Below are 56,438 nucleotides of genomic sequence, written 5' to 3'. Positions count from 1 at the left end.
GGGGTCACTAGAGGGAGAACCCATGGCTGCTCCAGCAGCGGCTCATCCACCCTAATTTAATCAGTTCAGGGAGGGCTGAGTAAGAATGGAGAACCATGACCTGTTGGGACTTGGCGCAGGACCCTCAGGCCTCCACCAGGCACAGAAGGCTATCTTTCCCATCTCCCAGGGAAGCCCAGATCCAGCCCCAGTGTCTCCCTGTGTGCACACAGAGACGCTCCTCCAATGCCCAAAGAGAGGCAGCCCCTGGCAATGAAAGCCAGGCCTCTGATGGGGACCCACCAGAAAAAAGGCACTAAGAAACACCTCGTGTCCTGAAAATAGGATATCCCCAAGCATATGACTTCCAGCTGTGTGTTAGGGAAGGGACAACGTCCTGAATGGAAGACAGGCTGGGTCTTAGCGCAGCTCTGCCTGGTGAGGGGTATGACCATGGACAGTTTCTCTGTGGGTAAACAGGACAAGATTCAGACAGTCTGGAAATCTGAGCGGCCCTGCCAGTTTTGGGGATCTTGGAGTCCTGTCTTCTGTGGAGGGTGGTGGGAATAGGGTCTGTTCAGCAGCACAATCACCACTCACACATCTCAAAAGTACCCTGCTCCTATGAACCACCACACATAACGCTTTCCCATTCACGTTTGAGGCTTTGATTGAAATTAAATTCCTGAACAAAGTGCTGAGGTCAGTACTAAATATAGAGCTCCCATATGACCCAGCAATTCCACTCCTAGGGATTTACCCAAAGGACACAGAAACATCAATTCCAAAGAGCACCTGCACCCCTATGTTTATAGCAGCACTATTTACAATAGCTAAGCTATGGAAACAACCCAAATGCCCAAAAATAGATGACTGGATCAAGAAGATGTGGTACATATACACCATGGAATATTACTCAGCATTCAAAAAAGATAAACACATGCAATTTGCAGCAACATGGATGGAGCTAGAAGGGATCATGCTCAGTGAAATAAGCCAGAAAGAAAAAGAAAAATACCGGATGGTCTCACTCATAGCAGGAATCTAGAAAACTTAAATAAGGGACCAGGAAAAAGAGTAACTATAAGAAAGAAAAAATCAAAATCAACAAACAACTATGAACCAGAGACACTCTATGGGGGCTGGGGGGGCGGGGAAAGGAGGGGTTGGGGTCAAAATAAGGGGGTTGTAATTGTATGGGGAATATAAAAATAAAATTTAAATAAATAAATAAATAAATAAATAAATAAATAAATAAATAAATAAATAAATAAATGCTGAGGTCAGAATGTTAGAAATGCTAGAAAGGGCCTAGGAAACCAGAATGATCACCTGTGTTTCAAAGGCAGGACCCGAAAATTACCCCACCGTGGCATGCAGCAAGTCGGCAGCAGGATTTGTGCTGACCCAGAGCTCTGACACCATCTCCCAGGACTGAGAGCTCAGTTCCCCCTGCAGGCTGTTCTAAACCCTAGGTCCACAGGCAGGTGCACCTGGTGTAGGTATCTGTGAGTCATGTCATAGCCAATGGGTGATGCATCATAAGGCACTCCCCCACCCACCCACCCACCCCACTGTCTCTTGTGAGGAGAGTTATTCCCCAAGCTGGTGTTTCTTGGCACCTTCGAGGTATATTTTAAATTCTGCAAAGTGACTAAAAATATGCTTCAGTGTGTTGGGTATGAATGACTGTGATGGAAGGGTTAGGAAAACAGATTTCATTCTGAAAGTTGCCTTGCTGCCTCTTTCCAGCTTGCTGAGCTCAGGCCTGCAAAGCCAGATGGAGGAAGTTCTGCAGACCCAGGAGCTTCGTGGGGGACTATGGGGTGGGCCAGCTAGTGGATAGTGTCCAGCTGTGGGACTGTGTCCAGATGTGAAGGATGGACAACCATGGCTCTAAGCCCAACCCAAGGTTTCTTCCTACTCCCCACAAATACCCTCATTCTTTCCATCACAGCCACACCCAGTGAGATAGTTTTAGCTTTTGACCAGAAAGGACAACGTTTTTTTTTTTCCATGGCATTCCCTTACCACCTCTGGGTAGGTTTGAGAGCAGGGAAAGAGGACAGAGTTTTGAGCCTTTCAAAATTGGGGGACCTTTGAGCTGCCATCTTGCAAGCTAACCATTTCCACTATGGGGGTTTTGTTGGGATTTTAACTCAAAGGCACTCTCTTGAGCAAGTTTTTGAGAGAGATTATGAGCCACAAAGGGCAGGATAATGGAAACGATAATAAGCCCTTTCTGGTTATGTGGCCCGGGGAAAATCACAATGGCCTCCTGAGCCTCTGGCAGTATCATGGAACCATCAGCCACAAGACTCATATGGTTCTTATCTTCATCCCACTGATGAAGAAACTGAGACCCAGGGAGAGAAGTAATCTGCCCAAGGTCATGTACCTAGTAAATGATAGGGTTTGCACTAAACTCAGGTGTGTCTACACATTAATCCAATGCTTCCTCTACTGTCCCACAATGCTGCTCTTAACTTCTCCAGTTTCATCATTGGCATAATGGGATGCTAGCTCAATGGCTAAAGAGCCATCTGATATTCATTCAGTAGATCTAGACCATCACTTCAAAACAAATGGGGCACAGGATATTTGTGACCAGTGTTCCAAGGGCAAATATATTCAGGGAGTGATGGGGGTAAACTGAGAAGTATGTTTCCTTGCTGAGGGATTTTTCAGTCTTTAATCTGAGAACGTACACTGTGAGTCTCCTGGAGGAGACGTAGGCTGCCATGTTCCCGTGTGTATACCACCACAGAACATCTCGAAAGACAGCTAGAACACTACAGAACACACTCTGAGGAACACTGTTTTTTCTAAGGCTGATAATAGGCACTCGGTACACTCCCCTCTGCCTACCCCCCTACATGGGAATGTCTCCAGGTTCCAGACTTCAGTATCTTCCCTTATTATCCATCACACTCACCCTCAACAGTTTCACACCTATGCTTGGGCTTTCAAAACCATGTGCCCATGATCCCAACATCCATCTCCAGATATGCATCATTCCAAGCACTAGGTTCATATTCCATCTCCTGCACATTCCCACCTAGATATTCCAATGGACAGCATCTAAACTCAGCACATCCAACACTGAACTCATCATTTTCCCCCTAAACCTGCTCTCACCTCAGTATCATTTTTCTCTTGACAAATAATCCAATCTGTCACGTTGTCATCAAGAAGGAAACCTGGGAGCCATTTGGGACTCCTCCCTCAGCTCCCATGTCTAGGGCCTGTCCATTTTTAATCTTTACTATTTCCCAATGTCCCCAGTGCTCACCAACTTAGCTCAAACCTCTCTATGTCTCACTTGAACCCTTTTAAAATTCAACACCACCTGTCCCTTTCTCTGTATTGTATACCAGTAATTTCCTAAATAACACAACTTTTCCATTGCTCCCCATCACCTATGGGATTAAAATACCTAGGTTCCTTACTATGATCTCCAAGACCCTTCACAGTCTTCATGACAAATGCCAATATCCAGCCTCATCGTCTACTATCCATCTCTCAAAATTACTCTCCTCTACACTGCAAATGGAGGTCCCTGAATTCACTCACAGTTATTATACTTCCTGGAACCAGGAGGATCGGCAAGAATTGGGGGGACTTGTTGTAGTCCCTACTATCCCCTAAACAAAATAACCCTTGTCCTACTTATGCAATTGTGGTTCAGGACCATGGAGAGCGTCATATGGGCCATGGCCCCATCCCCTGATCCTGTAGTCGTGTTCTGCCTATAATGTGTACTTAGCTCACTCCTCCAACTAGTCATTCAAAAACCCAACACAGACATGACATCCTCCAGGAAGCTCCTCTGACCTACCTGAACAATCATCATTCCTCTTCCGGGCTACTTGAGTAATTTGTGTCTGCCTCCATCACACCAAACTCGTGCTGATTATGTTTGTACATGAGTCCAGTCCCCACCCATCCACCCACAACAAACCTCAAGGGCCCATACCCTGTCTGATTCATCTCCACATTCCAGGACAGAGGAGGTGCTGAGAGAATGTTTGTTGATTGAATGAGTAAATGACATTTAGCAGGTGTTTAAGAAGTGTGTGTTGATTTGCATCATGTGTCTAGTTGCTCTGCGTGACTCAGAAACCAGTCAGATTCCTCTCTTGCCCCCTCTGGAAAAGGCATTTTTCTCTCTGATTGGCTCCACCCTCCATTAGCTTCCACGTGCCATTTGCCTCCACCTTTGATTACCTTCCACACTGGTCACCATCCACTATGGAGAGAAAGCACTCCCTCTGAGCTCCTGCTGTTGCCAAACTGGAGATTTGTTGGAATCCCTCCATCCCCCAGCCTGGGTCTGCCTCATGAGTTTTGCTCGGAACACTTCGTCTCTGCCTCTCTCCTGCTCAGAACAGATGGCTCTGGGTCCCTACTAACACAGAAGATCCTGTTCTGTCATTTGAACATTTTTAACACTTTCTAAATTATAGAAGCTTTAGTCTCCTTTGATCATGGACTCAGGCTGTCAGAAATGAAGAATCTCCATGAAATCAAAAGACTGCATCTGAGAAAGGGTCAGTGGTCTGCCCAAGATCATTGTAATGGACACTGTCTTTGTTTTTGCTTCTTGTCTTTTTTCTTCTATCATTGCTGTTTTGTTTTGATGCTCAGAGCCCATCCCCCTTCTTAACAGCACCCTGGTTTCCTGGTCTTAATGGAGCTGTAAATGAAGCCATGGTCATAAGAGTCAACTGGACTCTCTTACCCAGGGGTTTAGGTCTTGAGTAGGGTGGCAAAAGAATCGAGAGAAAATATCTGGAGCTCCAGCAAAGACTGCTAAATAAAATGGCCCAGGATCCCTGACTCCTGAATCCCCCCCCCCAATCTTCCCTTCAATTCTATGAGCTCCTTATAAACTTCCCAAAACAAAATCCCCTTTTTAAGGTAGTCAATTTCTGTTGCACACAACCCCATAAACTTGACTGATGTGGTCACACAAAAGGAGCACAAGCAGGCGCATACCACCCTGTGCTAGGAAGAAGCATGACTCCAGAAACTTCTGCTGCCTCCTACCTGCTTTGTCTTTAAGAGCTGCATCAAGCCAAAGACCCTCACAGGCCTGCCCAATCGTAAAGGAAAGACAAACACTTCAGGGAATGAAACAGAACAACGTCTGGTGTCGCCAGGGGAAAAGCCAGGTTTGGGGTGATCATTTTGATGAGTGAGCTCCACCCTCCAAGCCTGAGGTCAGAAAAGAAAAAGAGCTTTTAACAATACCCCCATAAAAACACACATTCACATGCTCACCCACCCACACAGCAATGAGCATGCGCAGGCACACCTGCCTGCCCATGACACTTGGGAGTTGGAATGCAGCATGTGTCTGGGAAGAGCAATTAACACATTAAGTGATCAGGTCAGGTTTGAGGGCCTCTTCCTGCTGAGCAGTGTTTGCCCCCACCAACAGCCCCAACATCAGGGACTGGGGTTACCCAACAAGTGCCCTCTAGGCTGGAAAGTGGTGTTGTACTAACTACTCCTTGGCTCCAGCCTGAGCGGCAAGGCTCACTCACTCTGCACTCAACCCAGTGAGGTCCCTTTGGAGCCAGGGGGGAGAGTAGCTGAGTAAAGCTGGGACCTGGGGTTGCTGCACAGCAAATAATGGTCTCTCAATGCCAGGGTCCACCAGCCCCAGAGCACCTGTCTCAAAACACTTTGGATGATAACATCTTATAAACATCTTGCTGGGAATTTTGTCTAGATTAGTCCTAAGAAGTACCACCCTGCTCTGCCCAGCAACCCAAGTACCAGAATGTTCTTGAGTCAGAAGAATCTATGCTGGATTACAGGATTAAAGCCCCAGCTCCTTTAATGGGCAATTGAAGCTCCTTGGGCCCCGCCAACTGCCCCTCCCCGACAACACACTCAGCCCCTCCTCTCCTGCCACACCACAGCCATCTGATTCATTACATATCTTCATTACCCCTCCCCAGCCCACTCCCCATCTTTTCCTGTCCTGTTTACTCCACTGGGAATTTCCTCCCCCCACACCTTCATTTGTTATTTAGCAGCTCCTAGGCCACCTCCCTAAAGGCTTCTGAGGAATGTAATCTCTTCTTCTGCCCAGATGTATACGTCACTTGGCCTAGCTGAGGGTGTCTCTGTCCTGTCTTGGTCGGTGAGATCTAAAGGCAAGGCTGGAGTCAGATTTCCTGCATGATGCACACCCACAGATACCAATACATGTTGGTGAAACTGCCACGAATGAGGTCCCTGGTCTTTCTCCCCATCCTCCAGACTCTGGAGGAAGAGGGCTGCTGAAGTCCTGACTCTGGGGAAGCCCTCACCCATTTTCTGGCAGCTGAGCCTCACTGGGATCCTCCACTGCTGCTGGGAGGAAGGTCCAGTGCCTGGAGCTGGGCTTCTAGGGGCCCAGACACAGTCCGTGAGGACTGAGAACAGGCGTGAGGGCCTGGGGGTGTCCCCCTGACGAGGGAAGGAGACCCGGCATGCGGTGTCAAGGTGTCCGGCAGCCCGGCCAGGGCCAGAGCAGTGGAGGAGCCACCTGGCCTGGGCTGCTCTTCCCAGACGGTGCCACCGCACACCGGCTGTAAAAGTGCAGCACAGAGAGGTCAGGAAGTGGCCCAAATCACACAGCCAATGACTGCTGAGGAGGCCCATGGCACCCCAGCTCCCACAGCTCCCACTGCCTCTTTCTCAGGAGAAACTAAGTATCTTCACAGATCTTTTTCCTTGTAACTTCAAAGACATATCATTTCATGCAATCCAAGTGCAAATCATGGGTGGGGGATCTGGTCCACTCTATGAAGCCTGCTCCTGAGGTAGAGCTACCCAGTAAAGGGCAGGCCTGGACTGGTCTGTGCTGGGCTGGAGAGGCCAGCTCCTGGAGATGGGTCCCATCCAACTCTGAGGAACAGGGAGGCCACCACAGGCTGCAGGGATGGAGCAAGCAAGGTCAGGTGATGTGCGTGGGTCTGGGTCATTGCTAGGCCCACAGCAGCTAGGAGGCAGGCACAGCACGGCACGGTAGAGGTGGTGATCAGCAAGTGAACAGTGATCTCCTGGCCGGGCACCAGGGGAGGGGGAGAGAAGCTCTTGCTCATAGGCGGAAAGAACATGCCCCCCCCCCACTGCTGCCCGCCTGGAAGCTGTTGATCTCCTGCTGGGCCTGCTGCGCCCAGCTGCTCTGAAGCCAGTGGCAAGTGTGAATCCCACAGAGCCAGCCCTCCCCATGGGCTGTGTTGGGGTCAAAGTGTGGGCAGGGATGTGGGGGCTGGGGTACAGAGCAGGGCACAGCCAGAAGCACTCGTGCCAGCTAGTATGGAACCGGTGTGGTTCAGGGGCCGCTGCATCTGAACGGGCTTGGGTGACTCCCCAGACAAAGCCGCACCTCCATGCCAGCAACTGCACGGACACCTCTCTAAAACTACTGCTTTAGCCCGCAGCTTTTGTTCAGAGGATAAATTCATGCAGGGGGGTGTCCTGTGCCCTCATAAACCTGCGGAGTGGGCAAGCTGAGCCCCAGTGTAAGATCCAGGGTGGGGAACTCCCAGTGTCCCATGCTGAGCTGCCTTCTCAGTTTTCACACTTCAGGGGAGGCCTACATCCTTGACCTTGACTGTCTACCTCTTCCTCCCCTGCTCCCACTCCCAGCAGAGGCATCACAAGGCTATAAATAACACAATCCTGAAATCCACGGACTTTGTATTGACTGTGTTTTAATCAGGGTCCACCAGCAGCCAGGCTGAGGACCCCAGGCCGGAGCAGCCTGGCGTGGGGTGCCGGCACAGTACCAGGCCTCCTGTGAGGATGCTGACAGCTCAATTTCCAGCCCAGCCACCAGGCCCTGGCAGCTCTCTAGCTCAGAGTGAACGTGGCAGATGCAGCTCCGCTGGGGTCCCTGAGCCACTGCCAGAAGTGGGCAGGGCTCTGATAATGTGGACACCAACAAGAGGTGGGGCAGGCACAGTGAGTGGGACCTCCTCATGCAGGATAGGGGTCTCAGGAGTCCTTTGCGAAGGCATCCATGCCAGGAAGTAAGTGTTCGTGCTCCGTGTCCTTGCTGGTCAGTGTTCCTGTGGGAAGAAAAATGCTCAGCCAGCCACAAAGGAGCTAAAAGGTGTCTTGGGACCAGACCTGGGCCTAGTTTGTCAAGATATCCTCTAGGTTCCATTTTCAAAATAAATTTCTGTCGGGCCTCCCCGGTGGCGCAGCAGTTGAGTGCTGGATTGTGAAGCTGCCCGCGGCCTCTTCAGCGCCAGTTTGATCCCCGGCTGCTCCCCGGCCCCCGGAGGAGGGTCCCACATGGCGCGCAGACCTCTCCTGCCGCCCGCTGCTCCCCTCAGCAGTGTACTTCGTCACTCTGCCTGCTCTGCTCCCTGCTCTGGCTCTGGTGAGTTCTCTCACCATCCCACGCTTCTGACTGTACCCAGTGCTTGTATAAATAAATAAATAAATAATTTTTTTAAATTAAATAAATAAATAAATTTCTGTCTCACACCTTCAATGTCACCACCATGGTCCTTGTCCTACCACTCCTCTCCTGGATGGACACAGAAACTCTTATCGCGGGGCCTCCCTTGTGGCACAATGAGTTAAACACAGCACTGTGAAACTATCCGCAGCCTCTGCAGCAAGAGTTCAATCCCCGGCCAGAAAGGTGACCCACATGGCACAGCAGACCTCTCCTCTCTCACCTGCTGCTCCCCTCAGCAGTGTATTTCAGTCTCCCAGTTCTGTTCCCTGCTCTGTCTCTGGTGAGTCCTCTCACCGAGCCCCCGTCCCACACCTTTGGCCTGTACCCCAGTTCTTGTGTGCATAAATAAATAAATCTTTAAAAAAAAAAAAAAACTTGTATCACCTCTCTGCTGCAGTACTGATCCCCTACAGTCTATTCTCAACACAGCAGCCAAAATGGTGATTTTACAGTGCAAATCAGAAACCTCTAGCTTCAACCCCTGGAAACCCTACAGCAGCTCCTACAAGGTCCTCCCAGGGGCCCATGCTCTGGCCCCATTATTGCCCTTGTCCTACCCCTTGCTTTTCCTCCATACACACTGGCCTCCTTGCTGGTTCGTAAGCACATCAAGTACATTCCCACCTCAGGACCTTGGCACTAGCTGTTCCCTTACCAGGAGGACCTTCCCCCAGATAGCTCCATGATTTACTCCCTCACCTATTCCAAATATACTCCAAAGTCACCTGTGCAGAGACCTCCCTGATCACCCTTTCAACAATTATAAGGCCCCACCTACCTTTCTCTGGCCCCTTTCCTGCCTGAAGTCTCTCCATTCCACTGATCACCTCAAACACACCCAATCTTTTGTTTTTTCTGTTTCTCATCTGTCTCTGCCTTCTAAAACATCATCAGCTCCACAAGTCTTGGATTTGGTGTTTATTCCACTGCATCCCCCAAATATGCCACAAAGCAGGGGTATAATAACTGTTTTTGAATAAAGAGAGGAATAAATAAATAAGCTGGTCAGGGATTCAGAGTGGAGGCTGATACCCCTTGCCCCATGGGGTAAGCTCTGAGTATGGCATGGGTGTGAGGGTGGGTACCTGTGCCAGGCGCCTGGGCTTGAGTCTGGTCTCTCTCCAGATGCAGCGCAGTCATCAGGAAACAGCCGCCACCCAGGGCAATGACGAAGGCACAGCACAGAAAGCTCTGCTGAAGGCTGAGGAAGCGCTGCATGTAGGAGTCAGGGCGCCTGGCCCGTAGGACACTGGAGAACTGCAGGGGAGGGAAGTGAGCATGCCAGGCCCACCAGCGCCCCCTCCCCGCTGAGCACGAGCAGTCCCTCCCTCTTCCCTGCCCCACACACACTCAGGCCCTCCTGGAGCCCACCACCCACCCGGCCTTACATATCCAGTGAGAGAAGGGCTGATGGCATCTCCCAGGATGTGGAGCACTGTGAGCTGAATCGCCCCCGCTGTTCCCCGGCACCTGGGCACAACCACAGACTGCAAAACACAGGAGCACCAGGGCAGCTCCCCAAGTGAGGGCAGACAGAGAAGGGGTCCCCTCACACCTGCTTCCTGTTCCCCACCAAGAGCCTGTATGGGGCATGTCAGGCTGCCAAGTGAGTGGGGTGGAAGGGAGCCAACAACCCCAATGGTTGAAGCCCCACCAAAAGAACATGGTGCCCACGGCTCAAAAGGCTACCCAGGCCCCCAGGATGGGGGTACTAAGGTCCCTGATGAGGATCGCCCCTCTATAGGGGTGGCTCTGGACCAGGCATGACTGCAACAACAGTGCTGGGGCTGCCACCCTAACTCAGGAGGCCAGGAGGCAGCACTGCAGGCTGATGGGGTGAAGAGTGGGTCCACAGCCAAGGGTCTGCCTGTGTGGGCACCTGGACAGTGTAGTGCGGTGTTCGGGCCTTCTCTCAGGAAGGTCAAGGGCCACTGGGTGGAGACCAAAGATGGCCTTGCTGGACAGGCCCCTGTGACTCCAAGGAAGAGGGTGGGGAGGTTAAGAATGTGAATTCTGTCATTGGATTGGGGTCTGATCCCAGAACTCTGCTCACTAGTTGTAGGACTTCGGGCAAGCTGCTTCACCTCGCCAAGTCAGCTCTCCTCTTCCCCAAGTGAGGATAATAAATACAAGCTACATGGAGGGTTCTGTTCATTAAAACTCTTCACCTGGTACCCAGTGGCTTCACATGGACATCAGACCAAAATAACGCCCTGGGACTCAAGGAGGCAGGAAGCTTCTGGGCATCTGAACACACTGTGCCTGCTGCTGGGCAGGCAACCCCATGCTCCAGTCCAGCTGGAACATCGTGCTTGTCCTCCAGCACTGACCTCTGGGATACCTCCTCTGGAGTTCAGGTGCCTGCCAGACACTCCCCAGCCCTATGTGCACCCCTGGCTGAACACTCATCACCCAGAACTGGGGTGGGGGGTGACTTCTTTCTCCACCCCTTTCACCCCCTACATTGTCTGGGCAGCAAATGGCCTGTCTGTTTTCTCCAGCGCTCCCTGGGTGATAGCAAGGCACCAGACACAGAGGGCACTAGCTGAAGGTTTGCCAACTAAATAAGTCAGGTAGAACCATCTGGGAGTCTGGTCCCAAGAGCAACCCTGCCAGAACCCAGGGCTGCAGCAGGGGAGAGGAGGGGGGGAAGAGAAAGGGTTCAAGCAGAAGTCACACGGTCACAGGGTCACAGTCTTGAAAGAGCAACCACAGGGGAGTTTTGAGCCCCGAAGCCTTATCCCCACGACCTAGATGAGTCTATAATCTGAGCTCATCAGAGAGTAATAACAATGATAATAATAAGCATTACTAATGTGTATTAAAAGCTTCCTGTATGCATTTTACATAGCTCATATACACACACACATCTATATACATCGCATATATCCACTCAAACAGCCCACGAGCGAGATACCATTATTATCCACATTTGACAGATGAGATAGCAAACCCTCCACAGGGAGGGAAGTAACTTGCTCATGGCCACCCAGTCAGGAAATAACAAGGCTGAGATTTGTTTCCAGGCCCTCTCCCACCCTCGCCTGGCCTGTTAACCATGCTGCTGTTATGAGTAAGAAGGAGCCTTTCCAACAATATTTATGTGTTTGTGATAGAACATTTGGAAAGCGGAGAGAAGGATAAAGAAGACAAGCTCATCCCTAGCCTGGCATATGGGTAGGAAAGTAACTGGCTACTGGCAGAGAGAATGGGGCAGGGCTTTCTGGGCAGGGGACAGTGTGAGCAAAAAAAAAAGTGTGGAGGCTGGAGCCCAAGGACTGGGAGTCATGGGATGAGTGAGAGGGAACTTGTGGGAGGACAGGGACAGGCTGCAGGAGTCTCTCTTGTGGGTAACTGTCTGGTCCTGGGGTCACTGGCTCTGAGCCACTCTGCCCAGGTGGTGTGAGATGTTGGGCCTCCACCCATCACCAGAACCTGCCAACAGGCCTGAGAAGGAACTGACCACAGAGCTGCACCTTCCTCAAGTGCTTCCTGCTCACCCCATAATTATGTGATTACTCACTGGTGGTTCTAGAGAGAAGGGCAGGGCCTCCCAGAAGATGGGCCCTGAATGTCCAAAAAAGAAATCCACACAGGGGCCTGGGCTAATTGGACTCAGTAAAATCCAGGCAGGGTGGCCCTTTCCTCCCCTCCCAGACCCATAGCCTACTGGGCACAGACCAGCCACTGCTGCCACTATTACCAGGGGTAGGTTCCCCCAGACTCTTTTGGGTCCCCACAGTCTCCAAGGGGCCAAAACAGGCTTGGAGAGTCCAGTGGGTAATTTTAGAGGTGAGAGGCTTTTGGGTTTCCAAAAATCCAGGCTTACTCTATTTTGAGACAAAAACACCTCTGTTTCTAACTCTTCCCTTCTTAGAAAAGCTGTTCCCTTTATAGCCCGAGGCATAACCAGTACCAACCAAGATCCTGCAGAAAGTCAGGGTGGCAACTACCAGGTGCAGACTCCCTGGCAGCCTGCCTCCTGTGCTCCCCACTCAGCCCTCACACCCAGACACCCCTGGGAGGGTGAGACAGATGAGTGAGCAGACGGCTACCTGGGGGGTGGGGGGTGAGCAGGGAAGCATTGAGACAGAGGCAGAGGGAAAGCAGGAGGGTGATAACCCTCCAGGGGGCTGGGGGGAAATCTGCTGAGCAGGTGGGAGGGAGCCTGATGGCTTGGTTCCAGAACCCCAGAGGACAGAACTAGGAAAGGGAGTGAGTTCCCCACTGCTGGGACTGGAAAAGCTGGCTCTGGGACACCTAGAGTGTGGCCCATACAGACAGGAAGGTTGGGGGAGGGACCCCATTAGTAGGCTGGGAGGCAGTTTAGCCTGGGGAGATGCCTGCTGGCTCAGGAGACACAATCTCAGCTCTCCAAAGAGCAGGAGCCTCCTAGGCCCAGTCAGGCTTGGAGGACATTGCCTGAGGTGGGGCTACAGTAGGTCTTAGGTGTGACAGAGCCAGATGCAGAAAGGCCAGAAGGAAGGGACTTCCCAGGGTGCAAAGAGTGAACTCCTCCTCAAAGGGGTATGTGAACAAGGAGACTGGCCGCTCTAGTCAGAATTTTGCAGGATTCACGGGAGTTGGCTGCACTGGATTAGATTAGCATTCTCTAGTGTGCAATAAGGATTATTTGGAATGGTGACTAGAAATGCAGATTCCTGAACCCCAACAAAGACCCACTGAATCAGACTGAGGTCAGGGGGTTTGGAATTTGTACAAAATTCCTCCAAACCTGAATCTTAAGCTCAATGAAGTTCAAAAACCACTGGACTGGAGAGGTCTAAGTCCTCCCCAGAGAGAATCTGACTTCTTCTCCTTGTGGATAAGCTGGAAAAGGGGAGGGAGGCCGCGGGAGGCAGGGGGTGGGGGACTGGGGAAGCGGGGCCAGTGGAGTCCTCTGAGGAATATGCATGATGCCATGCGGGTATTAGCTCACCTCATCCTTATAGCCTGGGCCTAACTGGTAGGTACTACAGTCTTCCAAGAGCACGAGGTTGTCACTTAGCCAGGACAGCGGCCGGGCTGGAGGTGGAAACAGGTGGACTGCCCCAGATTCCTCACCCCTGGGCTCCACTGCCCTCAGGAGCAAGAGCAGGCCACAGATGCAACCTTCAGGCATTTCCTGCCACACCCATCCCCACGCACTTCCTACCCCTGCCCTGCTCTGCTGGGGCTGCTTCCTCCCAGCCCCATCCCACCGGCCTCAGGCCCTCTCTCCACCCATTCTCCCCTGCCAGCCCTTAGGAGGCTGCTCCAGCCTCACCTCTTGAAAAACAAAGCCAACTTCTGGTGATCTTCTGCCTCCCCTGCTACCGTCCTCTCTCCTCGCTCCTCAATGTAGCTTCTTGAGGGAGTTGTTTACACTCAGGCTCTGCTTTGCCTCACACTCCTTCCTTACCCTGCTCCAAGTTGGCCTCTGCCCCCCTACTCCACAGACTGGGTACTCCATAACTGGCTTCCCACCTGAATTTGGCTCCCTCCTTGAACCATCCCCTTTTGTCTACCAGGAAACAGCATCATGGGGGATGGAGCTCCAAGGACTGCCAGGATTGAGCCAGCCACGCACCAGCACTGAAAGGCAACATTGGACTAAGGGGCTTCAGGAAGGTGGGAAGGCAGAAAAAAAGGGGCATTCATGAGCTTGGAGGGCTGCAGGCCTCGAAGCCCAGGGTGGACCACAGGGAGCACCAGGTAAGCTAAATCACTTCCAGTCCACCCTGCCCCCGCAGTCCCACAGCTTCTCAGTTCCCCAGCAGAGCCCTATGGGTGGAACTACATCTGACTCACCCTAGAGCCCTCCGGCCCACCCCTGCCCCAGCGCACACAGATTACACAGAGCCTGGCTCTGCAGGGCAGGGGGCCAGGTTAATCATTCTTGCAAACACAGACACTGGGGGGACAGACACCGTCTTCACATATCTGCAGGGCTGTCATGTGGAACAGGGAGCCTCACAGTGGGGGGCAGGCTGAGAAAGCTGCAGGGGGCAGGTTTCAGCTGCATCTCAACTGCCTGAGAAAGAGCAAGCTATTTGGGGGACAGGGGCAGTTGAGCTCCCTGTGCCTAAGAGTGGGCAAGCCCACTAAAGAAAATGTTTGCCAGAGCCATCCCTTACTGAGGGCTTTCCTGCAGGCTGTCCTGCTCACCCCTTCCTATAGACAAAGAAACTGAAGCTTAAGGCTATTCAGCAGGTCTGTGGCTCAGTCCAGGCTGGAGCCCAAGACCCCTGTCTGCAGGAAGGAGTAGAGAAGACCTGCCAGTTCTATGGCTGATTAACCCACACATCAGTCAAAGGCAGAGCAGCCTCCTGGGCCACAAGGAGGAGATAAGGAGTGAGCATCCCATCCACAGTAGTATTCAAGCAAGGCTCATCGGCTAAATAAATGACTGCACTTCCCCACAACCCTTTCAAAGTCAGATTTTGGGGATGCCAGGATTTCTTTAGGAGATGAGAGATGAGAAAGTTAGAAACATCTGAATTGCTATCAGAATCCCAACCAGCATTCTCTGTGCCAGGCATTGAGTAAAAGCTGCCCACAGATAATCTCAATTACCCTCATAATAATCCCTGGGGTAGTTTCATCACTACTTTCTACATAGGGAGACTGAGATTCAGAAACACAGAGGGACTTGTCTGGGTCGTACACAGTTAGTAAGTAGCAGAAGCAGGTCTGAAATGAAACTCAGGTGTGTTTCCTGAGTTCAGGCTCATGCCCCCACACCACATCACCCTCAGGAGCGCTCTCAGTCCAAATGTCCAGCTGCTAGGAAGCAAGAGGAGGGCTCTCTGGGTGCACCTAGGTGTGTGACCTTGTGTCAAACATCAGGGCACAGCCCAAAAGTTTCAAAGTCCTTCCCTAAATGTCTCCTGGGAGAAGACAGGGAGGCTGGGTAGAAAGACTCAGGAGCCAAGCAGCATCACGTGCTCTGGACAGCACAGGCCTCCTGATAGCCTGAACCCTCCCCTTGCCAGTTTGTGACACAGAGGATGTAGGGTGGCCTGGGCCCACCTGGGCTCAGTGGGTATAGCCCTAGAGTCTGGCATTCCCATCTGCATGCCCAGAGTAGAGGCAAAGCGCCTACTTGCTGAAGAGTATGGTTAAGCGGAAGGAATCAAAAGGCCTGGGCCACAGTGCTGGCTCAGTGCCTTTGCACACAGTATGAACTTGATCCAGGCACCTCCCTTCTATGCACCTCCATTTGCTCATCTGCAAAATGCAAGTGAAGAGCAGAAGATTTATTTGAGAGTGTCAGGGAGGCCCTAGTCCAAGGCCCCTGTTCAATGATTTTGGTCTCCTACCCTGGATCTCTAAAGCCCCTCCCAGCCTCCCGGTCACTCAACAGCAGCAGTCTACCCAGCCTCCCCTGCCCAAGAGGCCTCAGGAGCAGCCCCCTCCTCCAACACCCACACCTACCAGCAGGATATCAGCAACCACCGCCCAGTTGCAGGACAGAAGCAGCATCCCAAGGCCCAGGAACACCTGCGGAAAGCGGGGGATGGGTGAGGCTCCTGGACCTCAGTCACCAACTCCTCCCTGCATGATCGCCTCCGTCCTGTGGAGAGGGAGACCAAGGCCTCACAGAGGCAGCACCAAGACTGGGGTGGGAGGTCTGGAACTTTTTTTCTTTTTTTTTTTTACAGGGCAATAGACATCCCCATGTGGGCAGGCTAGCAGCCACACACAGAGGGCATGCTAGGCCCCTGGTCTAGAACAGCATCCTCCTCAATGGACAGGCCCCAAGGTCCAGCCCTTGAGGTCGCTCTGGTGACCAATAGGAGGCAACCAGTGTCTGGACCACTTTGAAAGGCAGAGAAACAGATGTCAGTGGAGAAAGGCCGGTGACTGCTCAGGGCTTGCCCACCTTCTGTCTGTGTTCCCCTGTGGCCTGCGTTCACTGATTAGGTGCTGTGGGCTGGCCCACCAGCCAGGCTCAGGCAGCCCATCAACAGCCTCTTCCAGGCCATCCCTGTCCCAGGCAGCTCAGGGAGGTCAGCAAGGTTGAGACACTGAACCAGTGCTAGGTCAGGACCAGGGCTTACCTGAACTCACCAGTAAGCCCCTGGCAAAGTCGGCCTAGAACACAAGGCTTCTGGCCCCTATGCAGTGCCCACCCCCTACCCTGGGCACCCAGGTACACCCAGGACTGGTGTACCTCATGCAGCCACTCCCAGCCCTGCCCTTGATGTCTGCCAGTGACTGGGGACCACTGCAAGCCTGCTCTCCCAGTTTCCTGAGCCCCTGTCCCGTGCCAAAAGATTAGGACAATCCTCATTCCACTCACTCAAGAAGAGTTTAATGAAGCAACAAGGAGGGAAAAAAAGTCTCATTTTTCAGAGCTTCTAGGGCTTACCACTGGAGTGGAATTAGTCATTCCTGGAGTCATGGGGCTGTACCCGGGGCAGCCCAGGCTCTAGCACCCAAAGGCCTGTGAGCACCCAGGGCAGAGGAACTGAAGGGCCGCTGTCTGAACACCTACTATGAGCCAGGCCCATGCAACCTTGTCACCCATCTAACTCAGGGGGCAGATATTGCTATCCTTAGTCCACAACGTGGATGCTCAGGCCCTCGGTCATACATCCAGACACTTTCCAGTGTCCATCACCATGCAGCAGGTGCTGTTTAAAGTGAGGGACAGGAAGTCTGTGGGGTGGTTGAGGGGGTGAGGGGGCAGCTTTGAGAGGTCGCCACAGTGCTGGGTGAAGCTCAAAAGAGAAAAAAAGTCCCAGATAGAAAGGGCCATGGAGTAGAGGTGGCCCTGACCAGTCTTGAAGAATGGGCAGAGAAAGCCCCAAGGCCACGCCAGGCAGAGGCACCAAGGAGGCAAGGAGGCTCGGATGGGCCCGCCATGCCGGACAGGGCAGGAACACACAGAGAGAGGGTTTAAGAACCAATGAGGAGGGCCTCCCCTGGTGGCGCAGGGTTTGAGCACTGGGCTGCAAAGCTGCCCCGTAGCCTTTGCAGCGCCAATTCGATCCCCTGCCCTGAAGCAAGGGTCCCACATGGCGCGCAGACCTCTCCTGCTGCTCCTCTCAGCAGTGTATTTTGTCAGTCTGCCTGTTTTGCTCTCTGCTCTGTCTCTGGTGAATTCTCTCACCCTCCCGTGCTTCTGACTATGCCCGGTACTTGTATAAATAAATAAATAAATCTTTTAAAAAAAAAAAGAACCAACAAGAAGGGAGAGCAGTTTTGTGTGTTCTCTCAGACTAACCAGCCCTTGGCCCTCTCAGACTAACCCAAACTCGAGAACCCTCAAGGGCCGGGCACAGGGCTGGGCACTCAAACGGGTCGGTGGGTGGGAATTAGGAAGTTACCGGCAGGCAGGCTTCAGGCGTGGCCCAGCCAGGCCACAGACCTGCATTCCAGAGTGGTAGGGTCTGCTAACTGGCTCCCAGGACCAAACGAAAGCTCAGCCAGCCAGTTCACAGGGTCGCACCCGCCTGCCCCTAGACTCCCACCTCCACCTGGACCACTAGGTCATTCCCCGCCTCACACATCCAGCTTGCAGCTGCAGCTGCCTCCTTCCCTCCACACCTTCTGCTGGAGCCACAGCCTCCCCTTTTGTCTTTCCCCTGCTCCCCACCCCCACCCACAGGACATACTGAAATACACCTTTTCCTTCCTCCATCTGGAGCAGGGTGGATCCCGACCCCAAAATAGAGCCGATCACAGGGAGGCTGCAGCCACAATGGAGCCTTTCAGGCTGAACAAGCCGCCGGAGGATGCCAGGTTTCCTCAGACACACCTGGAAACCGGCCCTGCGCCACCAAATCCTCATTCCACACGGAGGCTTTGAGGGGCAAAGGGGAGAGGCTGCCTCCTAATCCTGTAATTACAGAGTCTCCTGAGGCCGCCTCAGGAGACTGTGAGCTCAAGGAGGGGCTCTCCAACAAAGGGGTGTGACCTCCTGGGGTGGACGGTCCAGCCCCACCCTGCTGGGGTGGGGGAGCCCTGGGGAGGCCTCCACCCTCTGGGCCTTGGTTTCCCCAACCATACCAGTTGGGGGTGGCCCAGATGCTCTGCCTGGCAGACGCCTCCAGCATGGACAACCTGAGCTTCTAAAGATACTAACCTCCCTTGGCACGCTATGCTCCCCACAGGCTGAGTGCAAATTGGGTCTTAGAGTTCAATGACTTCCGTGACCAATTCAGACTTGGATTCAGCAATTAAAATCCAAACCAAACAAACAAAAGGGCCCAGGTTTGAAGTCACCACGAAGAATTTAGCCTACTCTTTAAAGCTGCTCCTACAGCCACACAGCCCCAGGCACCTCCTGGACACCCCTGCTCCCAGACAGCCACAGGCACTTGTCACTACCCGTATCCCCACATTCATTCTCTCCTTCTGTCTCCCCACATCACTGTCCTCGCCCACAGTGATTGGGCCAGCCCCGACACAGGCCCCAGCTGGGCCCGCCAGCAAGCTGCCAAGGCTGTTTCTCCTGTGGGACGGTCCCTTGTCTCCTGTCACTCAGGCCAGACCCATGGAAGGGGGGGTCCCTACATGCCTCACTTACCCTCACACCCTTGCGGTCACTGTATCCTGTCCATCCTGCATCCTAAATATCCCCCATCTTCTCCCTCCTCCGCCCATGGCTGCTGGTCTAGCCCAGGCCTCCCCCATTCTCTCCTCCTCACCAGTTTCCCAGGCCCCACCATCCCTCCCTACATGCCCTGGAGGAGACTTCTGAAAGGGCAATCTGGCTCTGTCCTTGTCCACTCAGAGTCATGTATGCACCGAGGGAGCTGCACCCTAGCTTGGTCCCCCTGGCAGTGGGGCCTGGGAATGCTGACTGGAGCCTGAGAATCATGGAGCCCCAAAGCCCCTGGCCTCTTCCATTTGGACCCAAGAGGATTTCTCCTTTGAGCTGGGACCGTGATGATGAATATCCCTGGCCTTAGTCATCCCTGGCCGGAGAGACACACACAGACACTCACACTATCACACATGCACATATACACACAACCACATAAGCACACACAGATGCATGACACACAAGACCTCACACATGTACATGTACTTCATCATACATGCACACTCACACTTGTGCACACATGCATGGGCCTTCCTAACCCAGGACACATACATAAAATTCACACCACAACTACACACATATGGAGATAATAGGGATGACATTTAAAATATTAAAACATGTGGCAAGAGCACCAACCAAACAGATGGTGACTGTAAACAGTGACTGGTGCAGGCTTTCTGGGGAACTTGGTGAAAAACATCCTTGTATATACATACACATGCTTATGGTCTCATAATATGGATAGCAAGCCATGTACACAAAATCACACGTGTGTTCCACATACATAGGCAGGTTTGTGCCTTCATACTCATGTGCTTGCATACACATGGATGTGCACACATGCATATATTTCTCCCTGTGTATGCCTGCATGCATAGATAGGCATAGAGAGGGAGCAGGAGGGAAGATGGAGCACCTGTTCAAAAGAAGGCTTAGACCCTGGTGGGGTAAAAGGGACAGTGTCTTCACCTTGGTCCATCTCAGTCCTGCAAGTTGGCAGTAGCTAATCTCTGAACTGGAAAGAATGGATTCTAGGCCCCACCCAGAACGGAGAAGGCAAACGTCCCCATGGGACAGATGTGGAGACCAGGATAGGCGAAGACCGAATCATTCATTCCCATTCATGAATCAACCTGGCCCAGTGTGGCTGAACCAGCCAGGACACAGGCCCCAGGCACAGACTGGCTGCCAGCAAGATACCATGCTGGATGGCACACATTACTCCAGGGCCTGCCAACCTATAATTTCAGGGACTGGCTTCAGGGCACAAGGACACCACCTGAGGCCGACAGTTGCCCAGCAACTGGGTGAGCAGGCAAGTGGGGAGTGAAGCAGTGAGGGTAGTAAAAGGGTACAACTCTAGTGTCCTCCTGGAGAACTTAGCAGAGATTGTGGGCTCTCAAGCTGGGCTCAACTGCCCAGCCAAGAAGAGATACCTGCTAGATCCTGGCAGGGAGGTAGAGCCCTCAGAGGAAAGGCAGTCCCTCTGAGGCAGCCCCTGACAAGGCCTGGTTATTTAGCTCAAGATACAAGAGAAAAAATGGTTTCAAAGCCCCCCCAAGGGCCAAGTCCAGGAAGTGGTAGGGGAGCCCGCTCCCTACATAAACTGGGACACCTACATAAACTAGTCTCTAGGCCACCCCAGGGGCAAGAATGCAGATCTCACAGTCATCCCAGGACTCTTAGCTGACCCTACCTACCACTATGGTGGACACATATCTTGGCTCATCCCTTCAACCACTGTGGGTACCAAGTTGGTAGACACTGGGCATCTTTAAGCCTGAGCAGGGTGGCCTCTCCTCCTGGATGCAAAGGCCTGGGTGACAGACAAGTTGACTCTGTGCCACTTGGAGGTGACCACATCTCTCCTTGGGTGAGTAGGGAAACTCAGAGTTCTGGTCTAGCTTGGGATGGGAGAGACCTTAAAGATCACCTGGGGCAATTCCTGTGCAAAGATGGAAGATTGAACTTTTCTCGTAGATCTTCCTTCCCACAAAAGTGAAAAATAGCGTATCAGCAAAGAAATGATTTTTCTCCAAAGAAAAGAACAAAACCTAATTTTCTCCAAAGAAAAGAACAAAACCTAAAAAAAAAAAAAAAAAAAAAAAAAAAAAAAAAAACCACAGATGATTCCAGAGTAGAGAATAAAACTCTTCTCTGCTCCTCCTTCCCAAAGCTCTCCTCCAAAACCCCTGTACTGGGAGGAAATAAACTGAATAGGATCCTTAATTCCCACTCTTAACTGAGAACCATTGAAGAAAAACATGTAAAAGTAGAGAAAGTGAACAATGACTCCTGTTACTGACTCCTCTGGAGGTCTGTGCACAGCCCCAACGCAAGTGGTAGATACACCCTGTAATTAAGTAGCATCAACCCTGTGATAAAGCATTTACCTAAATCCCAGAAGGGAGAATGGAGTCCAGGTGTTCTAACAAAGACTCCTCACTGCCTCTCTGAGCCCAGTGATTCCCTCCGGCGACAGAAAACCTAATTCTCAAACTATGGCCCTTTGGAGAAGAAAATGGTCACAGGGAAGGCTGGAAGACAGATAGGAACAAAGCAAATTCAGTACCTGAGTAGAGGTGCACACCTCCAAGATAGGGGAAGGCATTCAGTGAAGGAGCTAAGACTACATGCAAAAAAACTAAAAGGGCAGCTCTCCTGCCTGCCTGTGACTATGCAGGTGTTTCTTTTCCCTTTGCAAAATAGCAGTAACATGTCTACCTGTTCTCTTGTGCATGCAAGCATCTTCTTCTTTCTTTGTTTTATACAATAAACTTGTCCTTTTAATATGTAAAGAAGGGCCTCCCTGGTGGCACAAGGAGTTAAGCACAGCACTACTACGGAAGCTATCAGCAACCTCTGCAGCAAGAGTTCGATCTCCGGCCAGGAAGCAACCCACATGGCGCAGCAGACCTCTCCAGACTCGCCCACTGCTCCCCTCAGCAGTGTATTTCAGTAGATCTGCCTGCTCTGTTCCCCACTCTGTCTCTGGTGAATCCTCTCACCCCCTGCACCCTTGGCCTGCACCCCAGCTCCTGTATGCATAAATAAATAAATCGTAAAAAAAAAATTAAATAAAAGAAGGGTGGGAAAGAGGGAGGGAGGAGAAAGGAGTAAGAAATGGAGGGAGGGTGAGAAGAAAAGGAAAGGGAAGGAGGGAGGGAGGAAGTGAGAGAAGGAAAAGGAAAAGATGGGGGAAGGAAAGAAGGGAGGGGATGGAAGGAAGGGAAAGAAGAAAGAAAGGGATGGAGGAAGAAGAAAGAACCCAACAAGAAGACAGGTGATAGGAGAAAAAGCAGAAGGAAACTCCTTATCGCTGCTTCACACTATTATATACTGAATATCAGGTCACACACCTAAGGAAAGAAATGGGGTACAAAGCTACAAAAAAAAAAGCATTGTTACAGAGCTACTAAATTAAACAGTTAGAAACAGAATAGACATCAGTGAAAATTATTGATATAGAGAAAAGGCTTGATAAAATCTCATTTATTGATGGTTTCTTGAAAAAATGAAAAAAGAAAACATTAGAGAGTAGTAGTGAATGATATGGAAGACAGATAAGGTGATCAGGACTGGGACTAGGATGCCACGATTGAGGCATCACATTTAAGGAGACTCTCATTCTCAGGGTTGCACAAGTGCAGGGTCAGCATATGAGCGTGAGCACCTCCTTAAATTTGATTTCCTCAACGCCTGACTTGCCTCACCTGATTCCCAGCCCTGAAGATGAACCAACAACAGCAAAAATTGCAACAAATAAACAAACATAAGAAATTTCAAAAAGATAAAAAATGGGGAAGGCGGCTACTCCTCATTGACTCAGCAGACAAAAACACTGTTATGAAGAAATTTTGATATGACATGGGCTATTTAGCATTGAGACTTAGCCTAGCTGTGGTAAGCCACTTCTAACATGGTTTCAGAGATCCTCCACCTCTTGTATTCTCATTCTTGTGTATTCTCCACCCCTTGAGTGTGGGCTGGAACTAGTGATGTGCTTCTGATAAGTGGAATACAGCAAAAGTGACAGAATACCACGTATGTGACTAGATTGTAGAACAATATGACTTTCTTTTAATAGACTCCTTTATTCCCTTCTCAGCCTACACACCAGGATGTTGTGAGCTGCCTTATAAAAGAGGCGCACATAGCAAAGAACTGAGAAAAGGCCACAACCAATGAGGAGCTGGGGCCCTCGATCCAACACTGCACATGAATCTGAAAGCTGTCAATAACCACTGAAAGAGTTCTCCCCAGATGAGCCTTCAGATGAAACCACAGACCTGGGACCAACAGCATGACAGCAGCTGCAAGAGACCATGAAGCAGAGGACCCTATGAGGGGTGCCTAGATTCCTGACCCAGAAACTGTGAGATAATAAATGTGACTAAATTAATAACACTGCATTGCATATTAGAAAGTACACTTTTAAGAGCATAAAACTTAAAAGTTCTCATCACAATGGGCCTCCCCGGTGGCGCAGAGGTTGAGCGCTGGGTTTCGAAGCTGCCCACAGCCTCTACAGCGCTGGTTCCATCCCCGGCTGCTCCCCGGCCACCGGAGGAGGGTCCCACATGACGCGCAGACCTCTCCTGCCTCCCGCTGCTCCCCTCAGCAGTGTACTTTGGTCCTTCTGCCTGCTCTGCTCCCTGCTCTGGCTCTGGTGAATCCTCTCACCCTCCCGCGCTTCTGACTGTACCCAGTGTTTGTATGTATGTATGTATAAATCAATAAATCAATCAATAAATCTTTAAAAAAAAAAGTTCTCATCACAACGAAAAAGAATTTGTAACCATGCATGGTGATGGTTATTAACTAGACATTGTGGTGATCATTTTGCAATATTTACAAATATTGAATCATTATATTGTACACCTAAAACTAATACGATATGTCAATTATACTGCAGTAAACAAACTGGATCCCTTCTAACAAAAAAAAATGCATGTTGTATTAAGTTTGGGGCTGATTTTTTTAACAGAGCAAGAGATAACTAATACATTTACTGAGATACTGAACTTTGGTTTATTTATTTATTTATTTATTTATACAAGAGCTGGGGTATAAGCCAGAGTCACAGGAGGGTGAGAGGATTCACCAGAGACAGAGCAGGGAGCAGAACAGGCAGACTGACAAAATACACTGCTGAGGGGTGCAGCGGATGAGACAGGAGAGGTCTGCCTCACCATGTGGTATTCTCCCTGGCCGGCCGGGAATCGAACCGGCATTGAGGAGGCTGCAGACAGCTTCACAGCGCTGCGCTCAACCTGCTGCACCACCGGGGAGGCCCTAAGATATTGAATTTTGACAGTAATAAAATCTTCAGCTATTCAGATGGAAAAAGTGAATTAACATTTTAAAAATCAGGCTAACTTTATCCTTCATCACAGTATTAGATCCCAAAAGATAACGAGCAAATGTTTGCAAAGTAATAAGGAAAGAAAGTATGAGCCAAAAACATTATACCGGGCCTTCCTGGTGGTACAGGGTGTTGAACACCACACTGTCAAGCTGTCCGCAGCCACTGCAGCATGAGTTCGATCCCCAGCCAGGGAGCTATCCACATGGCACAGCAGACTCTCCTGTCTCGCCCGCTGAGCAGACTCTCCTGTCTCGCCCGCTGCTCCCCTCAGCAGTGTATTTCAGACAATCTGCCTGTTCTGTTCCCCACTCTGTCTCCGGTGAATCCTCTCACCCCCTGCACCTCTGGCCTGTACCCCAGTTCTTGTATGCATAAATAAATAAATTTTTAAAAAAAAATTATACCCAGTTAGATGTTGTTCAAGTGAAAAAATAATCTCAGGGTCTCCCTGGTTGCACAGCGGTTGAGCATTGGGTTGCAAAGCTGCCCGCAGCCTCCACAGTGCTGGTTCGATCCCTGGCCACTGGGTGAGGGTCCCACATGGCGTGCAGAACCCTCCTACCGCCTGCTGCTCCCCTCAGCAGTGTACTTCATCAGTCTGCCTGCTCTGCTCTCCCCTCTGGCTCTGGTGAATTCTCTCACCCTCCCGTGCTTCTGACTGTACCCAGTGCCTGTATAAATAAATAAATCTTTAAAAAAAAAAAAGATAGTTTCAAAACATGAATGAACCAAAGGAATATAACATCTGTAGCCCAGGTGTGTCGTGGGGGCAGGTGGGGTGAGGGGAGTGGCAGGTATGGGAATGATAAAAGTTACTTAACCACAAAATGTAGCCAGTTAGGAGTTGAAATAAAAGAAGTGGAGGATCTATGAGCACCAAATTTATTTAAATCTGGGACCACCGTCAAACAACAATTGACTCTTTAACAACATGGGGCTCGGGAACATTGACCCCCATGCAGTCAAAAATCTGAGTATAATTTTTTTTAAAGATTTACTTATTTATGCATACAAGAGCTGGGGTACAGGCTATTGGTGCTGGGGGTGAGAGGACTCACCAGAGACAGAGTGGGGAACAGAACAGGCAGACTGACTGAAATACACTGCTGAGGGGAGCAGCGGGAGAGACAGGAGAGGTCTCCTGCACCATGTGGGTATCTCCCTGGCTGGAGATCAAACTTGTGCTGCAGTGGCTGCGGACAGCTTCATAGGTTGTGTCCCAACCCCTTGCACCACCAGAGAGGCCCTGAGTATAACTTTTGACTCTCCAAAAACTTAACTATTAATAGCCTGCAGTTAACTGGAAGCCTTGCTGGTAACATAATAGTACACAAAACATATTTTGCCTGTCATATGTATTATATACTCTATACTTACAATAAAGCTACAAAAAGAAAATGTTACTAAGAAAAACCATAAGGAAGAGAATACGTGACCAGCCATATAAGAGAGGCCCACGTAGCAAGGAACTGAAAACAAACTCCAGCCAATCAACAAGGAGCTGAGGATCTCAATCCAACTCACGTGAATATAATATAGTGCACCTAATATAGTCACGTGCACATAATATAGTCCTGGGCTGTATTTATGTATCTGTAAGTGTATGTTGTCTTTTTATGAGAAAATCTGCATTTAAGTGCACTTGCGCAGTTCAAACCAGTTTGTTCAAGGGTCAACAGTGTAAGGATCATTTATGCTTGGAAAATGAACTGTATTTTAAATCTAGAAAAAATAAAAATAATAATATAACTAACAAAAGTCAAGGGGTTGGAAGAGTAAAAGGGGAGAGGTTTGAGAAGACTGATGTTCTCTTTCATCGTTGAGATTCATAAATAAGTCCAATTTTTTCAATTAATTTGTACTTGAGCAATTCCTTTAATGGTACTTCCTTTTATTCAGGTAAATTCATATAAATTAATTAAACATACATGATTTCATTTATATGACATATCCAGAATAGATACATCTATAAAGACAGAAAGTAGATTAGTGGTTCCCTAGGCCTGGAGGAGGGGTGGCCTGGGGGGAAATAGGGAGTGACTGATAAAGGATATAAAGCTTCTTTTTTGGGTGATAGAAATGTTCTAAAATTGATGTGATGGTTGCATAATCTGTGAAAATACTAACTGAATTGTACACTTTAAATGGATGAATTGGGGGCCTCTCTGGTGGTACAAGGGGTTAAGACACAGCACTATGAAGCTATCCGCAGCCACTGCAGCACAGTTTCAATCCCCACCCAGGGAGCAACCCACATGGTGCAGCAGACCTCTCCTGTCACGCCCACTGCTCCCCTCAGCAGTGTATTTCAGTCAGTCTGCCTGTTCTGCCCCCACACTGTCTCTGGTGAATCCGCTCACCACCCCCCACACCTCTGGCCTGTACCCCAGTTCTTGTATGCATAAATAAATAAATCTTATTAAAAAATAAATGGGTGAATTGTATGCTATGTGAACTACACATTAATAAATCTGTCTTTTAAACTGTACTACCATATGACCTCAATTTAATAGAATATGTCTAAAAACATAAATCTGTGTATATACAGAGAGACACATACAGAACAACGGTCACCTAATTAACTAACAGAAGTGGAAGTAAATAGGCCACGATGTTAAGAATAGCTAATTCTGGAGAATGAGAATATGGATAATTGTCTTCCCCTTTGTCCTTTTCTGTTGTTGCTTTGTTTTGTTTGTTCTTAACTTCCCTCAATTAAAAATATAAATGTCATCTGATAGAGCAGGGTGGATTGAGCTGTTGGTCCCAACTCTTGATTTCACTGTGGTGAAATACGGCGTCCACATCCCTGACATACGGAATACCCCAGAGCTTAATCCTCGAGCCCTTTTCTCTTTTCCACACATACTCACTCCCTTGGTGATCTCATTCAGTCTCGTGGCCTTAAGAACCTAGACCTCTCTCCTGAACTCCAGATTCATATATATCCAGCTGCCTCTTAACATCTCCAGTGAAATGTCCTAAGATGCATCTCAAATTTGACATGTCTAAAATTGAATTCCTATTCCCATGTCCTCAAAAAAAAAAAAAATTCCCTGGGGCATCCCTGGTGATGCAGGGGTTAAAGACACAGCGATATCAAGCTATTGCCAGCCACTGCAGCACAAAGTTCAATCCCCAGACAGGGAGGTGACCCACATGGCACAGCAGAACTCTCTTGTCTCTTCCGCTGCTCCCCTCAGCAGTGTGTTTCAGTCGATCTGCCTGTTCTGCTCCCCACTCTCTCTGGTGAATCCTCTCACCCTCTGCACCTCTGGCATGCACCCCAGTTCTTGTGTGCATGAATAAATAAATCTTAAAAAAAAATCCCTTACACCCTGCTCAATCTTCCCCATCTCCATAAATGGTAACTGTGTGTCTAATTGCTCAGGCAAATAACCCTGGAGTCACCCTCAATTAATCTCTCTTTCCACAATCAACCTTTTGAGCGATCCTGTTGTTTCTGCTTCCAAAATACACCCAGAATCTAAGCAGTTCTCCACATTTCCTCCATATCTACCTTGGTCCAAGACACAACCATTCCTTACCTGTTTTATTAGAAAGACTTCTAATCAATTTCCCTGTTTCTGTCTTTCTGCCTTTTCATTTTATTACCTGTACAGCAGGCAGAGACATGCTGTGAAATCACATGGTAGAGAGTTACAAAATGGTACCCAAGCAATTGTGCATTTTGGCTAAATCTCCCATGGTGAAACTGGACTGGCCTCACACCCCGCTTTAAGCAAAAAAATAAGGCAGGAGTGACTCTGTGCAGCTCTTGGCCTTGGCCTTAAGAGACTTTGCAGCTTCCACTTTTGCTTTCTTGGAATACAGCCCTGAGAATGCCTGGCAAGAAGCTTGCCTTGCCAGTGGAAGCTGAGAGGCCATGTGGAGAGAACCCAGGAGCCCCAATGACAGCCAGACATGAGAGGGGCCAGCTTGGACATTCCAGGCCAGACAGTTTTCCAGATGAAGGCAGCCATATGAGCAAGCACAGGAGAAATGAACAGAGAAACCATTGAGTCAGCCACAAACATAAGAAATAATAAATCACTTTTATTATTATTAATAATAATCATATTATATATTATAATTATGTAATATATATTAATATATTACATAATATATTATATTAATAATAATTATTATAAATAATAAATCACTTTTATCACTGGTGTGAGGCCAGTCCAGTTTCACCATGGGAGATTGAGCCAAAAGGCACAATTGCTTGGGCACCATTTTGTAACTCTCTACCAGTCTTATATTATGCCACTAAGTTTTTTTTTTTTTAATAATAAATTTTATTGTTATATTCCCCATACAATTGCAGCCCCCCCATTCTGACCCCAATCCCTCCCCTCCCACCCCCGCCCCCCTAAAAGTGTCTCTGGTTCATAGTTTTTTGTTGATTTTGATTTTCACTTTCTTATAGTTATTCATTTTCCTGGTCCCTTATTTAAGTTTTCTAGATTCCTGCTATGAGTGAGACCATCCGGTATTTTTCTTTTTCTTTTTGTATGCCACTAAGTTTTAGGACAATTTTTTATGCAGCAACAGATAACTGATACACACCATAAGTCAGATCACTTCATGTCTGTGCTAGAAAATCTCTAATGGTTTGAGGCCAAGGTCATCATTTATACAGAGCCCTCTATCTTCTGCACTCCAGCTGCCATGACCTCCCCTTCATCTGCTCTGCCCTTGTCTGGCTCTCCCACATCTCCTCAAATACACCAGCCATGCTCTCCCCCTCAGGACCTTTGTCCCTCAGTAAGGCCTCCATGACCATCTCATACTTCCTACTGCTCTCCTCAGCCCCTTTCCCTACTTGCTGTTATTCTCCACTCATCCCCATCTAACATGCCATTTTTATTTTACATGTTTATTTTATTACATACATATTTTTGCCTATTTTGTCCAAGACTGTATCCCTATATCTGGCGCACAGGAGATACTTGGGAAATCTCTGATTAGTGAGTGAACATTGCTGCTCACCCAGTCTCCTCACCCTGGCCTCAGCTCTACCCCTTAACGCCTCTGTTCTTCAGGCCATGAGGCCCAGCAGAAGAGTAAAACTCAATCCCTAGGCTTCTCACCTATGAGACTAAAAGAGCAGCATGTAGCTGGAAACCCTTGCAGTGGCAGTGGGGGTGGGGGAATGGGGAGAAGGTTACCCACATTTGTAGGGCTTCATGGCCAAGTACTGAGACACTCAAACTTGCAAACTTGGGTGTCAACAGAAGCCGGGGTCCAGTAGAGGAGGAGTCTTTGGGGCCCCACGCAGATTGTATTTTCCAAAAAAAAGTCACTGCAATACTCCCACACATTCTTTCAGATCACTGTTCATCCTCACCAACAGATTGAGTCTATTTTCTCTCCCCTCAAATCTGAGCAAGAAGTTGTGGTTCAAGCAAAGAACAGATGCAGAGAAAGGGAAGCTTATATAACTTTTTTTTTTAAGATTTATTTATTTATGCATACAAGAGGTGGAGTACAGGCCAGAGGTGTGGAGGGTGAGAGGATTCACCAGAGACAGAGTAGGGAACAGAGCAGGCAGACTAACTGAAATACACTGCTGGGGAAGCAGTGGGTGAGACAGGAGAGGTCTGCTGCGCCTTGAGGGTAGCTCCCTGGCGGGCTGGGTATCAAACTCGTGCTGCAGAGGCTGCGGATTGCTTCATAATGTGGAGTTTAACCCCTTGCACCACCAGGGAGGCCCAAGCTTGTATAACTTTTAAGGGCAGGTCATAAAAGGCAATATGGCTTCACTTGGCTCTCTCAAGACACTGGTCCTTAAAAGTTGGCTGCCATGTTGGGAGGAGCCGGTGAAATGCACATGGGCACACCTCCCGCACACTGGAAAGGTCGTGGCAGATATTTCAGCCAACAGCTCCTGCGAAGGTCTGTCAATAGCCAGCATCAGTCATCCATCTGCCCCCAACCTTTGATCCAGCCCCCACCCACATCCTGACTAGCTAATCCCAAGTGAAAAGAAATGTGATCTCCAGGGCCTCCCCTGGTGGCACAGCGGTTGAGCGCTTTGTTTCGAGGCTGCCCTCAGCCTCTGCAGTGCCAGTTCGATCCCCAGCCACCAGCAAGGGTCCCACAAAAAAAAAAAAAAGAAAGAAATGTGATCTCCCCCAAGCCTTGCCCAAACTGCAAATTTGTGAGCAAAATTGATGTACATATGGTTTTCAATCACTGAATTTCATTACATATCCATAATAACTAGAAGGTGCACAAAAGTTCATTTCACTCCTGAATGAAACCAAAGGTAAGTACTAGCACACCCATTTTACAGCTGAGAAGATTGAGGTTCAGCAAGGTCAAGATCTTGCCTATGTCAAACAGCTAGTAAATTTAGACTCAGAATGCCATCCAGGTCTTGCAGATGCCTCAAAGCATGTTCAGTCACATCCCCCTATTCCTTCCCTTCCATCTGGACCACAAAGCCCACCCAAGGGCAATTTGCCTCAGCTGTGTTTGTCAGTCACCAGGCCAGCAACAGTGGAGCCCCCGCCTTGGACTCAGTCCCTCCTCTAAGCACAGACCCCTTCTCCTCTGAAGGGCAGCAACTCTGGGAAGAAGGCCAAGGAGGAGGGTGTGAGCCAAGGCCTGCTGAGAGTGTCTGGATCCCAATTAACAATCAAGAAGTTCACTTTCCCTGCCAAGGAGGGAAGAGATGGAACCCTCTACACCTGCAGGTAGGTCACAGGGTATGGGCTGCTCCAGGGAAGGCCCCAGCTCCGACTTCATATGCTCAGAAAACCTGATTGAGGGCCTCCCTGGTGGCACAAGGGGTTAAGTCTCAGCACTATCAAGCTATCAGCAGCTGCTGAGGCCTGAGTTCAATCCCCAGCCAGGTTGCTGACCCACATGGCTCAGCAGACCTCTCCTGTCTTGCCTGCTGCTCCCCTCAGCAGTGTATTTCAGTCAGTCTGCCTGTTCTGCTCCCCACTCTGTCTCTGGAGAATCCTCTCACCCCCACACACACCTCTGGCCTACACCCCAGTTTTGCATGCATAAACATATAAAAATAAATCTTTCAAAGAAAAAAAATCTCATTGACATGAAACAGACAATATGACTTGGCTCTACTTTGGGAAATTTAGGGGCAGATAAACAAAGACCCCCTAAGCCCCTCCTTCCCACGCAATGCTCCTACAGAAACAAAAGCAGTGGGAGAAAAGCTTTACTCAACAGCAGACACATATGTGCACACATATCCCACACTATTATCTGGACGTATATACACACCCGTGCACACACATACACAAAAGAACACATATGAGGGCCTTCCTGGTGGCGCAGGTGGTTGAACACCGCACTGTGATGCTGTCTGCAGCCTCTGCAGCGCAGGTTCAATCCCCGCCAGCTGGCAAGAATCCCACATGGCGCAGCAGACCTCTCCTGCCTCGCCCACTGCTCCCCTCAGCAGTGTATTTCGTCAGTCTGCCTGTTCTGTTCCCTGCTCTGTCTCTGGTGAATCCTCTCACCCTCCCGTGCATCTGGCCTGTACCCTGGTTCTTGAATAAAAATAAATAAATCTTTAAAAAAAAAACCACATAAGAACACATTCATCTACACCATGCATATACAGGATGAACATATTACATGCAGTACATTTGCAATATGATGATACAGATACAGAGATGGAAACACCGAGAGCATACATCTGCACTCCTATTTACAGACATACTTGAATATATTCACACTCAGATGTAAGCATACACTGGCATACGTGCCCACATTCCGGTGGCCCTTGCCAAGAAGATCTTGGAGGCTATCAGTCTCCACAGACCTTACAGGAAAAGTATAGGAAGAACTTTGGGTCCTGAAATCTGAGGAGGGAAGGGAGAGAAGGAGGGAGGGAATGAAGGAAGGAGGAAATGGTTCAAATGACTTTTCCCATTTTGAAGTTCAACAGAAGCCAATTCCTCAGCTCTCTTTGGAGACGCCCATAGGTCCGCCAAACCTATTATCAGTCCTTCATGGTGTACTGCAGTCAATGCCCACCCATTGAAGTTTTAGGGGTGATATCATGCCCTGTTTCCAATTTCCACTAACACCTCTGCTTGGATGTCAATCTCCCACTACAAACTTAGAATGTATAAAACCAAGCTGTTCATCTTCTCCCAAAAATCCACTGCTCTTGTCCACTTTCCTATCTCAATTTATGGCTTCTCCTTTCAGCTGCTCAGGCCAATAACCTAGAACACCTTTGATTTCATTCTCTTACACCCAATAATGAGTCCCTCAGAAAATTCTGATAGTTTTGCCTTCAAAAATATATCTATAAGGGGCCTCCCCGGTGGTGCAGCGGTTGAGCGCTGGGTTGTGAAGCTGCCCGCGGCCTCTGCGGCGCCGGTTCGATCCCCGGCTGCTCCCCGGCCACCAGAGGAGGGTCCCACATGGCGCGCAGACCTCTCCTGCCGCCCACTGCTCCCCTCAGCAGTGTACTTCGGTCCTTCTGCCTGCTCTGCTCCCCGCTCTGGCTCTGGTGAATTCTCTCACCCTCCCACACTTCTGACTGTGCCCAGTGCTTGTATAAATAAATAAATAAATAAATAGATCTTTAAAAAAAAAAAAGTTAAGATTAAAAATATATCTATAGGGCCTCCCCGGTGGCGCAGTGGTTGAGCGCTAGGTTGCGAAACTGCCCGCAGCCTCTGCGGCGCCGGTTCGATCCCCGGCTGCTCCCCGGCCACCAGAGGAGGGTCCCACATGGCGCTCTGACCTCTCCTGCCGCCCGCTGCTCCCCTCAGCAGTGCATTTCGTCAGTCTGCCTGTTCTGCTCTCCGCTCCGGCTCTGGTGAATTCTCTCACCCTCCCGCGCTTCTGACTGTACTCAGTGCTTGTATAAATAAATAAATCTAATAAATAAATAAATAAATAAAATATATATAGCTATAATCCAATCACACCTCACTCCCTCCACTGCTGCCACTCTGGTCCAAGCCCCACCTCTCACCTGGAGTATGGTGGTGGTCTAAATCTCTGTTTCTACCCTTGTCCCCCTCCCAAGTCTATCCTCAAAAGAAATGCCACAGTAATTCTAGGAAACATGATCATAAACATAAATATGAAATAACAATAAATAAAGTCAACAAAACCAAAAGTTGGCAGCAAAATTGGCAAACCTTTAGTTAAACTGACCACAAAAAAGGGAGAGAAGACTCAATTTACAAAAATCAAGACTGAAAGAGGACATTTGTACTGACTTCATAGAAATTAAAAGGAACTTAAAGTAATACTAGGAAAAAATTACATATTCCAGTACTGTACAAATTCCTAGAATAATGCAAACTACTGAAACTGACTTTAAAAAGAAACAAAAAGTCTTAATTGACCTATAACAAGTAAATATTGAGTCAGAAATCAAAAACTTCCCACAAACAAAAGCCCAGAACAGATGGCTTCACTAGTGAATTCTAATGTCTAAAGATGAATTAACACAAATCCTTCATAAATTCTTCCAAAAATCAGAAGAGGATGTAACACTTGTCAACTCACTCTGATACCAAAACCAGCTGACGACGTCACAAGAAAAACTACAAACTAATATTTCTTATGAATACAGATGTAAAAATCCTCAACAAAATGCTAGTGTTCCAACTTCAACAACACATAAAAATGATTATATACCATGATATATAATCATGAGGCTTTATCACAGGAATGCAAGGTTGGCTAAACAATGTAATACACCATCTCAATCAACATAATACACCATAATAGTAGAATAAAGGACAAGCCACATGATAACCTCAGTGGATGCAGAAGAAGACAACTCCAGATCTCCCACACCTGAGCATAAAATTCTATCTCACCATTAGTAAAAGCAAATTTCACCCACAGGCTCTACATGGCCTGGTCCCCAACACCTCTCTGTCCTCATTTCCCTCTCTCCTTTATTCCACACTTACCTGCGTGTCCTTCCTATTCCTTGAACCCACCAGGGCTTTTATGGATGCCTGGCACAACGTTCCCCTAAATATCTACCAAATTCACTCCTGTACCCCCTGCAGGCCTTTATTCAACAGCCACCTTCTCTGGTCACACTATGTAAAATTGCAGCTTTCTCCCCACAATACTCACACAGTCTCCCTGTCTCCTTTCTCGCTCTGTTTATCCTAAGCATGTACTATCTATCATCTGAAATACTATATATTTTACTTATATGTCTTGCTTGTTTTCTCTCTCCCCCAACTAGAATGTAAGCTCCCTAAAAACAGTGTTTTTTTTTTTTAAAGATTTATTTATTTATACAAGCACTGGGTACAGTCAGAAGCACGGGAGGGTGAGAGGATTCACCAGAGCCAGAGCGGGGAGCAGAGCAGGCAGAAGGACCAAAGTACACTGCTGAGGGGAGCAGCGGGCTGCAGGAGAGCTCTGCGCGCCATGTGGGACCCTCCTCCGATGGCCGGGAAGCCGGGGATAAAACCGGCACTGCAGAGGCTGTGTGGGCAGCTTCGCAACCCAGTGCTCAACCGCTGTGCCACCGGGGAGGCCCCTAAAAACAGTGTTTTATTCACTGCTCTATCTGCGGCATTTAAACTAGCACACCACTTTATAGATACTCCCTAAATATTTGTTGAACAGGCCTCCCTGAAAGCGCAAGGGGTTAAGGACCGCACTATGAAGCAATCCGCAGCCTCTGCAGCACGAGTCTGATCCCCAGCCGGCCAGGGAGCAACCCACATGGTGAGGCAGACCTCTCCTGTCTCATCCACTGCTCCCCTCAGCAGTGTATTTCAGTCAGTCTGCCTGTCTATTCCCCACTCTGTCTCTGGTGAATCCTCTCACCCCCACCAAACCTCTGGCCTGTACCCCAGTTCTTGTATGCATAAATAAATAAATCGTTAAAAAAATGTATTTGTTGAATAAATAAATGGATTCAAATGGCCCTACACTCAACCATTTACTCAGCAAGCAGTGACACCCACCCATCCCAAGTACCTGACACCATATTTCTGGCTGGAGAAATGAGAATGATTGAAAGTAATATAGACTCAACTGGGAGAGGAGTCAGAGCAGAAGCAGCCATGACCCAGGGAACACAGTGATGAGATGTACTGAGAATGGGCCGAGAGGGTCAGGCCCAGCAGTCAAGGAAGCTGCATGGAGAGATGGTACAAACTGAACTTTTTTTTTTTTTTTGAATTTTTTTTTTTTTAATAGAGGCATGTTTTTATTTATTTATTTGTTTGTTTGTTTATACATGCACTGGGCACAGTCAGAAGCGCGGGAGGGTGAGAGAATTCACCAGAGCCAGAGCGGGGAGCAGAGCAGGCAGAAGGACCGAAGTACACTGCTGAGGGGAGGAGCGGGCGGCAGGAGGGGTCTGCGCACCATGTGGGACCCTCCTCCGGTGGCCGGGGAGCAGCTGGTGATCGAACCGGCGCTGCAGAGGCTGCGGGCAGCTTCGCAACCCAGCGCTCAACCACTGCGCCACCGGGGAGGCCCGGTACAAACTGAACTTTAAAGCTAGAATGATCAGGGCAGCAGAGAAGAGACAGGTGGGGGAACAGGGGAGGACCTGGATAGGGAAACCATAGGGCATGTCTTGGGAATAAGGAGGGGTCCTATAAGGCAGGATCACATAGGGGATAAGGCTATAAGTTTGGTAGGGCAGTTCATGAGGGACTTTGAATACCAGGATGCACTGAATTTAGTTCCAGAGGCATCATGGAGCCATGCAAGGCTTTGAAGCAGGAAGATGCATGATGTCAGAAAGCTCTGGGACCTCCCTAGTGGCACAAGGGGTGAAGACACAGCTCTATGAAGCTATACCCAACCACTGCAGCACAAGTTCAATCTCCCGGCCAGGGAGGTACCCACATGGCATAGCAGACCTCTCCTGCCTCACCCACTGCTCCGCTCAGCAGTGTATTTCAGTCGATCTGCCTGTTCTGCTCCTGACTATCTCTAGTGAATCCTCTCACCCTCTGCATCTCTGGCCTACAGCCAGCTCTTGTATGCATAAATAAATAAATCTTTTTAAAAATTAAAGAAAGAAAGCTCACTCTGGCAGTATGGGAAAAGTAGATGGCCATAGGTGAGCAGGAAGGCAAGAAGATCAGGAAGGTGGCTCCCAGCACAGTCTTGGAAATACACATCATTGATTGAGCCAGAGCAGGACCAAGAGACCAAGAAAAGAAGATAGGTTTGGGGCCTCCCTGGTGGCGCAATGGGTTGTCTCAGCACTACAAATCTATCCGAAGCCACTGCAGCACAAGTTTGATACCTGGCCAGGGAGGTTACCCACATGGCGCAGCAGACCTCTCCTGTCTTGCGTGCTGCTCCCCTCAGCAGTGTATTTCAGTAGTTCTGCCTGTTCTGTTCCACACTCTGTCTCTAGTGAATCCTCTCAATCCCCACACATCTGGCTTGTACCCCAGTTCTTGTATGCATAAATAAATAAATCTTAAAAAAAAAAAAAGATAGGTTTGGAGTGGTTAAAAATTTTATGACTGGGAGAGGCGGGGGCAATCCCACTTGAGCAGGAATTGCAAGTCAGGACATCCAGTTGGAGCTATGGGTTGGGGGTCTGGCCATTAAGTCCAGAAGGAACTGCACCACTTCTGGAAAGTGAAAGTCCACACCAAGGGGCCTCACAGTACTGAGTATCACACTAGGCTCACAGGTGAGCCATACAAAGGAGCAGTTCCCCAGTACTGGAGAATGGACACACCCTGGCCTGCTTCCATCTCTGACCCTCAGACCCTCACTCCCTGGGACAGGACTAAAGAAGTTTCTCCAGTGGCTTTGTCAACCAAGATGCAATGTCATTTCTAGATGAACCATTGGCTCTGGAGATGTGCCAGGCTACAGGAGGGGGGACAGCTGTGTCCTCAAAACACAGCCAAGAAGCTGCCTCCCAGAGCCAACCAAGACAGTAGCAGAAGCAGAGCTGGCAGGGGGTCCACAGTCCCAGCCAATGTAGGGACAGGCCTTTGCCGGGGCCTCCATCTGCCCAGGGGCCCAGACTGCCTGCAAGGTCAGGCCCATTCAGCCCGCACCAGCTGGAGGTGAAGGTCTCATCCACTCTTCTGCTCCTATGGCCAATAAGCACTAAGGCATTAGTAGTGCCTACTATCTGTCAGGCTCTGTTCTTCCCCAAGGGAGTAACAAGGGTCATCAAGGCATGGAGAATACAGGCTTTGGCGTCTGCGGAGCTGAGTTTGTATTTGGTCTGTTCCAATATATTTGTCAGTGGCTGTCTCTGGGTCTCTACTTTCCCATCTGTTAAGTGGGGATGAGAAAATCCTTCCCATGTGGGTATCACAAACAAGCACAAGCAAAAGGGATGCTAACAAGACTTCTCTGTTCTCCAGGAATTTCAGCTGAAATCCAAGGTTAAAGATAAGGGAGAAGCACCCAGAAGCACCAGGGTGCCAGTCACACCCTCAGGACTTGAGAGAAAAAAGCAGCTGTCCAGTAGGGCTGGGGATTCAGCTGGGTAAGTTCTCTCTGAAGAATGAGGAAGTGAGTGAAGGGCTTTGGAGGACACCAGAGAGAGGGCAGTGCCTGCCAGGGAGGAGACAAGCCTTTCTCCCTCATCAGCCCTCCCACACCAGGGGCATCTCATAAGCATGTCACCTGGAATCCTGGGAGCAAGAAGCCTAGGGCCCAAGGGAGACTGAGGACAGGGGTGCCAGACGGAGCAGCCTGCAGTGCAGGGGCAAGAAGGGTGGGAAGCAGCTGGCTTGGCTGTATTTCTGAGCTCCAAGCCTGCCAAGTATGACAGGGTCAGCTAGAAGGATCTGGAAGGGCAACACCTGAAGAGGAGCAAAGGGGAGTTGTGAGAGGACAGGGTGACCTACATCAAAGAATCGGGCAGTTATAATGCCCTCAAACCCATAAAACTGCCCCAAAAGAGCCAACATCTGGGCATCTGCCACAAGGACGGTATTGGCAGTCAGCAAAAACAAGACACAGGCAATACTTGGGCCCTTTTTGGTCATCCTTCTTCACCCGCCCAGCCTCAGAGAGGTCAGGATCTCAGGGGAGGGGTGGTGTAAGGAGATGGGGCAAGGAAAACTGAACTTACTAGAGAACCCCCTCTTCCTGGTGCAATTTTCTGAACCTGAATAGAAGCTTTGTATGGAAGGAGAATCAAAGTTTTTATTTAAATGGAACCAGGCTTTTTAGTTCATGAGTGTGACTGGAAAAGCTATGAGTGTGGGCCTCCCCGGTGGCGCAGCGTTTGAGCGCTGGGTTGCGAAGCTGCCCCCGCAGCCTCTGCAGCGTTGGTTCGATCCCCGGCCACCAGGTGAGGGTCCCACATGGTGCACAGACCTCTCCTGCCGCCCGCTGCTCCCCTCAGCAGTGTACTTCATCCGTCTGCCTGTTCTGCTCCCTGCTCTGGCTCTGGTGAATTCTCTCACCCTCCCGCGCTTCTGACTGTACCCAGTGCTTGTATAAATAAATATATGAATCTTTAAAAAAAAAGAAAAGAAAAGCTATGAGTGTGACCTGGTCATAGGTGGAAGTCACACCCAAGCTGGTAGGAGAACAATAGGGCTGTTATTGATTTGCCTTCCAAGTTCAGCCTGCTCAATGAGCCCACGCACACATAAGCGCGGGCATCTGTGTCCACAGTGGTGGGTCCCAGGGCCTTGGGGCTGGGCTGGTTCCATCTTTCCAGATATCAGAGGTGCTTTCCCATTTGGTGGGACAGCCAGGGCTGGGGCTTCGTGGAGGTGGGGACACTGCTGCACACACACAGGGGTCGTGTGTGTGTGACCACAGCTCCACCCATATTCCACGTGTGTGGTGGGACCCTAAAATGCACGAGCCCATGTGGGATTGGAGAATACTGATGTGAGGTTAGAATAGTCCAGAAAGGCTTTGGGGGGAGGTGGCTTTTGAGTTGCGCCTTGCAGGATTTCAGGAGAGAGAAAAAAGAAAGGAAATGGCGCCCCTAGAGGAGGGAAAGGACACAGCAAAGGCTGGGAGGTGTGCTACCTGTGTCCATGGTATGGTGACAGTGTGAGGAGCACAACGAGTGTGATGGGCTGTGGATCTGGAAAAAGTGACGTTATCAAGACTGTTACCTTTAAAGCAGGGTCCCCACTGGCTATGGCCAATATTGGTCTCACTATATCTGCATCTTGGAAAGAGTCACCCTATTTCTTTTAGGGTCCACAACATGTCCCAAGAATAAATGAATCCCATAATCTCAAATCAAAGCATTATCCAGGGACTCTGAAGACACACAGTAGAGTCAGAAAGGCTAAGGCTCAGCCTATTTCTACCCCTTCCTAGTTGTGAGATTCTTAGGAATCCTCCATTTGTTCATCTGTGAAATGGGGATAAGAAGTTCCAGCTAGTATGTGAAGACCTGGCACAGCATCAGCCAGTATCAAACAAGAGTTCCCTATCCACGGCCCCCACCCGAAGGGACCCACACTTACATAGGTGGCCAGGAGGCTGGTTGAGGCCAAGATGAGAGCCAGGTAGAGGCAGGGAGCTGTGGCAAGCAGGTTGATGGCACAGATGAGGGGCTCAGCCCTTGGGTTGACCTTCACGAATCTCCTTGAAGCTTCTGCCCCCAGGATTACTCCAAAAAATCCAGTCAAAACAGTCACCAGCCCAAAAATCAGGCTGACAGGAAAGAGCAGTGAGGGATTAGTAGGGGTTAGTCAGCCAGTTGGGGTCAAGATAGGGGTCCTTGTCCCTGGTGCACAATCTGGTACCTACAGTTACCAGAATGTGTCTGGAGACCCCTTTCTCCTAGGGCTTTGGGACCCCACTCAGAGACTCATGTAGAGCTCTTCCCACCCCTATTCCCTCTCCAACTTATCCTGGGGTTGTCACCAGCCATGTGAGTGATTTGCCCAGCACCCCAACACCTATCATGCTTCATCTCCAGTGATCTTATCCATCCTCTCACCACCCAAAATTGTCCCACAGAGAAATCCTAATTCTGTGGTCCCACGCTGGCATCCAACACTAATGAGAATAGTGGCAAGTGGGCATTTATTTACTGAGCCCTGTCGCTACACCCAGCACTTATCTCCCTCTTTGAATACCACCCTCTGCTCTCTGCCTGTTCAGGCAGGGTCCTAACTTCACTGCCTTTTCCACCTGTCCTGGGTCTACTTCAAATCCACTTGGCCCCTCTGTACTTCCCTCCTATGAAAACCCATCCCTTCAGAACAAACGTACACAGGCTCCCCATGGGTGCTTTCTAGAACATAGACCTAATCAGAGCTCTGCTTAAAATTCCCCACCAGCTCTCAAACATTCAACCAGATTTATTTGGTCCCAACTCAGTGTGGTAAATATGGCATCTTGGGAAGCTTAAAGGTGTCTACAGACCCTTCCCAGCCTTCTAAGCTGTGCAAGGCTCCAGCTCAGCCCAGTTAAGTGACCCCAAATCCCAGATGAATGATATCCATCTCTGAGTCCTGGCCTGAGCTGGCCTTGGCAGAGTCTCGGAACCTTGGTGAGATTCAGGAATGATTACTCAGACAGGCATTTAGATGGGCCCCACACAGGCCCCAGAGGTATGGGCAGAAGGCACATGTAGCCACCTCCTCCCCCCATCGCCACACATACACTCATGGCCTTCCTAGAACCACAAACACTCAGAGCCATGAGGGTCCTTAAGACCTGCGAGTTGTAAGCATGATGGTCTTGCCAAGTGTCTGTCCAAGTCTTACTTACACGGGAAGCTCACTACCTGCCCACCACATGCAACCCTTCCATCTGGGCCAGTTCCTAGTGTTGGGAGTTCTCCCTGTGGCTGAGCTGGAATCCTGTGTCTGGCAGCTTCCTGCCTCTGACCCACGCTCACCCTGGGGTTTATGCTAACCAAGGAGGATGATTGGTAGCTGAGATCTGTGCAGAAGTCCAGCACAGGGAACTTCTACCCACTCTGTCTTACATAGGTTGAATAATGGCCCCTGGAGATGTCTGTGTCCTCATTTCTAGAAACGGTGCATGCTAATTTATATGGTAAAGTAGAGTTTTGTAGGTGTTATTAAATAAAGGATCTCGAGTTGGTGGGGGGTTATCCTCCATTATCCAGGTGGTGCTCAATGCAATCACAAGTGTCCCTATAAAACTGGGACAGAGGTAGATTTGAGACAGAACAGGAGCAGGCAATGTCGCCAAGAATGCAGGCATTGGAGCAGCACAGCCAGCAGCCACTGGCAGCTGGAAGATGCTGGAAGGATTCTTCCCTACAGCCTCCAGAGGAAGCATGGCCCAGCTGAACTTGACTTTGGCTCAGTAAAACCATTTGGGACTTCTCCAGAACTATGAGAAAATACATTTCTGTTGTTTTAAGCTACCAAGTTGATGATAATTTGTTACATCAGTCCTAGGACACTAATACAAGTTCTGTGAAGAAGTTAAGTTAGAAGAAGAGGCTAGAGCTGAGAAAATCAGAAGCAACTTGCCCGGGAACACAAGTTGTGTTAATCCTGTTAATCCTGTGTGTTAATCCTGTTTTCCCTACTTTTTCCAGCTGTTGTGGGTCTTCTACTATTCAGTCTTTGCCTTCTGGGAGACAAGACTCTATCGGCACCAAGACAAACCTCAGTCTCATTCGATGCATTCATTCATTCACTCACTGGATGCTTCCCTCAGCACCCACTGTGTGCCAGGAAGCTGATCCCACTTAGGTGGGAAGAAGTTCAAGTCAATTTACAGTAACAAGCAGTCTCTAGGGGCAACAGAATGCAGGGCACCAGCTTTGTAGTAGGATGGGTTTGAATCCTGGCTCTGCTGCTTATTAGCTGTGTGACCTTGGGCAAGTCACTTAACCTCTCTGATTTTCCACCTGTTCCTTTGTAACACATGAGTAATAGGATTTATTATTATAAAACCTCAGAGGATTTTTCAGGTAAAATATTTATATAGCATAGGGACTGAACTAAAGTTAAAGTTTAGTAATTATAGATTAAAAAAAGGAAGGGAGTCAGTGGCAGAGGACACAGCTTTGGCAAAGGCACAGTGAGAGGGCATGGGACATTGTGGAAATTACATGACACACTCTCTGTGCATCAAGCAAGGATACTGGAGGGCCTCCCTAGTGGCGCAAGAGGTTGAGATGCAACCTAAGAAGCTATCTGCAGCCACTGCAGGACGAGTTCGATCCCCGGCCAGGGAGGTGACCCACATGGTGCAGCAGACCTCTCCTGTCTTGCCCACTGCTCCCCTCAGCAGTGCATTTCAGTCAGTCTGCCTGTTCTGTTCCCCACTCTGTCTCTGGTGAATCCTCTCACCTCCCACACCTCTAGCCTGTACCCCAGTTCTTGTATGCATAAATAAATAAATCTTTGAAAAGAGAGAGAGAGAAAGGAGACTGGAGAGAAGGAGGCAGTCAGCAGAGAACTAGTGTCACTGCAGCCTCTGGGGCACAGGGCTCCGGGGAGAACATGAGGTTTGAGGAGTTTAGGAGCCCATAAAGAGGGAAGCAGAGAGGAGGGGACTGCACAGAGAAGGACAAGCATCAGCTGGAGAGGAAGAAAAAACTGGGGCTGAGAGAGTTTAAGGAGGGGGAGAAAGCAAGTAAGAGAAGCTTGAGATGTCACTGGGGCCTTGGAGAACGGGCCCCGGGGGGTGTGGTCAGGAGGGCAGCACAACAGGGTGAGGAGGAAGGGAGTGGGAGGGCATTTCTGGCACAGGGCACCTGCCTCCTGGCTGGCTTTGGATTCTATCCTCCCACCCACGCAGCAGCTTTCCCAGAATTCTCCAGGCCTCAAATGAGGCCGAGAACAAATGGATGTAGGTGTGATAAGTGTAGGCATTAAGTGTGATGAGCCAGGTAAGTAATGAGACCTTCCAGCGCCTCAATTGGCCATCTGTAAAGTGGGATGACTTCACTGAAGACACTGCAGATCCCTCTGAAAGAAGATTGCCTAAGACTCGGATCATCCCACAGGCTCCACAGAAGCTTCACCACTGCCCTCCACCAATGCCTTCTGGATGCTCACAGCAACCCCAAGAGTAGAAGACAGGGACTGGGGTCCAGAGGGGATGAAGGAGCTGCTGGTAGACCCCCAGAGTGGCAAGGGCTCAGCCAGTTACACCCAGGCCCCCTGCCTATCAGCCAGGTCCCAGCTCTGAAGTCTTCACAGAGCACCATGTGCCCAGAGAGATGGAATTTTGGGGGCTCAGGACCTGCTAAAAACTTTCCCATCAAGAGCATCCCGACCTGGGCCAGGTGCCCAGGGCTCCCAGAGGCCCCTTACCTGTCCTTGCCATTGCACGGCTCCTGGAGGCAGGGTAGCTGCAGCCCATGCACCACACGGACCTCAAACAGAAATTTGGGGGTCCAGAAGCCCAAAGCGCCAGTCACAAAGGACATGCATGTCACTCCAAGAGTCGACCACACAAAACTCCAGCTGCAAGAGAAGGTGTCCAGGCCAAAGCGGAGGAGGAGGGTCAGGGTTGCAGGAGTGGGCTCCTGTCCACCCACCCCCCACACACACACCTCCTGAGTCCTCAGGTCACTCAAGAACACAGGCAGCCTCCTGTCTCGCGTTCCCCCTAAAAGCCCTACTATGCATCCCACACAGTGCCTTCCTCCCTCCTCTCTGCAGAGCCAAATTAAGCACCTCCAGGAAGCTGTTCCTGCTGCCCCCCGCAGGTCTCAGACTCTGTAACATAGAGTGCGGGCCTGTCCACACCCCACGGGATTTGCTGAAATCCTGAGGCCTGGGAGTACAAATGACTCCTGTCTACCTCCCTGACCGTGCCCATGACAGAGGATGGATAAACTCCCATGAGGCTTAGAGAGGTGAGTGATTAACTCCTGGCACCCTCCCAGTAGTCCCGAGAAGCAGGCAAGCCTGGAGAATTATGTCCATTGAGGGAAGCCAGGCTCTTAGTCTCAGGTCACACAGGGATAAGGTCATGGCAGAGCCAAGCCTGGAGCTCATGCCGCCTCCCGCCCTTCCTCCCAGCCAGTATCGGTCACATGGCCAGCCTCTGGGGTCTGCGCCCCAAGTGAGGGAGGGACAGTTCAGTTGTCCTGTGGGAGCTCAGAGGAAGAGGGCTATGAACGTTGGAGCAGTCAGGGAAGCCTCCCTGGAAGTAAAGAGAGGGAGGTCAGTAGCCTGAGGTAGACAGGAGAGGATTGGGATTGAAGGTACGTGGGGGAGCAGGGACACTCACTTTCTCCACAGATTTCTGACATCCTGACACCAGCTGCTGTGTGGGGTCCCCATGGCCACCTCCTCCTGCTTCTCTGCAGCTCCCCGGGGTGGGTCTGGCACCAGCACGATTAGCAGGATCACAGCCACGGCTCCCAGGCAGGGCATGATCTGGATACAGGAGGGCCGGGGGTGGGGGATGGTCAGGGTCTCACACGCCTTTGGCCCAGGAGATCCTAGAGGTGACTGGACTCTGTGGTCCTTTCTGTGCCCTGGCAGAGCAGGGATGTTCACTTCCTACATGCTGGTGGTAGACAGAGCTGGACATACTATGTTCCTCACTGTCATCCCTAAGAGTACAGCCTCTCTGGGGGTGAGGTCCCCTTGAGATGTGTAGAGGCACTTCTCCATGGAGATCGCTGAGAGCAAGACCATTGAGGACAAGAGCCCTAACTACACTGGCTCTGACTATTGAGGCTTTGCTGCCCCAAAACCCAGCCAGGCCGCCATCTGCCTGCCGGTCCTGCCCTAGTCTCTTTCCACCCCTTGTCTCATGAATCCTGCAGATGCCAGAAGATGGCCTTAACCCCACACACACACTTTACACATAGGCAGAGTGAGGCGCCAAAGCAGGGCGGCTTGCTGAGTCACACTGCTAGCAAACTGAGCAGCTGGGATTTGAACCCAGGGCCACGACTTCCATAATCCATGTTCCGTAGGAGGTTCCAAATGTTTGAAGCTACCGACATCCAACCACCCCCCATGGCGCCCGGTACGGTGCCAAGTGGCAAAGGCCACTAGAGCTGGAAAGTCCCTGACGGCCCAGGAGGAAAAGAGAAGGAAGAAAAGGAAGCTGGACTCACTCGCAGGGCCCAGCGCCAGTCCCCAGTCTGCTCCGTGATACCCGACCCCAGCATGTAGCCCAGACCACTGCGACAGAGGGACAAGGGAAATACGTGAGGGAGGGAGGGAGGTCCAGGCCCCAAGACCAGTGTGATGGGGTGCCCCCACCCCAGAGAGATGGGTCACCAAAGCTCAGAGCCCTTTCACCACACAAAGTGAGCCATGTGAGACCCAGATGTCTACTGCCCTTGGTCGAGTCACCAGTGACCACTGGCTCCTGGCCCATCCCCAATGTCACTGTCCACTGTCTCCTATATGGACACCCTCTCCCCTTACCCAAGGCTCAGTCGTGCCTGAGTCTGGTGACTCCAGCAAACCTGAGTCAGAGCTCAGGAAGCAGACTGCAAATTCCTAGCGTATTTCCTTGCCTCACCTTCCAGCCTGCTCTTTCTACCCCTTCCTGAGTGTCCCGGCCTGGAGGGCACATCCTCAAATTCTCTAATCCTCATCACAGCCCAGAGTCAGCAGCATATTGTCCCCAGTTCCAGATAGGGAAACTGAGTCTCAGAGAAGTAAAGGGACAGGGGGAGATGAGAGGCGGCAGGTGAGGAAAGGGTAGCACTGGGATTCAAGTCCCAGCCCTCCTGCGACATCCCCTACCCCCAGTCCAGCCTGTTTTGACTCCTCTGGACCTCAGTTTGCCACTGAGGAAAGTAGATCTGGAGTGACACTAACCTTCCAACAGGGATAAAGATGTAAAAGATGCCCAGCATCCGGGTCCGCTGGTCCTGCACGAAGAGGTCGCTCAGGACGGTGGGTGCGATGGTGGAGTAGCTGGCAGTGCCAATGCCCATGACTCCCCGGGACAGAAAGAAGAGCCAGGAATGCTGGGCAGGTAGGCACAACCGTGGAGAGGTTACCCCTGTCACCCCCACACCCAGTCCAGCACAGTCGTGGGGAATAAAGCCAGGTGTGCAGTGGGAGGTGCAAGAGAAGAAAGTCTAACCAGCTCTTCTTTCAGACCTGGAGGCTTCCCCTCACCAGTCACCAGCCATGCCTGAAATGGGCAGTCAGGGAGGAAGCAGGCAGGAGCAGGTCTCCAGGACCATGCAGGAGAGAGGGCACCTACCTGGGGGAAGATGAAGGAGCTGAAGACGCCTGTTACTGACCAGAGCAGGATCCCAAAGCTCAGGATGGCCTTGCGACTGTGTCGGTCACCCAGGTAGCCAAACACAGGTGCAGACAGCAGCAAGAAGCCAATGAAGACTACAGGAGATACACAGGGGCTCCATGCATCCCTCCATGGTTGATGTGCCCATCAACCACAGAGTAGGGGACTGGCTCAGATGCCACTAGCTGGCACCTTGGCAGTTGAGCCAAGTGAACTCCCCGATCCCTGCCTAATACATAACCCATTGCCCAGAGTCAGGGGGACTGAGAAATGGGGGGAGAGGGGGCTATGACTGGTTCAAATCCCAGTTCTGCTGCTTGTTCACTGTGTGGTCTTGGGTTACTAACGCCACCTCTCTGATCATCACTCCAGCCCTCCAAGGCTGTGTAAAGGTGAGATATAAATGCCCATGAAGTACATGCCTGTTCCCTATCTTCAGGAGAGTTGGGGCCCATCTGATTTTGTTCCCACACCCTTGAAAAGGAAGGGAGGTGGGCAAGGGTGCCTGTTTGAGCTGATGAGCATGGTGTGGAATGAGCTTATGAATTATAAACCAGTGGTCCCTGACACTGGAAGGGTTGCTTTTCTTCAGTAGGTAAAACATTCCCTAGACCCTATCAGTTGCCTTTATACCAGCTCGGAGGAAGGTGTGTCCACTGCCTCCAAATGCTAGCAGGTGGCAGGGGTAAGTCTGAACCCTCCCCTATCAGTTCCCACCAGCCAAGGGCCTTAGATTTTGGAGGCCCCACCCAGCCTCCAGTGAATAGGTCCCCATTCATTGAGCACAAATGATGAACATTTCCTGAGCCCAGTGAACATCCAGTTTCGTTTCAGCTCAGGTTCCAGTCCCACCAGCTCCCCCATGGCTGGCTCCAGTATGGGTTGAACCATATGCATTTGCAGAAATTAGGTCAGTTTTGACCTATAAAAACAGCAATTTAATATGGTTCGCCTTAATACTCCACAGAGTATTTGGTGTCAACGGCATTTAAAATCTTAATAGCTCCTGCCAAAATAGGCCTCCAAAAAGGCTGGATCAATTTACACATGCATAGAAGTACATGCCAGAACTCTTGCTGCCCCTTGATATAAGTAATCACTTTATTTTTATTCATCTAGTGGTTGAAAAAATAAATGGCATCTCGCTGATGCTTTCATCTGCATTGTCTTTATTCCCAGGGAGACTGAGCAGCAGTTCCCATGTCCCCATCTTCTGCCCTCTTTATATTGGGCTGTTTGTTGTTTGAAAATAATTTCTCCCAGTCCTTCATAGGAATTTAAAATGAGGATTCTGAGACTAACCTACCTGAACCCCACCTTTCCCTAGCTATGTGACCTTGGGCTTCAGCTTAACTCTCCTGTTAAGTTTTCATCAACTATACAGTGAGATAGTAATAGACTTCTCTCAAAAGATTATTGAGAGAATTAAATAAAATGAAGCCTATAAGAGGCAATGACTAGCTTTATGCAAATGCTCACCAGATGCTATCTATTATTAATAATTCCTTTACAGTTTCAATTGTCATTCTACAGATGACTTCAGCTTTTATATAGTCAAATTTATCCATCTTGCTCCAGGGTGGCTGTTTCATGTCTTATTACTGCATATCTTCTTTACCTAAAGATTATAAAAGTATTTCCCAAATCTTCTAGAACATTTGTGGGGGTTGGGAAGGGATCCTTAAAACTCCTTAACCCTGCAGATGCTCTTGGAGGGAGAGACTTGCCCCAAAAGGAAAGGCAGGCACTCCTTTGTTATTAGCACCTCCAAATTAAAATCATTTCTGTGACGAGAGAGTAATTGAGGAGCACGGGGTCAAGAGGACTTCATAGACAGCTGCCTGGATTCAAATCCCAATTCTGCCCACTTACTAGCTGTGTGACCTTCAGCAAATCCCATGGCCCTCTCTGTGCCTTAGATTTGTCATCTATAAAATGGACATAGTTATAGCTACCACATGAATTGATGTAAAGATTAATGAGTTAAAATTATGAAGCGTTTACAAGAGTTCCTGGCATGTGATAAGGGCCATATATGTGCTAGTTTTAAAAATAATTAGCGGGCCTCCCTGGTGGCGCAAGGGGTTTAAGCACAGCACCATGAAGCAATCTGCAGCCTCTGCAGCATGAGTTCGATCCCCGGCCAGCCAGGAAGCAACCCACATGGCACAGCAGACCTCTCCTGCATCAACTGCTCTGCAGTGTATTTCAGTCAGTCTGCCTGTTCTGTTCTCTACTCTGTCTCTGGTGAATCCTCTCACCCCCCCACACACACCCCTGGCTTACACCCCAGCTCTTGTATGCATAAACAAATAAATCTTTAAAAAAAAAATAATAATTAGCTAACTCTCTGTCCCACAGTAGGGGGAGGGGAGTCAAACCACTGCTTCCCTCCAACCTCCACCCTACTTTTATAGTTTGACCAAGTGAAGCCCTCTCTTAGTCATGTGATTCCTCCATTCTGCAGCCCTATGGACAGACAGCAGAGTGGGTCTAAAGGTTGCTGCATAGCATCCCAGAAAGGTTTCAGTGACCTACCTGAGGTCACTGGTCCAACCCCACTGCACTTTCTACACCCCTTTTGGGGAGATGCTTCTGCAGAGAGAAATCTTTCCTTCTCTCACTCCCCAAAACATACACTCACAATCCATAGTCACATACTTACAATCTTCCTCTCCCTCTCCATCTTTTGTCTTTTTTTTTTTTTTTTTTTTTTGTGGGACCCTCGCCGGCAACCGGGGAACGAACCGGCACTGCAGAGGCTGTGGGCAGCCTCGCAGCCCTTCGCTCAACCGCCGCGCCACCAGGGGAGGCCCTCCCTCTCCATCTTTTTTACACACAAATTTCACCCTCCCCAACTCTCACTTATAAGGGTCCTATAGCAACAATCCTTTTCAACACAGTAAGAACCAGGAAGGGGAATGTTGACTCAACTGTTAGTATCTGTCTCATCTAGAAGGTTATAGGTATTGAGCCAAGATGGTCTTGCCCACACTGGCCTCAGGCCTGAGATAAGATCAATGGGAAAAGACCTGTGGTATGCAGCTGTGGTCAGCTGAACTTTTTGCTCGGGCCTCTTATAGAAACGTATGAAACTACAGCCCACTTCTCACGTTTTCAGCTGTTATTTAAAACATTTTATATCCTGGGCCTCCCTGGTGGCACAAGGGTTTAAGCATCAGCTCTGTTACCCACTGCAACTGCAACATGAGTTCGATCCCTAGCCAGGAGGTGACCCACATGGCACAGCAGATCTCTCCTGTCTCACCTGCTGCTGCCCTCAGCAGTGTATTTCAGTCAGTCTGCCTGTTCTGTTCCCCACTCTTCTCTGGTGAATCCTCTCACCCCCCGCATCTCTGGCCTGTACTGCAGCTCTTGTATGCATAAATAAAAAAGTCTTTAAAAAAAAATCCTTGGCATTGCAAAGTGAATTCATTCCATTTATGGGAAATGTCCACAGAGAATCTAATGAGCAAAGCCAGTCCTCATTTGCCAAATCAATGAGACAAATCAGACTGGTTGTCTCTAAGAAAGATGTTAAGATGTCATTTTTTTTTAATTGAAATAAATGTGCTGACACCCGTGCCCGAGACATGTGCAGCTATCTCACTTCTGAATTCTAAATTGTAGCTAAACAGCAGACTGTCACATATCGGTGGGACAGCCAGATAAGGCTTGGCACCTTGCCACGGGTTTGTGGCCTGGAGGGAACAGCCCCTGTGGGTTCTGCTCTCCCTGCTCTGTTCCCAGAGCTACCCCGCAGAAGTCAAGCATCCATGAGAGATCCCTCTGTCTGACACCCTGGAGGTTTATATATTCCAAGACAGTGCAACATAGTAAAATCCAAAATGAGGAAGGGTGTTTGAATAGCAACTTTGGGCTGAAGTGTTTGAATAAGTGGAGTGTTTTAAGTTTCTCACTTAAAATGGTAGACAGGTGGTTACCAAAGGGGGAGGTAGGAAAGGAGAAGCAGAAGCCAACCGCCAGCTTGTTCTCAGGCAGACCCACTTTAGGAAAGAATTATATGGGTTTGAGTGTATGTAAGTGGACTCCCTCAAAACTCTGCTCAGGTAGTCCCTGGAAAGTTTTTCTATATCCTCAGGGCTCCCTGCACCCCAGTGGAAAGCCTTGTTCTAAAGCTTTGAGATACACTCTCAAAATAAGGGAGGGGCCACAGAGATGAAGCCAGCATGGTCTAGTTACAGGTTGGGGGTGTGCAATCACCTTGGTCATGTGTTGTGACATGTGCACATATGTGGGTGTGGGGTGTGTGTGTCACCAACCAGGCACCCAGGGGAAAGGTTAGTGTTCAGTCATCTCAAATGCCCCCAGCTCGGATTAGGGTACATGACTGCTCCCCATAACTGGGCTGGAGCTTCTGTGGGCTCAGATGCCATCTGTGTGTCTGAAGGTCAGATTTTTCAGGTCCATCAGAGGAAAGAGCATGTCAGGATTCCTCCACCCCAGCGGGAGCCCAGCTGAGCTGAGCAACCATGAAGGGACAGGTGACCAGCGCCACAACCACAGCCAGAAGCGAGGGAGCTTTTGCAGCACCATCTTCCTGTGGAGATGCACACAACACTCCAGCCCAAAGTTGCTATTCAAACACCAGGGCTCAGCCCACGCTGTCTTCACCAGCCCGGTCAGACCTCATGCTCAAAGACCCCTCCCTTCTCACTGCCCCTTTTCTTTTTTTTTTTTTAAAGATTTATTCATTTATGCATACAAGAGCCAGGGTGCAGGCCAGAGATGTGGGGGGTGAGAGGATTCACCAGAGACAGAGTGGGGAGCAGAACAGGCAGATTGACTGAAGTATATTGCTGAGGGGAGCAGCGGGCAAGTCAGGAGAGGTCTGCTGCACCATGTGGGTAGCTACCTGGCCAGGGATCGAACTTGTGCTGCAGTGGCTGCAGATAGATTCATAGGTTGCATCTTAACCCCTTGCGCCACCAGGGAGGCCCTCAGTGCCCCTTTTCTGTGCCTGGGACTGAGTGGGGCTCAGGCTGTCTCCTCATTGCCCAGTAGCTGGAACTGGACCTGGAACAGGACCCATGAAGAGAACCCACCCCTGCGTGAACCCCTCACCCAGCTCCAGAGCCAAGGACTCCCTCCTTACCTGTATGAAGAAAACCAGCTTGGCTGTCGCTAATGTGAAAAAACCTCTGTATGTCCAGCAGCACTCCTGTGGACAGACAAACTCAGGAATTGGGAAGTAATCCACTGGGCCTCTAGCAGCAGCTGCCCCAAGTTTACAGGATACAGCTGAGGAGGTCCACTCCTCTTTGTCTCTCTCTCTCTCTCTCTCTCTTTCTCACACACACACACACACACACACACACACAGATACAGGCACGCAGATGTGTGCATACATCAAACACATGCAGAAACACACATACCGATGGTATACATACATACACACATTCACACACAAGCATGCACTCCAGGCATAGACATGTCATCCTGCAGACACAGACACGCAGAGTCACGTAAGAACACAGACTGGCCCCGGGATACACATTCTCAGAGGCACATGGATATATTCACACACAGGAGCCTGCACTCACCAGTTCATACACCCCAGACTCGTACACCCAGATGCTCATAAACATACACTGAGATGCACACGTAAAGACACGCATGCATACGCACATGTGCAGGACTGCCATTCACATTATAGTGGCCCCGTCGCTGCACAGAGCACAGCCATTCCCTTAGACTACAGGGCAAGTGGAAGTCCCCGGGGGTGTGCAATACAGCAGCCTTCCTGTGCACAAATGCCACATTCACAGATATACACATGCACATGTTTGTGCAAGACTTATGCCCTGGCCTGCACACATGCACACACAAGCATGCTCTTCAGTATAGAGCACACAGAGCTGACAGTGGACACACAGCTTCAGTGACAGGCCCATTTAGGTCTAACCTAACCCCTCCCCCTGGGGGTGGCCAGCTCCTGCTCTGCACCAGCTGGGTGTCTGAGCCCCAACAGATCCTGCCAGGCCACAGGAAGGTGCAGTAGGCCCTCAGCCTAGTGCAGAAAGAGGAAGTGGGCACCAGACACTAGGCTCTGTTCCCTGAACTGCCCTGCAGCCCCTTGGTGGCACTTCTGAGTTAGGCAGAGTCCAAGGCACCTACTCCTCTTAGCTGTGAGGCTCCGACCATGGTGTTATGAAGACCTAGCATCTCTCTCATTAATGAGGTCCAGATCCTGATCTGGACACTTGCAGTCCCTAACAGGTAGGGACTGTTCCCACTGTACAGATGAGGAAAAGAGGCTCCAGCAGCCCATGTTGTACAGCTGGAACTGGGAGAATGCTACCACCCTGTGTCACAGGACTCTCCAAACAGGGCCCAGAAGAAAGCCCCACTCCCACACCTCCAAAACCTGCCAGCAGGCAAAGGAAGGTCAATGAATAGGAGAAGCCCAGCAGGAGATTTTTCAGACATTTATTTTGGGCACAATTGTACAGGCCCCGGCATACCAGTCTGCCTGTCTTATGTCCACATTGAATATTTTTAATTACATGAATAAGACATTCGTCGGAGGAAAAAAGCAGATAACACAGATAAGCAAAAGAAATCACTACATAAAAATTCCTATAATCACATTCATTGTCCTTCAAGAATGGGGACTCGCCCCCTTGTCTGCACCCCCACCCCTGAGCACTTCTCAGGCAGCCCAGGCCCAAATGTGGACCATGCCTCAATTTTACTTTTTTTTTTTACATCATAGTTCATTTTTAAACAATATTTTCATTCCCTCCCCCACCTCAGGTGTAGTCCCCATAGAATTTCCTTCCCCAATGCACTCGTGCACCATCACCTCAGTCCCCTGTGCTCCTCCCTCCCTCTGATCCCTCTCCTCCTCCTCCCCCGCGGGGTGTCTCTGATTTATAATTGTCTGTTTCTGTTTTGTTGTGTTTTGTACTGCTTTTATTTTTTACTTTTAAGCTGTCACTCTGGCCCCCAGAAGCGTGGTCTCCGACAAGAGAAGCCCAGTAGCCGTGACAATGGCCTGCCTCCAGCAGTCCCCAAGCACCCAGCATGGTTTCACTTCTCCAGGTCCTTTCATTCCAACAGTGGGTGACCCTGTTCTTGCAGAATCAGAGGAAGTACCAACAGGGACGGGGCCTCCCAGGATAAGTGTGGGGAGGACGGGGACCTCAGCCTGCTGGGCTCGAGGAGCTCCATTCCCGTGATTCCCCTGCTCCTGCCTCTGGCCCCTTCCTTCCTCTTCATGCCCTTGACCCACTCCAACCCAGGATTCCTCAGCTTTGGCTTAACCCTTTGCAGTAGCCCCTGAACTGACCCTCTTTCTTCCTTTTGCCTCTAGCAGGGTCTCAAATCTAGTTAGTCTTCCACCCAAATTTTTTTCCCAAGGTTCCTCAGCAGAAAGTCCAAGCTACCCCAGTATGGTACCCAAGGAGCCTCTGACCAAAACACCCTTTAGAATAATGAGCTGTTTTCCCCCTCTCCCCATCCCTGATCAAAGCATGTGTCTTGGCTTATGCTGATACCACTCTCTGAATAACCCCATCACCCCATTCCTGTCTTGTCAACTCTCTCAGCTTTCAAAACCCAAACCAAATGCCCACCCCTCACCACCACACCATAAATTCTGCTGCAACCCTCAGCCACTCCACCTTGGACTGCCCAGCTGATGCCCATCCCACTCCGAGCTGCTTACACATGTGTTGTGTGTCCCTCTGATGGACACCAGGTTGGTGCTCTCTGCAGCCCCCCAAGTCCTCGCATTCCTCAGCCACTCTCTGTTGTGCCAAGTCAATAGCTGATGAATCATACCTCTGCTCCAGGATGTCTGGCAGCTGCAGGGGCCCCCTCTGAGTGCCCCAGACCAGCTTGGGCCTCCTTCTCTTTCTAACAGGTGTCCTATTAATGAGCTTCTCCCTCCACCCTATGAGATGCCACCCCTGAGCTCAGGCACTATAAAGCTAACTTCCCCTCCCTTGGGTCTCCAAAGCCCACCAGAGGGTCCTGCCCACAGTTAGGGCTCAGTTGTTCTGAGATAAGTTAGTGACAAAAAAGAAAAGAAGGTTGATTTTAAATGAGTGAGTGAGTGAGTGAGTAGAAGACAAGCAGGCTGAGCTCTGAGGTCTACAGGAAAGAAGGCAGAATGTGCAAGGTCTGCACACAGTCTACAGTCCCAGGAACACCCAGCAAGCTATTTCTTGCTTGGGAGGCCTGTCCCTTCCTCACCTGAGATGATGAACCAGTTCATGTAGTTCAGGAGGTTGATGTAGCAGAGCACCGCAAGTGCCACGTATGCTTTCCAGAGAGGCAGGCTCCAGGATCTGGGCATGATTAGAGGGGTGCACTGACCTGAGCCTGAGGCCCCAGAGTGCCTGCCTGTCCTTGGAGACCGGTCCTGTGGCCCGTCTGTGCCAAGCGCCATGCACTCCGCAGACATGTCCCCGCCTAGTCAACCTGCAACTCCCACCCAGGAACTGGCACCAGAGTGCAAAAGCACATGCTCTGCACAGAGTCACTTCCTGTGGGCTCCCAGATGCCCAACCTCAAAGTAGCTGCCCTAACTGCTGGGTGTCTTATCACAAGTTCTTGCTGAGCCCACCACAGCCTCACCAGTGAGGTTTCACCATCCGCAGCCTCTGAGACCTGGCAGGGGAAAGAAGACTCCTGGTCCCTCCACCCTGGTGACTCAACACTATGGTTCCTTATCTAGATGTGGCTGTGGTGGCTGCAGTGAGGACAAGAACCTTTCAGGACAAGAAACGAGATGAGGGGGCCTCCCTGGAGGTGCAAGGGGTTAAGCACTGCACTATGAAGCAATCTGCAGCCTCTGCAGCATGAGTTCAATCCCTAACCGGCCAGGGAGAAACCCACATGATGCAGCAGATCTCTCCTGACTCTCCTACTGCTCCCCTCAGCAGTGTATTTCAGTCAGTCTGCCTGTTCTGTTCCCCTCTCTGTCTCTGGTGAGTCCTCTCACCCCCGGCATCTCTGGCCTATACCCCAGCTCTTGTATGCATAAATAAATAAATCTTAAAAAAAAAAAAAAAAGAAGCAGAAGAAATGAGATGAGACTCCTGGTGTCCCACCCATTGGTAGGACTTGGAGACTCGAACTGGGTTCAAATCAGGAAGGCCTAGTATTGGCCAGGAGAGCAGCACAAGACTGGACTGGATGTGAAAGCTCCTGTCTAACAGCCTACCTGGAGAAACAAAGATGGCAGAAGAGAACCAGTAGGCAAAGCTCAGCAATAGACACTAAGCATCAGGGGAAATTTTTATGAGAGCCAAGACATTAGCATGGTCTTCCCACAAACATAAACAGTTAACTTTTGACAAAGGAGCCATGACCATACGATAGAGAAAAGAAAACCTCTCGAACAAAGGATGTTGGAAAATCTGGGCAACCATTTGCAAAGAAATGAAACTAGATCATCACTTGACTCCAAACCCAAAATTTCATTCAAAATGAATTAAAGAGGGCCTCCCTGGTGGTGCAAGGGGTTAAGCATCAGCACTATGAAGCTGGTCACAGCCACTACAGATCCCTGCCAGAGAGCTGACCTCTCCTGTCTCGCCTGCTGCTCCCCTCAGCAGAGTATTTCAGTCAATCTGTTCTGTTCCTCACTCTGTCTCTGGTGAATCCTCTCACCCCACCTTCCCCCACATCCCTGGCCTGAACCCCAGCTCTTGTATGCATAAATAAAAAAATTAAAAAGAAATTGTGGGATATATGTTCAATGGAATACTACTCAGCTATTAAAAAAGATAAAATAGTGACTTTTAGGATAATATGAATGGATCTCGAGATAATGATGCCAAGTGAAAAAATCAGAAAGTGAAAGACAGATACCAGATGGTTTCACTCATTTGAGGACTATAAATAACCAAAGAAAACAAACTGGCAAAACACAAGAAAAATAATTCTTAGATTCTATGAAAAATATACTGGATACCAGAGGGACAGGG

The 56,438-nt window shown here is 49.8% G+C and overlaps 1 protein-coding gene across 1 annotated transcript; it reads right to left on the bottom strand.

The window, feature by feature from the left end:
• Positions 1-6,323: 6,323 nt before the first annotated feature.
• On the bottom strand, positions 6,324-54,910 carry SPNS3 (SPNS lysolipid transporter 3, sphingosine-1-phosphate (putative); the record flags this gene model as incomplete). The annotated part of the gene is given in 13 exon segments (XM_084237892.1): positions 6,324-6,563; positions 9,492-9,502; positions 9,505-9,709; positions 9,841-9,939; positions 15,869-15,934; positions 39,774-39,963; positions 43,563-43,715; positions 44,488-44,636; positions 45,329-45,395; positions 46,044-46,195; positions 46,438-46,574; positions 51,596-51,661; positions 54,700-54,910. Coding segments are annotated over 13 exon segments (1,746 nt in total).
• Between the last annotated feature and the right edge of the window lie 1,528 nt (positions 54,911-56,438).

Source organism: Talpa europaea (genome assembly GCF_964194135.1).
Source record: "Talpa europaea genome assembly, chromosome: 7".
In the NCBI taxonomy this organism is placed as follows: Eukaryota; Metazoa; Chordata; class Mammalia; order Eulipotyphla; family Talpidae; genus Talpa; species Talpa europaea.
This window is presented reverse-complemented; position numbering and strand designations above follow the sequence as displayed.